This window comes from Zea mays, chromosome 7 (assembly GCF_902167145.1).
Source record: "Zea mays cultivar B73 chromosome 7, Zm-B73-REFERENCE-NAM-5.0, whole genome shotgun sequence".
In the NCBI taxonomy this organism is placed as follows: Eukaryota; Viridiplantae; Streptophyta; class Magnoliopsida; order Poales; family Poaceae; genus Zea; species Zea mays.
In genome coordinates, this window is record NC_050102.1 from 183,435,617 (window position 1) to 183,487,122 (window position 51,506).

At 46.8% G+C, this 51,506-nt stretch overlaps 1 protein-coding gene across 1 annotated transcript; it reads right to left on the bottom strand.

Annotated features, from left to right (window-relative positions):
- Nucleotides 1-5,589: 5,589 nt before the first annotated feature.
- Nucleotides 5,590-13,458, bottom strand: LOC103633595 (actin-related protein 2). The gene is made up of 15 exons (XM_008655288.4): nt 13,262-13,458; nt 12,333-12,443; nt 12,111-12,245; nt 11,900-11,971; nt 11,732-11,810; nt 11,570-11,619; nt 10,877-10,980; nt 10,723-10,791; nt 10,584-10,647; nt 10,444-10,512; nt 10,255-10,338; nt 9,748-9,806; nt 6,329-6,395; nt 5,961-6,044; nt 5,590-5,876 (listed from the first exon to the last, which is right to left on the bottom strand). Exons 1-15 carry the CDS (start codon nt 13,301-13,303, stop codon nt 5,796-5,798), a joined length of 1,170 nt encoding a protein of 389 aa, XP_008653510.1. The 5' UTR covers nt 13,304-13,458; the 3' UTR covers nt 5,590-5,795.
- Nucleotides 13,459-51,506: the final 38,048 nt, after the last annotated feature.

Below are 51,506 nucleotides of genomic sequence, written 5' to 3' on the forward strand. Positions count from 1 at the left end.
CCACCGGACAGCTACTGTAGCTTGTCCGGTGCGCGATTCCCTTCCAAATCGGGCACAGTCGACTGTTGTAGCTTCGGGCCTGTTGGCGCACCGGACACTGTCCGGTCCCCCTGCAGACCATTGGCGCGACCATGTGTCGCGCGAAGATTGCGCGGCCGGCCGTTGGCGCTAGCGACCGTTGGCTCACCGGACAGTTCGGTGCACCACCGGACAGTCCGGTGAATTATAGCCACGTCGCCCCTTTGCTTTTCTCGAGGACGCCGAGTTCGCCGCGGATGACTCACTGAACAGTCTGGTGCACCACCGGACGGTCCGGTGAATTTTAGTCGTACGCCGCCGTCGAGTCCCGAGAGCAGCACTTTCATCGGAGCCCAGCCTGGCGCACCGGACAGTCCGGTGTGCCAGACCGAGCTGAAGTTTAGCTGTACAGAGTCAAGTCTTCCCTTTTCCTCTCTTCTTCTTTTAGTCATTGTTTCTAGCACTTGGATAACCATGTTAGTACATAAAACAATTCACCAAGTCTGGAAACATACTTTTTTCCTTGATTTGCACTTTTTCAATCTTTGGTACATTAGGACTTAAAGAATATGTGTTGGACACTTAATCACCAAAACATTATAGAAATGGCCCAGGGGCACATTTCCCTTTCAATGAGACGCACAACACTTGCTGAGAATGACATTTGATGATGCCAGGTGCCTCCTACCATCAAGGCAGTTGTAGCCTCACATGATACGTAGAAGCATGGGTATATAGATTCATCTATTTATTCTAACACTCGATTATGCATGATTTCTAATCGTTTGTTGGTTTTCTCATAGTCCATGTCACATGGTGGCCAGCCTTGCTCCATCTACTCGGTATATGCTATGGCCCACAAGGGCAAGACGACGTCGTACGTTAGCTACAACCCGAAAGACGGACCCAAGGCATAAATCAACACCATCGCTCACAACTGCATGAGTGAGTACACCACGATGGCAAAGGAGGTCTATGAGCCAAAATATGATTCGAGGACCGAGGGCATCAACGGAGAAGTCCTCATGAGGGTTGGAGGAGGCAAGAGGCATGTGTGGTACTGATTGGCCGACCGCGCAATCGACACGTCCTCCACTCAAACTCTATCTCACGTTCGAGTAAGGAGCACAAGTGCAAGCTCAACCATACGACCTCGACAGGACACATCATAGTATCGGATACAAGAATTCTAGGTTATTTCGTCTTTATTCGTCGTTGATTAATTATTATATATCTTTTCTTTGCATTATCGTAACATTGGGGAGAAACATTATAATCTCAGCTAGAAGAAGAGAGGAGGCAACGTGTGGAGTTGGAGGTGAGGATGATGACCGAGCAGATGTTTCAGTACATGCAGACTCTTGGCGCTGTAGCGGGTGTAGCTCCGCCACCTCTGTTGTTCACTCCAAATGCACCTCATTGGTTTTATAGTCATGTGGGTATGAAATTTTGAGTCATGTACGATATTATTTATCTTGTCACACACATGCAATCTATTTTCTGTGCAGAATCAATCGGCGTCCTTAAATGACTCTCATGCTTCGTCCAACCCTTCGTCGAACCAAAGTAATTGGTCACCTCGCTAATGTTGTTCAAATATATGTTTGTGACATACACTTGATGTTTCTGAACTTATGTGTGTGACGATTTGTGAGTTTTGTGAACTATTTTGGCAGACATGTGACTTTTGAGATGTTTGTGAAGAACTTGTGTTGTTTGTGAGATATGTGGTATCTTTGATTTATGTGATGTTGATGATATATATCTTTTATTTATTTCAATGTAATATTAAAAGTAAATAAAAATGGGGGCCTATGGTCACCTTGCCGAGTGTTGAACTCGCCAAAGGGTGTCTTTGCCGAGTGCCGTGGTCGGCAAAGAAAGCATCATGGGCACTAGGGAACATACTTTGATGAATGCTACAACCATGGCACTCGGTAAAGACACTACGTATGGAAGGCCCACATAAGCTTTATTTGTCGAGTGCCTCTGAGCCAACACTCGACAAAATCTCTGTCATCGTCACTTGCCACTGTCATAGCAGCTTTACAAAAGCACTCGTCAAAGAAACAGTTGCCGATGGTTGGTTCACCAAACCCTCTTTGTCGAGTGTGGCACTCGACAAAAGGCATGTCGAATGCATTTGATCCATTGGCGATAGCCTGTGGCACTCGACAAAGAAACCATCTCTAGTAGTTAGTTGTGTGGTGGCAGTTTGGTGTACATGTTCTGTGACTCAAAAACAAGAGATTGATATGTATGACATGTTAATTAAGTAGAAGAAATTGTCATAAGAATGAGTAAAAAGAAGAGTAGTGTATGAGGCGGCTATGAACATAACAAAGCCATTTTTGTCGTCGTTGGGCAAAGAATGCTGGGAGAGAGGTCCACCGTACCTTATGTGTTCATGGTGTCGTCATTCATTGAGGACCCTATATATATACCGTTGCTAGATATATAGGGTTAGTGGCAGCATGCATAGATCCTACATATGCACACATTTTTTTGTTCTATATAGTGCACTGTACTGTTGAGTCATCCTCTCCTTCCCCTCTCCTTTGATTTCCCGTGCTAGCTAGCTCGATCTATGAAAATATATAAATCTAAAACCGTTTTTTTTGTGTGTGTGTGTGTGAAAACTGGCGAGACTATATATACCCGATGATGGAAAATGTTAATAGTGGTCGATTATGTTGCTTAAATTAAAAGAGGTTCTCTCAGATCTTTTTTTTATTATTCCACAAGTGGGTAGAACAGCACCCTAGCTAGCAATCATGCATTGTAGTATGCATGGCACATTATACTATTCTGTTTAGTACGTGTGGAAATATCACCACTGTAGGATTATGACGACATACATATATATATCACTACAGGATTATGATGACATAGCAGGAATAATGTCATCTCTTCCTTGTTACCGACAGGATTAGTAAAGTGGTCGAGGTTCCTCAAGGCGTATCCAATCTTCAGCCCTAAAAAAAAGGAGTTGGGACTGCTACATCGTCCACAGTGATATATAAGAGGCTGGGTCTTTTTTATATTTCTGAAAGACAGCAAATTAACCTATATATATATATTGTCGTAAACGATGAGAGATATCCATGCACTGAAAAAAAAATGCGACGACTCGACGCAAGATCAATGGTCCTGTTTGGTGTACCTTTTGGTTTGGATCTTTGTGAAATAGCAGCATCTATCATACACAGTCTGCTGCTCCCTCTCCGGTCGCTTTCTCAGCTCGCTTTGCTTTGCTGCTTCCTCCTCTCCTTTTGCCTGTCCATGGATCGTCACTGTAAGGCGAGGAGAGCCATCCAAAGTGCAAGTGGATCATTACATGCGTGTTCATGCTGGCTGGCCGGCCGACCCTTGGAAGCCATTGGAAGACAGGCACCAAAAGAGCTGAAGCAAATACGAAAAGGTTCTTGACCTCCTGTCCAGTACAGTGTACAGGAATTGGGCAACCATCTATGCGTTGTGATGAGAGTCAGAGTCAGACTTGTTGCAGCCGTTGGCTGGCTCATGCTCCTCCGCCCGTTCCAGAATAAAATCGCAGCTAGCAACGTGAGAAGCCAACTAACTTCAAGATTAGCTAGATTGTCCTGTTTGGGAGTGCTTCATTTGAAGAATTACATATTTGATTTTCCAGCTTCACTATAAAACAACTTCAATAAATTGGTAAAGCAGTATTCAAGAGTGTTTAGTTTGTATATAGACTCCAGCTTCTGTAATACAAATATTTTATGCGAGTTTCCTTAATTAACCTTGATGATTAGCGAATGCAGAAAGAGACATGAATCGGTAGGTCATATAACCAATGTCATGTTGGATAATTTTTGTGTAACTTAATGGGGAGGTGCGAAAGCTATGTTTTTAGGCATCCTTTGAGGAGTTTCGAAAATTTCATGAAACAGACCTCTAGCTTTAGTTTTTTTAAGTTAGAGCTCGTGGAACTAGAACTATTTGGATTGAAGAAGCTGAATTTTTTGAAGCGAAACTCTCCTAAACAGGGAGAGTGGTATGGATATTCGTATCTCTCTAAATTAATCGGAAATATATATGTCATGATGATGATTAGTACAATATATGATGTTGTTCCGACATTGTTAGTGTTTTCTTTTTTGTATACATTAGACCAAACTTCTTAGAAGAACATATGAGATGATGTGCACTTATTTGGAATAATAACGGATGGATGGAGTAGATCGCATGCATCCCTGACCAGCCAACATCTCGAATGGAACGTTTCGATGAAAAGACACGGACGCCACATGCATGCAGGCGCAGATAGCTAGTAGTATTATATTCCATGTCGATCGATCTACACCAGATGATCTATTATTGGGCGATAAATGGGCACATCCACAGAAAAAATAAGCTCAGTCAGATGTATGGATGCAATTGCGAGTAGGGTGTACATATATATTCTCTTTAATTTAATTGGGGGTGTACCTAAATAGAAGGCATGCATGCATGTTAGGTGCACTTGAATTTTGTAAAAAAAACAATTATATATACATATAAAAAAAGCATCCTCTCCCTTGTACAGCTTGAGCCATTTCATTTCACACCATAATATTTTGCTGGTCTATTTTGGACCTAGCTTTTCCTGCTTAATCTAAAAATAATTTCATATTTCATGAGATAGCGAAAGAGGCCCTGTCAAAAATGACCATATATAGCGTAGCGTAGCGTAGCGAAGTGTGTATATATAAAAAAGGAAAGAAAGACGACGACATGGAACTTGAATTATTGTTATTGGGGGTATCGTAGTCGTAGTCGTAGATAGCTATACGTATCCTGATAGAATAGAATAGAATATAAAAAAATCTACGGTTCTCCCACTCACCAAGTTGTACTTACTGTTACATTGCGTGCAGGCTTGTGGCGGGCACGAGCTAGCTAGTACGTCTTCCACGATCACACAAGCTGCAGCTCTCCTGGAGATGGGGAATTTCCGCCGTCGTGTGGCTGTGCAAGGTCTCCAAATGCATGCTTGCTGGAATCGGTTCCTCGAAAACGACGTGCATTGCATATTTGCACGCCTCCGCTGCTTGCGAGAATAGAATATATAATATATAGTAGTATATGGTTCAAGACAAGATTGATTGGTTATTCTGAATGACAGAACCAGTCAACTGATCCAAAGAGAGGATGAGATTCCCATGACTACCTACTGTTGCTCAAGATTCTTAAAGAGGGCCATATTACCACAAATGAATTCTGCAAAAAAAAAAAGATAGTCAAAAGAGCAGAATAACTTTAAGAAGAACAATCACTATTGGCCACTTTGCAAAAAAAAAAAAAAAAAAACTCACTTCTGACTTCTTTTTTTATGCGGTGCATACCATGATAAAGAAACCTGTCGGAGCAATCTAAACCTGCACCAAAGGCTTCACCATCAGATCAGATGAAGTAAATATATATTTACCAAATCAGATCCTCCACTTCTCCTGTTGCACACACAGTTTAAAACTTGTGATTCTACAGCACAGTGCCAAATTTCTGATTTGGGACCACCTAATAGACTCCGTCAATCAGGTTCGTGGAATCAATCGGGGCAACCAAAAAAAATACAAATAAAGGTGGCCGTCATGTTCCATATCTAAAAAGGATGATCAATAACAGAGGTCAAATTGAGTAGGCCAATACAAACATGGTTTATCCCCAAGCATGTTCAGGACAGCTATAGCTCACTACAATACACAACACCAACAACAGAGCTCTTCTTTACACATGCAACCTCCATTTCTTCTGTGGATGATATGTGGCAAGACTTATGACTGCCCGCACTTCCTTAGGCACGCTACACCTTCTTCCTGGTACTCCTGCCTGGTTATCCAGAACTCAGGTGCATCCTGCACGTTCCAAACAGTACGCGGGGAAGTATATTGCTAGCAATCCATCACAGTGTAAATGCCATTCGCATATACAAGAATTACCTTCATGATCCCAGCAAGCACTGCACCTCCCAGATACACCATGTGCTTTCTCCGAGGAGGATCCTCTATCCTCAGCCGTAATTTCTGTGTACAATTAGAGAATGTGTCACCACAGGAAACAGAGAAAACATGCTAAATTGGTAATGCTGACATGAATGCATATCCTTTCGGAAAACGTATTTGAATTGTTCGGTCAATGAGTATAACAGCTATGGAGTATGGACCAATGCATGAGTTCAATAAATTTGTTGCAAAGGTCAACAGAGAAGTATAACAACTATGGGCCAATAATTACAACAATGCAAGGTAGAACATCAACAGCCTTGCAACTCTGTTGGTCCATAGAAATATAATTTCGTGCATATTACCTTTAGGCCATCTTTGTTTCCCTTCAAAACTACATCAAGATAACGGTCAAGAATTTCTTTCTCCAACCTTGTAAAAAAAGTAGTAACTTGTTTAAGAATATGCAACTCAACGGAAAAAAAACAATCAATAAGAAACATTACAGGCACTCAGACAATAATATCCAAGAAGGCTGCCAAAAATAAAAACAATTAGTATGTAATATGTTGTTTCAAACTTTTGTTTTTCCGTGTTGTACAATAACAACAACAACAACAAAGCCTTTCAATCACAAGCAAGTTAGGGTAGGCTACCTGGCTAGGGTGGCCTTCAGGTTGTCTGACAGGTCTCAATCTTTTGCTTTCGAAAAAAAAACCCAACAAAAATCACAAGTCAAGGTTCAGGCACGTAGATATCTATTTTTCATGTCTTTCTATTCAAGGCTAAATCTTTAGGTATATTTCATCATTTCAAGTCTCTTTTTACAGCTCCTTTCCATGATAACTCCGGCCTTCCACTGCCTCTCCTCCCATTGCTAATGCACTTTAGAATTCCACTACACCACTGGTGTCTTTAGAGGTCCCGTTGGACATGTCCAAACTATCTCAACCGGTGTTAGACAAGCTTTCCTTCAATTGGTGCTACCACTAGCCTATATATCTTTGTTCCGGACCTGATCCTTTTTTGTATGGCCATAAATCCAAAATTTACGTAATTCCACAACACTTATCAACATGTCGTATTCTTATATGCCAACAGTCAGCATCATACAATATATCTAATTGTTGTCCTATAAAACTTGTCTTTTAGCTTCAGTGGTACCATCTTGTCATACCACCAAATGCTTGGCACCACTTTATCCACCCTGTTTTGATTGTATGGGTATCGATACCCCCATCTCTCTGTAGTATTTATCCTAAATAGTGAAAGATATACTTTCTAGCCACTACTTGACCTTCCGAACTAACATCTTCTTCCTCAAGTGTAGAAGTACTGAAGTCACATCTCATATATTCGGTTTTAGCTGGTCTAAAATATATGTACTCTAGAGTCTCCCACCACAATTCTAGTTTCTATTTACTCTTGCATGGCTTTCATCAACTAGCACAAAATCAACCGCAAAACACATACACCAAGGGATATCCCCTTGTATGTCCATTTTGACCTTATCCACCACTAAGCCAAAAGGGTAAGGGCTCAAAGTTGATCCTTAATGTAGTCTTATTCTAATTAGGAAGTCATTTATGTCTTTATCACTTGTTCGAATACTAGTCACAACATTGTTGTATGTGTCCTTAACGAGTCCAATGTACCTGGTTGGAATTTTATGTTTGTCCAAAGTTCACCACATAGCATTCTTTGGTATTTTATAGTAAGTCTTTTTCAAGTCAATGAAAACCATGTGTAGGTTCTTCTTCTACTTGCTATATTGCTCCATCACTTGTCTTATTAAGAAAATGGGTTCCATGGTTGACCTTCCGGTCATGAAACCAAATTGGTTTATACAGATCCTCATTATTTCTATTAGATATTTAGATGATGGGTCTCTCCTATAGCTTTATACTACGGCTCATCAACTTAATTCCCCGGTAATTAGTACAACTTTAAATATCTATATTATTCTTGTAGATCAGTACCAATACACTTCTCCACTCATTAGGCATCTTGTTTGACTGGAAGATATGATTGAACAACTTGGTTAGCCATAATATAGCTATGTGCCCGATGCATCTCCATGCCTCAATTGGGATACTATCAAAGCCCTCATATTCTTGGATCCTATGCACAAATCTCCTATTGGTGTCATCAAAAGAGTCATCTAAGTGAAAAGTTGTGTCCACATTCTCCACATTGGATAATTTATCAAAATACTCTTGTCATCTATGTCTAATCTCATCCTCCTTAACCAAGAGTGCTCTGGTTCATCCTTAATGCACTTAACTTGGTTGAAGTCCCTTGTCTTCCTCTCACGAACCCTAAGTCATCCCATATATGTCCTTCTTTCATTTCTTCGTACTCAAACGCTGGTAAAGATCCTCGTATGCCCTACCATTTGCCACACTTACAGGTCGTTTTGTGATCTTCTTTGCTAAATTGTACTTCTCTATGTTGTCTACACTTCTGTCATGGTACACACATTTGTAGCATTCTTCCTCCTTAGGGAGTGTTTGGGATTGCTACACTCCAACAAATTCAACTCCACTCCACGAACTCAACCATGGAGCTGCTTCATGTGGAGTTGGAATAGAAAAAAGTGTTTGGCTTAGCATTTGACTCCAACTCCATGAATGACAAATTTTTTCAGGGATTTGTTTTAAATGACCCACATGTAGGTGACCCAAGTCTAATGTTTCTCTCCTATCCCAATCATCTCTCTCGATGGAACAACGTGAGGCATGAGGCGGCAATCTCCATCCTCGCCAGTGCAACCCCGCTCGTCAACGCAGACCGAGGAGCGGTAGGGTTGCAACGCCTGACTATCCACGAGGAGGTGTGGGGGTGAGCCTACCGACCAGACGCGAGGAGGAAAGGGAGGGGTGAGCCCACTGATCGGCCATGAGGAGCGGCAGGGACGAGCCACCAGGAGGAGGAGGCGTGACGGGGAGAGCTACCCACCGACGTGGAGGAGGCGGCGTGGCGAAGGAGCCGGCTGGATGAGTGGGCGGTGGGTGCGAGGTCCTGGGCGAGGTCCTAAGCGACGATGGCGGCGATGGTCATAGTCACACTCCCTCTCCAGCCGGTGCAGGGTCGTTGCTGTCCCTCCCCAGCACAGTGTTGCCGCCCTACCCATAGGCCGCCACCATTGTTGCTTTTTTGTGTATGGGGAAGTGAACAGAATGGAATGTTTTTTATGTAATCAGTGACAGGTGGGTAAATACTTTGCAACTTCACGATGATATAGGAAACCTCAATTTCTAGAGCACCTCTTTTGCTGCTCAACCGAATCAGTTGGGTTGGCTTCAACTCCAAGTTTTTTGAGCAGTAGAGTTGGTGGAGTTGAATGTGTTTCATAAATTGTTTGTGGAGCAGAGTTGCAAAACAAGGAGCAGAACAGTTTCAAACACCCTTAATAGCCCTTTGGTCTTCCTCGTTACACCAAATATCTTTAACTTCGCCTCAACTCCCTTTGGTTGCTCCACACACTTCTAAGGCCACCTTCTAAATGTAGGTTGCCATCTTCTTTCACATATTGTTTGTGCCAACTTCTTCCTTCCAAGTGTCATCTTTGATGGCACTTTTTTTGAAGACTTCTGTCGTCTCTCCTTTTTTTGAAAGTAGGGGCAGGAGATATGTCATTCATTAAGGGGAAAATAGGAGTTTTATGTACAGGGTGGCACCAAGGCCAAACACAACCAACAACACTAGCAAAGCGGCAAGCAAAACTATACACTAGCAAGGCAGGCATATCCTCATGAATTCATAAAAAAGAATATAGTCTTACCGACTTGGCAGACCAGGGTACATGGTACTTCCTCCACTTAAGACAATATGTTGATAGAGCTGTGAAACATGATAAGATATTCTAATAAGGGAAAAAGATGTGCAACCTGATCAAACTATTTTTTAATATGGTTTCAGCCCCTTTGTTGAATTTGACATTAGTCCAGAATATAAATGTCACATAAATTTAAATAAATTCAACACTCTAAATACCCTTAAGCACTATACTGTTCAATTTATGTCATTTAAGTTGTGTTTCGTGCAAAGAAGACAATGAGACAAGTATCCACAAGTCTAATAGTAGTATTCTGTCAAATTGCTATATTCAAGAATGCAGTATTACAGCCTCTATACAAATATATTAAATAAAAAAATATTACACCAAAGTATATATGACTATATACAACCACGATCAGGCAGAAATCATTGAGGAAGTTTGAATTCACTAGTGTCCTAGCTCATGTTTCATTTGAACTATTGAACGATTGAACTGGTAAGACATGTATACCGTCATCCTGTTGTCAATATCCATTTCCTGAATGCAACGGAATGCCATATCCGCCATCCCATCACCTTCAACATCTATCAGTTCCTGTTAAACAAATATTTGGTGAATAATAACTTATTGCTGACTTTGCTGACACAATTGCATACTGTGATCAATAACATTATGCAGAAACAGAAATGGAAGTCTTACAGGAGTGAAAAGAGCTTCAGGAGCTTGAAATCGTTCAGTGCCTACTTTAATAACTCTTCCATCTGGAAGCTGATCACAAAAACTAAGCTTACAGTAAGAAAAGGTACAGGGAAGAAATGGAAGCAGGACAACATACTTACAGTGTAACTTTTCACAAGGATTGTGGTCTCAAGTCCTAGCTGGTATTCTCGTTTGTAATCATAACTGTACATAATTTAACTGTCATGACTAGATATCCAGCAAGACAGAAACAATAATTAAGAAAATAAAACAACTTACCTTATATAACATAGCTTCTCTTTTATTTCTCTGACAGTCTCAAAGTCAGCAGATTTATTCATAGCATACCTTTTAAAGTGGGAGAATTAATTGAATTATAAAAATAATGTAGCAGCAACTGCAGAAGAAATCTTCAGAGAAAGATAGGTATTACCCTCTCCTTGAGAGTAGGTCAACAAGATAAGATGTTATATGCCTTCCAGCTACATTCATTCTCTTTGTCAGATGTGGATAAGAGTATCCATCAACTACAGGCACCTGAATGCATGAAAAAGATGGTAGGTACAAATTTAAGATTGGAAGTGGAATAAATTAGTTAAAATTAAAAGCTTCATATCAAAGTATTTGTTAAAGTAGACACTTGTCGCACAGGGATAAAGAAGGTTGATCTCTGGTCCAAACTTAATATCCCAAATGGAAATAGGTTTTGCAACATGAGCAAAATTGCATGGTTGTAGTTTTTTTAAAAGAAAATGATGTAAAAACATCAAAAGGACACGCTGAAAACAAAAAAGAGCATGAGATGCAGAGGATTCAAACATAGTTTAAAAACCAGATAATATACAATGGTCAATTAGATAGTGTTATATCTTTTTGCTATTATTCATATGTGATTGATCTCTAATTTATAAATGTAAAGATCCCAAATTCTTAAAGGCTTTCATACAGCGTACTGAATCATTGACTGGCGCACTATTTAAAATTCCATCCTACAGTGTTCTGGGTTAATATGATGCTACCATGATATTTGAGCTGGTTACACGAAGATGATTAGAAATTACCCCCCCCCCCCCCCTCTCAAACCATAATACTTAGTCAAATATAGGGAAGAACGGTATTGACATACCACATGAGTAACACCATCACCAGAATCTATCACAAGTCCAGTTAGCAAGCCTGAAACATATAATAAATACATGTAGAGTGGAGTGTTAATGTGATCTTGTATGTGCTTGTGTGGATGCACAAAGCCCCAGACAGGAGCACATGGTCAGGAGGGAGAGATGACCTTGAGCATACAGTGAAAGAACTGCTTGGATCTGGATGAAGACCCCAGCAAAGTTATATTTCTCGAACATTGTCTCGATCTGTTCATGGGATTCAATTTTTTACGCATTGATGTTAGAAACTACAGATGTGGCAGTATGTGACAAATTGATAAAAGGAAATGGCATACCATTTTTTCTCGGTTTTTCACGGGATTGAGTGGTGGATCTGTCAGTAGGATTTTACACTCAGATGGATCAACCTAAATGAAGAAAAAAAAGAAAGGTCTCAGTTTACCAAGAGCTGGGAGACTTAGGATATATAATTAAGGATATCAACTTTTTGGAGAAAGGGTATGGCATAACAAGTAAGGGCAAAGCATACCAGCAATATAGATATACCTTGAGCTCACTGTAGAAGGCATGATCCCAGATATGGCCCATGTCATCCCAATTTTGAACAATGCCATTGGTAACAGGATATGATACATCAAGTTGATGTCTCAAGTCAGCACAAGCTGCTCCAACAACAATATCCTGCAACGAACATAAGCACCTATTATAAGATGTACCCATGAACATGAAGTAAGTTCCAGAAAGATGGTAACAAAAATAGTTTCAGACCGTCAATTCTTGTTCCTGAAGTGACTCCTCATAGCGAAGTAGCGGTCGTCCGACAACACAAGGGAACACAGATGTAGGGAAGTTCTCACCAGCAAAGCCACACTTCACATACTGCGACCAGAAGGTGTGGAATTAGAGAATGAATCATCCACTTTTGTAATCTGGCTCATTGTCGTTTACTCATACCGGAGACTCAACAAGCCTCGCATCTGTCCGTATAATGTATTATAATACTGGCGAAAGCTGAGAGCAGATTAAGGTCACCAAATTTTCAGCAGGATATCACATGTACACAGAAAATTTAGCTTGTACTAAAAGCCTCAGGCTGAATCGACATTTCTTCTGTGCATCAATATATCTATCTAGTAACTGCATTGTTCTACAGACTATATGTCTGACATTCATGAAATAATTTATGGTTTTCAACTGAACAAAAAATTGGGGGGGGGGGGGGGGGGGGGGGGATGGAACTTAACCCAAATACGCTGTCAACACAAGACCTAGACATTTTTGACCAGCAAATTTTGAATATACAGAGAGCCCACGTTAGAAGGGCTAAAATAGCAATTTTTTCCAACTTTTCGAGCACCCCACGCCATTGTTTGTGAATAACAATTCCCGACTGCGTCAGCAAATGTGGTTTCAAGCTAATCCAATGCCCCTGAACTACCAAACTGCGGCGACCGATGCCCCAGCAAACAACCGTGTCTCGCTTCGAGTCATCCATGGCTCCCAGCCACCGTCCAGCCGAATCCATCCACCGGCGGTCCACTCACGAACCGGCTCCTCCGAGTCGGTGGCCGAAGCAGCAGCGGATTGCGTCGGGGTGGTACGCGAGAAACTCGGGCGTGACCCAGAGTAAGAACGGGCGGCGGATCTAGTCTAGGAAGGAAGCGGAGATGGTGTGGATCAGGGAGGGGAGGGCTTACCCCGGTACCATTGTCGCACACCACTACGTTCCTGCTCTCCATTCGCGCTTCTCTACCTCCCCCTCCTCCTATGGGGAATTGTGGAGACAGGTGGGGAGAAGAGAAGACGAACCAGACTGCGGGAGCGGGACTGAAACTACGGACGGTCCCTGACCCTGATCAGTACTACTCGTGTCGTTAGTGCTTCTCTTGTGTTCCTCCCTCTCAAAAAAAAAGAACAATTGGATCTATATCATTAAAAGATCCAAACTTTAGATATATACCATGGATCTCACATGTCATTGACTCATGTGGACCCACATGTAAGTGAGATAGTAATGGTATGGATCCAAAGTGGTGATCTTTTAATGGTATGATCCAAATTTCCCCAAAAAAAATGTTGCTTCTCTTGTGTTAATCGTTGTCTAGTTACAAAATACTCGCGGTCACAAAATATAATTCTATTAGCCTACATTTTTTCGTCCACGTTAATATAAATGATAATGAATATAAATATAAATGTAAACAGCATTCATATGGTACTTAATGAATGTACAATTAGTCTCAAACAAATTATACATGTAAATTGGTCTTACATTTGTATTCCTAGCTCAATGGTATACAAAAGACAGTAGATAATAACATTACATTACAACATTACATCTCTACTGTTGGAGAGGGAATTCTTCGGCCGGGTGGCAGAATGTATCCGCCCTAAATCCTAAGATGAAGAAGGGGCTTAAACGTTTTGCCTGTCTTGCTAAGCGATCACCGAGCACATGAACACACGAGGATTTATAGTGGTTCGGGTCGTCGGAGCGTAATACCCTACTCCAGTGTGTGTTGGATTGTTGTGGAAGCTTGAAAGCTGAGAGTCTCTGTCTAAGTTTGGTCTAAGAGAGCTTGTGTTGTAACGTTGCATGACTCCCCTTTTATAGCTAAAGGGATGCATGTACAAGGGTGCTGAGCCCCGACATGTGGGCCCAGGAACATAACGGATATAGTGCTTGGAGCTACTAATGTTCGCTGCTGGAGCAATCTTCTCGCGCATTGACATCTGAGATCTGCATAGCATCGGCGTGCAGGGGAAGCTTCTCGTATAAGGGATGATGGACACAGTGCGTCGCGCAGCACGGGCGCACTGTTTGACAATGGACTGGACAGACGCGCCGTCTGCAGGATGGCCCTCGCGCGACCTGCTAGCGGAGTGGACAGGACGCATTAAATGCTGAGGGGGCACATCGCCTGTCAGCAGGGTGGACAGGCGGCGCGTCCTCTCCGCAATAAATGCAGAGACCGCGTGGCCTAGAGGCCTTACGTCAGGCTCCGCCCGCTGGCTTATGTCACGGGCAACAAGTCACGTGGCAGCATCGGGTCTCCGCCTGAGCGGGGAGCGCAAGCGCACAGGATAAGGCCTGGACACGTGTCAGTACCGGACCCTTGCTTACGCCAGGGTATCCCCTGTCCCAGGACCTCGCTGTGGCCCGGACCTTACTCGGAGGGATCTGGACCCCATCCAAGGGACCCGGCATGCTTACTTGGGAGTCCCGGACCGTAATCGGGGGTCCGGGTTGTGCGTACAGGGGGTCCGGTGCTTCCTCGCGGAGGTCCGGTCCAACTGATACATCCTGGGATGTATCATCTTTTCTCGCCACGTGGTGCCCCTTGAGCCGTCCACGCGGTGGGGTCGGGTGTTGTTCACCGTGCGGCTAGAGATCGTCGTACGGGCACCGTGTCTTCATACTGTAGTAAGGGGTACCCCTGATTCAGGGTACCAACAGTGGCCCCCGGGCCCGCCTCAGGGGAGGATACGAGCCTGCAGGTAGGGATGGCAACGGGTAAAATATCCGCGGATAGTGTCTCTAGACATCCATATCCGCGACTTATATCCGATATCCAAACCCGTACCCGTTACCCGCCATGGATAACAAACAGTATCCACATCCGTTACCCGCGGGTAACGGATATCCGCGGATAAATCCGTTTGCCCACTACACATAGAAAATATATAAATCCAGCAAATTCAAACAATCAACAAGTCGTTGCATCTGGAATAACCTGTACTTGCATTTGGGTGAAAAAAACAATCAACAAGTCGTTGCATCTGGAATAACCTGTACTTTACACCGGGACAGCCGCGCTGGAGCCGGGGACTGAGGGGAGGTAGCACATGCAGGAACTGAGGGGAGCAGGCCGCAGGCGGCCAGGCGCGTAGGGAGTCAGCGATGCAGGGACTGAGAACGAGCTGCGCAGGGAGTCAGCGACGCAGGGACTGAGGACGAGCTGGAGATCTGCGCTCTGTGCCTGGGAGCCTGGAGAATGCTTGTGGCGTTGTGGGCTGTGGCGATGTGGCCCGTGGGCCTGTGGGATGGGTGTAATTTTAACGGATATTCGGGTATGGATATTGATTTTTCGTATCCGTTTTAAAAATATCCGCGGATATCAAGTGCTATCCGTATCCGTATCCATGGGTACAGACTCGTACCCAAAACCGTGCCCAACGGGTTTTTTATCCGCGGGTACGCGGATAAATGACATCCATTGCCATCCCTACCTGCAGGTGGGGCCAAAGTTTGATTGGCGATTGGCTCGCTGTTTCTGCGCGCCCATTGGTGTAATTACTGTTGGTCCGCCCTTGGTCACGCCGACTGCCACACCTGTCCCCGCGGCTGAATGACCCGTGACCTCTGCACTTAATGGCTTTGTTGGCCCATGCACGGGGTGCCTCGAGTCGCTGCATTGGTTTTGAAAATTTAACTTCTCTGTCTTCTGTGGCGGCCCTGAGGAGGCGTGGTACTGGCGCGAGCGGCGGTGCGACTTCTCTATACGCAGGTACCGACGCCCAAGGAGGATGACTCGTGGGCCTAGGCCCCCGTGCCAGAGACTGGGCTGTCGGTTTCGACGGGGGCGAAGAGGCGCACTACCGCAGGCGGTGGCGTGCTCTCCACGCGTCGGTTCACCTTTGCCTTCTTCGCACACAGAAACCGGCGCGCCAGGTGCATGATATGTGGGCCTAGGCCCCCATGCTAGAGGTTGGACCGCTGGTTGCAGCGGAGACGAGGGGGCGCACTACCGCGAGGCGATAGCACGCTCCTTGTGCGGTGGTTCGCCTTCTTGACCGTTGGTCGTAGTGAAGATGAAGGGACGCGCTACCGCGGGGTGGTGGCATGCTCCTTGTGCGGCGGTTTGCCTTCGCCGCACACGGTGGCCAACGCCCAAGGATCATGACTCGTGGGCCTGGGCCCCCATGCCAGAGACTGGGTCACCTTGGCGCGCGTCGGGCGAGGTCTTCTGTGGCGCTTCGGGGCGCCAGTGGGAGAATCCTTCTTTAAAAAGGGACTCCCCCAAGCGTGGTAGCCATTCTCATCAGCGCTCTTTCACCCTCGAGCTCCTCGTGCTCTTATGTCGTTGTAGCCGTCATGGCCTTGCTAGATCTTCGCGAGCGCTTCCAACTCGAGGTGGCACTCAACTTGGTGCGCAACCCGCTTGGATGGGGTATGCTGGCGTTTGCCGGGAGGACCTGTGTCGGTGTCTCTTCTCTCGGCGACCTCGCCGCCGAAGAGTTTGTGTTCTTTGTTTCCAAACTCCCCAGCGAGTTGGCTCTGTCAATCCCATCTTTCCTCGTGCAACTGTTGGAGGGGCTTGGCCTCCAGCCTCTACTCGTGGTGTCCTGCTTCATCCTTCAGGCGGCCATCATCGCCTACCTCTGTGGGATGTTCGTGGAGGCGACGCTCCTTCCCACTTCTTCCTCCAGCATTCGGGGGGAGGATGATTACCAGCCTCGTGAAGGTGGACAGCGGGCTGAGCCACGGCTCCATCCCTCGCGCCCCCCAATTCTTTTTGGGTGGGAAGCGAGTCGTGTTGCGGCTCCATCTTTTTGGCTTTGATGGCTTTGGTGCCGCCTCCAATGTTGCCTCTCGCCGCCGAGCGAGGCGTGGCTGTCCGTCCACCGCACGAGCGACGGTCGCGCCGTGCGCAGGTTCGTCGCATCCGCAGCGTCCCCTGTGCCGCCGGCCACGCTGTTCCGACGCCGCCCAGGGGGACGTACAAGACGTTGTACGCCGTGGAGGTGGCGGTCGCATTCTTGGATGGTCTTGTCCTCACCCTCATAGGAGGACAGGGGCGAGGACCTCTTCACACGCGCTGAGGTGGTCGCCGTCGCCGGCAAGCCCAAGGTGCAGAGGTGGCCGCCTCCGCTGGCCCTACTGGTGTGGAGGTAGTTCATTCCTGTAGAGTAGAGATGGAGCTAGGGCTCCGCTTGAAGGCGGATGTAATACTTTTGTTTTTTGTAAGGTACTTTTGAGTACTATTTATCAAGCAGTATTAGCACGTATATGTGTACCACTTGTCCCTGTTGTGTGTGGTGTAACCGATTCCTCTTTGGTACCTGCCCCCCTGGGATGTAGGCTCGATTTGTCGAGGCTGCAGACCAGCATACCCAAGAAAGAGTTGGCCCCCATGAGGTAGCATCGACTGGGACCTAGGCCTGCACACAGCTTCGGCTAGGGAGCATTAGTAGTACACCCACAGGACCCGCCATCTGACACTAGCCATCCTTTGATACATGCTCGGTACCTACGGGGTCTAGTATGGGAGGCCAAGTTGTGCGTCCGGACCCCCTAGATGGTGGTTCTAGGTACTAGGACACCCGTCGCAGAGTGGTGGAGCGTGCAGGCCCACGGTACGGAACTAGGCTGAGCGGCTACACGGGCTCCGGACCACCCCAGGAGACAAGTGTCCATTCTCTAGTTTCGGACCCCAGGTTGCCGGACCCACAGGACTTATAGCTCCAAATACTAGGGTACCCGTCACGGAGTGGTGGAGTGTGCAGGCTTTCGGGTACGGGACCAGGCTAAGCGGCCACACAGGCTCCAGACCACCCCATGGAACGGGCTCTCGTTCTTTAGAACCGGCCCCCAGGCTGTCGGGCCCTCCTGCTTTCGCAGAGAGGTCCTAAATTGCAAGCCTAACTCTTCAATTCGGATGTCATTATGTCTGATGGAATGGGAACTGTTTGGGTGGGTTAGATAAAATAACATCCGGAAAACTACAAGGCAAGACCATGTAGCAGTAGGATAAAACTATCATAGAGGCACATATGAGGGGGTAAATCTTTTCTTTATAATTTATCATGCATGGGTGCAGACCAACAGGCAGGGCTTATGAGGGCGGATCTCACCGGGTTGGCGTACACATATGCATTACCTAGTTACAAAAGGGAGAAAAATTCGACCCCTCAGACTTGCTCCTATGGATAGAACTTACAGAGATGCTCCAGTGGTGAGGAAGAGGTACTCTTTCAGTCGTAGCAAGATAGTCACCCCCGGGTCGATGCATTCCCGTCGCCTTGAAGGGTCCTTCCCAGCCGGGGAGAGTTGCGGAGCCCTTCTTGGTTTGGTACTTGTCATAGGACTAGGTCCCGACCCTGGGTTTCCATCTGCGTTTGATGAGGGAGTCATCATCCTCGTGTTGTAGCCATTTCGGCATGGACTTGTCAGAAGCCTGGACCCGTGGGGAGTCTAGAAGGGTTTCCGGGGGAAGGCAGGCTTCGGCCCCATAGACCGGGGAGTACGGGGTCCCTCCGGGGGTCCATCTAGTTGTCGCCACCGGAGTAGGAGTCTCTGACGAAGACATCCTTCAGGTCCCCCTCGGGTGACTGATACCCGAGGTCCCGTTCAACCGCGGCCACCTCGTCGTCGTCGACCCTTTCCTTGCCAGGTCGGCGACAAGGTGGGGAGCCGTCCTTAGAAGACTGCTCGCGCCGCTCGCTGACGCGTTTCGCGAGGTCAATGATCTCGCGACACTCCGCGGCGCTGTGGCGACAGGGCATGAGCCGCTGTTACCCCTCTGCGGTCGTGGGCGTTTGTTGCGGTCGCCTCGGCCCCTGGTCGCAACTGCAACGACTAGAGCGGTGGACCGCGGCTTCTAGTGGTCGCGGTCCTTCTTCTTTTTCTTCTTACCGTCCCAGGGGACGGCACCCGAGCCACCCGACTGGGCAGCCCCGGTCTGTGGGGCCGAGTGCCATGCACGGCCCTCGGTGGCTCTGGCGCATTTGTCGGCCAGAGCGAAGAGTGTGGGGACAGTCTCCACGTCATGTGTGGCCAACTTCTCCAACATTTTCTCATCACGTACTCTCTGGCGGAAGGCCGTGATGATGGAAGCATCGGAAATGTGAGGTATAGTACCTCGCACCTTGGTGAAGCGGGAGATGAACGTCCGGAGAGTCTCCCCGGGCTCCTGCCTTACCGTGTGGAGGTGGGCCTCCACACCATACTGCTGGTAAGCGCTGGCGAAGTTCGCAACAAACCGCGCGCAGAGCTCTTCCCAGGAGTAGATTGACCCTAGGTGAGGTTCATGAGCCAAGTCCGGGCAGGTCCAGACAAGGCGACATGAAAATATGTCGCCATCTCATCGTTGTTTCCACCTGCTGCTGTGATAGCGGTGACGTACACATTGAAAGGGAAATGTGCCCTTGGGCCATTTCTAAGTATTTTGGTGATTGAGTGCCAACACAAGTGGTCATGTGTTAATCTATGCCAAATGATGGACAAAGTGAAAATCAACATAAAGGTATGTTTCTAAGACTTAGTACTTTGTTTTAAGGACTAATGTATTGTGTCTAAGTACTGGAAATAGGAGAAATCAATTTGGAAAATAGATGGCTTTGTTCAGCCAAAGACAGTTCAGTCTGGGAGCACCGGACTGTCCGGTGGTGCACCGGACAGTGTCCGGTGTGCCAGGCTGGCTCTGGCGAACTGGCTGCTCTCGGGTTTCGTCGGTGGCGTACGGCTATAAATCACCGGACTGTCCGGTGAGCCAATGGTCAGTCAGGCCAACGGTCGGCCGCGTAATCCGCGCGTGACGCGTGGCAGAGCCAACGGTCAGAAGGGGGCACCGGACTATCCGGTGTGCACCGGACAGTGTCCGGTGCGCCAACGGCTCTGGATCTTCAACGGTCGGCTGCGCCAAAACAGGAAAGAAATCCGCACCGGACTGTCCGGTGCGCCAGTCGACAGAAGGCAAGAATTGCCTTCCTGGAATGCTCTCAACGGCTCCTAGCTGCCTTGGGGCTATAAAAGGGACCCCTAGGCGCATGGAGGACAACACCAAGCATTCTCTAAGCATTCCTAAGCACCAAGACTCCAATTCCGCGCATTTGATTCTCCACGTCATGGTGTGGTAGAGAGGAAGAACAAGACGCTCATCGATATGGCAAGGACGATGCTTGGAGAGTTCAAGACCCCCGAGCGGTTTTGGTCGGAAGCCGTGAACACGGCTTGCCACGCCATAAACCGGGTCTACCTTCATCGACTCCTCAAGAAGACTTCCTACGAACTCCTGACCGGTAACAAACCCAATGTTTCATACTTTCGTGTATTTGGGAGTAAATGCTACATTCTAGTGAAGAAAGGTAGAAATTCTAAGTTTGCTCCCAAAGTTGTAGAAGGGTTTTTGTTAGGTTATGACTCAAATACAAAGGCGTATAGGGTCTTCAACAAATCATCGGGTTTGGTTGAAGTCTCTAGCGACGTTGTATTTGATGAGACTAATGGCTCTCCAAGAGAGCAAGTTGTTGATCTTGATGATGTAGATGAAGAAGACATTCCAACGGCCGCAATACGCACCATGGCGATTGGAGATGTGCGGCCACAGGAACAAAAGGAGCAAGATCAACCTTCTTCCTCAACAATGGTGCATCCCCCAACTCAAGACGATAAACAGGTTCATCAAGAGGAGGCATGTGATGAAGGGGGAGTACAAGATGATCATGTAATGGAGGAAGAAGCACAACAGGCCCCTCCAACCCAAGTTCGAGCGACGATTCAAAGGAATCATCCCGTCGACCAAATATTGGGTGATATAAGCAAGGGAGTAACTACTCGCTCGAGATTAGTTAATTTTTGTGAGCATTACTCTTTTGTCTCTTCTATTGAGCTCAGGGTAGAAGAAGCCTTGCTAGATCCGGACTGGGTGTTGGCCATGCAGGAGGAGCTCAACAACTTCAAGAGAAATGAAGTTTGGACACTGGTGCCTCGTCCCAAGCAAAACGTTGTGGGAACCAAGTGGGTGTTCCTCAACAAACAAGACGAGCACGGAGTGGTGACGAGGAACAAGGCTATACTTGTGGCAAAAGGTAATGCCCAAGTCGCAGGTTTGGACTTTGAGGAGACCTTTGCTCCTATGGCTAGGCTAGAGTCAATTCGCATATTGTTAGCCCATGCCGCTCACCATTCTTTCAGGTTGTTCCAAATGGATGTGAAGAGCGCTTTCCTCAACGGGCCAATCAAGGAGGAGGTGTACGTAGAGCAACCCCCTAGCTTTGAGGATGAACGGTACCCCGACCACGTGTGTAAGCTCTCTAAGGCGCTCTATGGACTTAAGCAAACCCCAAGAGCATGGTATGAATGCCTTAGAGACTTTCTAATTGCTAATTCTTTCAAGGTTGGGAAAGCCGATCCGACTTTATTCACTAAGACTTGTGATGGTGACCTATTTGTGTGTCAAATTTATGTCGATGACATAATATTTGGTTCTACTAACCAAAAGTCTTACGAAGAGTTTAGCAGGGTGATGACGCAGAAATTCGAGATGTCGACGATGGGCGAGTTGAGCTACTTCCTTGGGTTCCAAGTGAAGCAACGACGTTGTATTTGATGAGACTAATGGCTCTCCAAGAGAGCAAGTTGTTGATCTTGATGATGTAGATGAAGAAGACATTCCAACGGCCGCAATACGCGCCATGGCGATTGGAGATGTGCGGCCACAGGAACAAAAGGAGCAAGATCAACCTTCTTCCTCAATAATGGTGCATCCCCCAACTCAAGACGATGAACAGGTTCATCAAGAGGAGGCATGTGATGAAGGGGGAGCACAAGATGATCATGTAATGGAGGAAGAAGCACAACAGGCCCCTCCAACCCAAGTTCGAGCGACGATTCAAAGGAATCATCCCGTCGACCAAATATTGGGTGATATAAGCAAGGGAGTAACTACTCGCTCGAGATTAGTTAATTTTTGTGAGCATTACTCTTTTGTCTCTTCTATTGAGCTCAGGGTAGAAGAAGCCTTGCTAGATCCGGACTGGGTGTTGGCCATGCAGGAGGAGCTCAACAACTTCAAGAGAAATGAAGTTTGGACACTGGTGCCTCGTCCCAAGCAAAACATTGTGGGAACCAAGTGGGTGTTCCTCAACAAACAAGACGAGCACGGAGTGGTGACGAGGAACAATGCTATACTTGTGGCAAAAGGTTATGCCCAAGTCGCAGGTTTGGACTTTGAGGAGACCTTTGCTCCTGTGGCTAGGCTAGAGTCAATTCGCATATTGTTAGCCCATGTCGCTCACCATTCTTTCAGGTTGTTCCAAATGGATGTGAAGAGCGCTTTCCTCAACAGGCCAATCAAGGAGGAGGTGTACGTAGAGCAACCCCCTGGCTTTGAGGATGAACGGTACCCCGACCACGTGTGTAAGCTCTCTAAGGCGCTCTATGGACTTAAGCAAACCCCAAGAGCATGGTATGAATGCCTTAGAGACTTTCTAATTGCTAATTCTTTCAAGGTTGGGAAAGCCGATCCGACTTTATTCACTAAGACTTGTGATGGTGACCTATTTGTGTGTCAAATTTATGTCGATGACATAATATTTGGTTCTACTAACCAAAAGTCTTATGAAGAGTTTAGCAGGGTGATGACGCAGAAATTCGACATGTCGATGATGGGCGAGTTGAGCTACTTCCTTGGGTTCCAAGTGAAGCAACTCAAGGACGGCACCTTCATCACCCAAACAAAGTACACACAAGACTCGATCAAGCGGTTTGGGATGAAGGGCGCCAAGCCCGCAAAGACTCCAATGGGAACTGACGGACACGTCGACCTCAACAAAGGAGGTAAGTCCGTTGATCAAAAAGCATACCGGTCTATGATAGGTTCCTTGCTTTACTTATGTGCTAGTAGACCGGATATTATGCTTAGTGTATGCATGTGTGCTAGATTTCAATCCGATCCAAGGGAGTGTCACTTAGTGGCTGTGAAGCGAATTCTTAGATATTTAGTCGCTTCGCCTTGCTTCGGGATCTGGTATCCAAAGGGGTCTACCTTTGACTTAATTGGATACTCGGACTCCGATTATGCTAGATGCAAGGTCGATAGGAAGAGTACATCAGGGACGTGCCAATTTTTAGGAAGGTCCCTGGTGTCGTGGAGCTCTAAGAAACAAACTTCTGTTGCCCTATCCACCGATGAGGTCGAGTATGTTGCCCGCAGGACAGTGTTGCGCGCAACTACTTTGGATGAGGCAAACCCTCCGGGACTTTGGCTACAATCTTAGCAAAGTCCCACTCCTATGTGATAATGAGAGTGCTATCCGCATGGCGGATAATCCTGTTGAACACAGTCGCACAAAGCACATAGACATCCGACATCACTTTTTGCGAGACCACCAGCAAAAGGGAGATATCGAAGTGTTTTATGTTAGCACCGAGAACCAGCTAGCCGATATCTTTACCAAGCCTCTAGATGAGAAAACCTTTTGCAGGCTGCGTAGTGAGCTAAATATCTTAGATTCATGGAACTTGGATTGTTTTTTAGCATACATGTGTTTTATGCCTTGATCATGTTCCTTATGCAATTTGTTATGTATTTGTGGTGTTCAAGTTGTACAAACACTCCCCGGACCTCACAAGTCCATTTGCAAGTGCTACACATATTTCGAAGGAGATGTGCAACAACTTGACTCTTTGGGGCTAATCATATGCTTGAGTGTTCTTAAATTAGTTTCAAAGGTGGATTGAAAGGGAAAGATGGACTTAGACCATGAAAGACTTCTACTGCACTCCGATAAGAGGGTAACTTACTCCAAGTTCATCTTCGTGTCTCTTATTGCCTTTTGCTCTTAATTGACAATTTTGGTGAGGCAATGAGGTTTAAAGGCCAAAAATGATCCCGTTTTGGTGCTTGATGCCAAAGGGGGAGAAATTAAGGGCCAAAGCAACAAATGGATCAGCTACCACTTGAGAATTTTGAAAATAGTAGAGTTAGGACTTTTGATTTGTCAAAATTCTAAATGTCTCCTTTTGTCAAAAGTTGGTCTCTTGTGGGGAGAATGTTTGATTATGGGAAATAGGGGGAGTTTTTGAATCAGTGATCAATTTCTCTTGGAATCTCTTGGAATACCTTTCTCTATGCCTCAACAAGTGAATGTGAATTAGGGATAGGAAATTGAGTTTGATTTGCAAAAACAAACCAAGTGGTGGCAAAGAATGATCCAAATATGTCAAATTTGAATCAAAACAAATTTGTGTTCTCATTTGCATTGATATTGCACTTCTTTGAGTTGCTTTTTGTTGTGTTGACATAAATCACCAAAAAGGGGGAGATTGAAAGGGAAATGTGTCCTTGGGTCATTTCTAAGTATTTTGGTGATTGAGTGCCAACACAAGTGGTCATGTGTTAATATATGCCAAATGATGGACAAAGTGAAAATCAACATAAAGGTATGTTTCTAAGACTTAGTACTTTGTTTTAATGACTAATGTATTGTGTCTAAATACTGGAAACAGGATAAATCAATTTGGAAAAGAGATGGCTTTGTTCAGCCAAAGACAGTTCAGTCTGGGAGCACCGGACTGTCCGGTGGTGCACCGGACAGTGTCCGGTGTGCCAGGCTGGCTCTGGCGAACTGGCTGCTCTCGGGTTTCGTCGACGGCGTACGACTATAAATCACCGGACTGTCCGGTGGTGCACCAGATTGTCCGGTGAGCCAATGGTCAGTCGGGCCAACGGTCGGTCGCGTAATCCGCGCGCGACGCATGGCAGAGCCAACGGTCAGAAGGGGGCACCGAACTGTCCGGTGCGCCAACGGCTCTGGATCTTCAACGGTCGGCTGCGCCAAAACAGGAAAGAAATCCGCACCGGACAGTGTCCGGTGGTGCACCGGACTGTCCGGTGCGCCAGTCGACAGAAGGCAAGAATTGCCTTCCTGGAATGCTCTCAACGGCTCCTAGCTGCCTTGGGGCTATAAAAGGGACCCCTAGGCGCATGGAGGACAACACCAAGCATTCTCTAAGCATTTCCTAAGCACCAAGACTCCAATTCCGCGCATTTGATTCTTTGTGATAGCAACTAGAGCTCCATTTGAGTAGAGAACTCTCCGGGTTGTGTTGTGAGCTCAAGTTGTGACTTGTGTGCGTGGTTGTGCTCTGATTTTGTGTCTTGTGTGCGTTGCTCATCACATCCTTACTTCTGTGCTTCTTTGTGAACATCAAATTGTGTAAGGGCGAGAGGCTCCAAGTTGTGGAGATTCCTCGCAAGCGGGATATAGTGAAACAAAGCAAAACACCATGGTATTCAAGTGGGTCTTTGGACCGCTTGAGAGGGGTTGAGTGCAACCCTCGTCCATTGGGATGCCACAACGTGGAGTAGGCAAGTGTTGACTTGGTCGAACCACGGGATAAACCATTGTGCCTCTCTGTGTTGATATTTTTGTGGTTATTGTGTCTTGCAAGAACTCCTCTCTAGACACTTGGCTTTATTGTGCTAACTCCTAATCAAGTTTTGTGGCGTTAAGTCTCAAGTTTTTACAGGATCACCTATTCACCCCCCCTTTAGGTGCTCTCACACATGCAGGAATTCTGACGGATTTGACGTACCGTCGTACTTTTTCAGCAGGTGTGGCCGAAACTTGGATGGCCATGACGCCGCATGGAGATGATCCACGAGAGCGGCGCAGCCTACGCCGGCCAAGGGGACACCCGCTTGGGACCGGATGCCCATTGGGGCCTGCGGTGCTACCGCAGCGAAGTCTTGGTCGAGGTTGCGACCCTCGATGTTTTGCCGGCGCTCGCGCGCGCTCTCTAAAGAGACCCGAGCGTCCTCTCTCGCACGCCTACGGTTGAGCTCTGCTTGAAGGTCGTTGGTCTGTGTGCCCCTCACTGAGGGTGAGCGCACAGACGTCGATGACTCATGCTGGCGCGCGGGATGACTGTGGTCTCGACCTGGTCGAGGTAGAATGTGCCATGCCGAGCAGCCGGTCGACGTCGTCCCGCCACTGCTTCATGGCCCCCGGTGAGGTCGTGGAGCTTGGAGGGTGACGCAGCAACTCCTTGGCTGCTGACAATGCTCCCAAAGCCGCTCTCAACGGAGTCCGGGATGTCTGCGCAGTTGTATGCTGCCGTGCGGCGTGCGCAGCAGCAGTGCCCGGCTTTGGGCAGTTGGGAACCTGCGGTGTAGAAGAAACAACTTCTTCCTCCACCAGGAAATCCGTTGAAGTCTCGGCGCGGTGCTCCACGATTTGCACCATCATGCTGAGCGAGAAAACAAGCAAAAACCTAATGCCTAGCCCCCTACCTGGCGCGCCAAATGTCGGAGAGGGAATTCTCCGGCCGGGTGGCGAAATGCACCCGCCCTAAATCCTAAGATGAGTAAGGGGCTTAAGCGTTTTGCCTGTCTTGCTAAGCGATCACCAAGCACATGAACACGCGAGGATTTAGAGTGGTTCGGGCCGCCAGAGCGTAATACCCTACTCCACTGTGTGTTGGATTGTTATGGAAGCTTGAGAGCTGAGAGTCTTTGTCTAAGTTTGGTCTAAGAGAGCTTGTGTTGTAACGTTGCATGACTCCCCTTTTATAGCTAAAGGGGTGCATGTACAAGGGTGCTGAGCCCCGACATGTGGGCCCAGGAACATAACGGATGTAGTGCTTGGAGCTACTAATGTTCGCTGCTGGAGCAATCTTCTCGCGCATTGACATCCGAGATCTGCATAGCATCGGCGTGCAGGGGAAGCTTCTCGTATAAGGGATGATGGACACAGTGCGCCGCGCAGCACGGGCGCACTGTTTGACAATGGACTGGACAGACGCGCCGTCTGCAGGATGGCCCTCGCACCACCTACCAGTGGAGTGGACAGGACACATTAAATGTTGAGGGGGCACATCGCCTGTCAGCAGGGTGGACAGGAGGCGTGTCCTCTCCGCAATAAATGCAGAGACCGTGTGGCCTAGAGGCCTTACGTCAGGCTCCGTCCGCTGGCTTATGTCACGGGCAACAAGCCACGTGGCAGCATCGGGTCTCCGCCTGAGCGGGGAGCGCAAGCGCACAGGATAAGGCCTGGACACGTGTCAGTACCGGACCCTTGCTTACGCCAGGGTATCCCCTGTCCCGGGACCTCGTTGTGGCCCGGACCTTACTCGGAGGGATATGGACCCCATCCAGGGGACCCGGCATGCTTACTTGGTAGTCCCGGACCGTAATCGGGGGTCCGGGTTGTGAGTACAGGGGTCCGGTGCTTCCTCGCAGAGGTCCGGTCCAACTGATACATCCTGGGATGTATCATCTTTTCTCGCCACGTGGTGCCCCTTGAGCCGTCCACGTGGTGGGGTCGGGTGTTGTTCACCGTGCGGCTAGAGATCGTCGTACGGGCACCGTGTCTTCATACTGTAGTAAGAGGTACCCCTGATTTAGGGTACCGACATCTACTATTCTTTAAGACACCATTGTAGGCGTCCACACCTCCGTGCACCATGTTCTGCCGTGCTGCGCTCGCACCGCGCGTCCGCGCCCGCAAACTCCGCGTCCACTGGCTCCCATCGCACGCTCTCCCCACCACGCGTCCGCGTCTGCCGATGGAAGGTCGTGCAGCTTCACCTTGATGCCTCCCCCACCGCGCATACACCGATGGAAGGTCGTGCGACCGCCTCTGCGATCCGCTGAATCCGCGCCGCGCGTCCGCCCCAATATTCTCGCCTCGCCTCGCTCTCCGTTGCGCCATTCTAGGGACCCTCCATCATTGCCCCTGCCATCATTGTGTTAGCGCCCGCGCTCCGTCGATGGAAAGTACCGTTTTAGGGACTCGCCCCGTCCCTGCGATCCTCGCCCTTCCAAGGACGCCCCTGCGCCCGTCTTGCCCAATCCCTCTCCTGGCTCGCGGGGTCTCATGCCCGCCGCACACCACCACTCCCCTCCGCCCAGACAGCCTTCGGGACCGCCCATTCTCGGGTTCGCGCTAGCCACCTCACCCGCTCGCGAGGTCGACGAAGACGGATCTAAGGACGCCAGTGTCGCCCCTCTCCAAGCTCCCCCTGACGGGGAGCCATATGAGATAAGGTTTGCATCCTGTTGGCATAGACTTATGTTGTTACTTTTTCTCTTTTCTCCTTTTAGCATTAGGCCTTTCAGCTTTAATGTGCAAGAATCACTCTTTATGCCTGGCTTGAGAAATAAGATTTGCAAGAGGGCATGCATTCAGACATTCATTTTGAATAATATAATCCACCATTCCAGTGCTTTGTATTGAGATGGCACTTTTCTGATTTTCTTTTCATCTGAAGAACAATGTATAATAAACTGACATGCATGACTTCACTTTTCCCAGATTACTTGATATTCCTGGTGCACTAATAGCGGTTGTGATAGTCGCCTAGAGGGGGGGGTGAATAGGGCAAAACTGAAATTTACAAATATAAACACAACTACAAGCCGGGTTAGCGTTAGAAATAAAACGAGTCGGCGAGAGAGGGTGCAAAACAAATCTCAAGCAAATAAGGAGCGTGACACAAGGATTTGTTTTACCGAGGTTCGGTTCTTGCAAACCTACTCCCCGTTGAGGTGGTCACAAAGACCGGGTCTCTTTCAACCCTTTCCCTCTCTCAAACGGTCCCTCCGACCGAGTGAGCTTCTCTTCTCAAATCAAAACCGGGAACAAAACTTCCCTGCAAGGGCCACCACACAATTGGTGCCTCTTGCCTTGATTACAATGGAGTTTTGATCACAAGAACGAGTGAGAAAGAAAAGAAGCAATCCAAGCGCAAGAGCTCAAAAGAACACGACAAATCTCTCTCGCTAATCACTAAAGCCTTGTGTGGAATTGGAGAGGATCTGATCTCTTTGATGTGTCTAGAATTGAATGCCTAGCTCTTGTAAGTGGTTGAGAAGTCGAAAACTTGGATGCTATGAATGGAGGGTGGTTGGGGGTATTTATAGCCCCAACCACCAAACTAGCCGTTTGGTGGGGCTGACTGTCGTATGGTGCACCGGACAGTCCGGTGTACACCGGACATGTCCGGTGCGCCAGCCACGTCACCAAAGCCGTTGGGATTCGACCGTTGGAGCTCTGTCTTCTGGGCCCGCCTCGATGTCTGGTGGCGCACCGGACATGTACTGTAGAGTGTCCGGTGCGCCACTACGCGCGTGCCTGACTTCTGCGCGCTCTGGCGCGCATTAAATGCCGTTGCAGGTGACCGTTGGCGCGAAGTAGTCGTTGCCCCGCAGTTACACTGGACAGTCCGGTGTACACCGGACATGTCCAGTGAATTATAGCGGAGCAGCCGTTGCGAATTCCCGAGGCTGCCAAGTTCCAGAGTCGCGTCTTCTTGGAGCACCGGACACTGTCCGGTGTACACCGGACAGTCCGGTGATTTATAGCGCGTCGGCTCTGAAAATTCCCGAGGCTGAGGAGTTCAGCGCGGAGTCCCCTGGTGCACCGGACACTGTCCGGTGCGCCACCGGACAGTCCGGTGCGCTAGACCAGGAAGCCTTTCGGGATGCCTTTAGCTCTCAACATTGGTCTTTTTAATTGGCTTGTTGTGAACCTTTGGCACCTGTAAAACTTATACACTAGAGCAAACTAGTTAGTCCAATTATTTGTGTTGGGCAATTCAACCACCAAAATTATTTAGGAACTAGGTGTAAGCCTAATTCCCTTTCAATCTCCCCCTTTTTGGTGATTGATGCCAACACAAACCAAAGCAAATATAGAAGTGCATATTTGAACTAGTTTGCATAATGTAAGTGCAAAGGTTGCTTGGAATTGAGCCAATATAAATACTTACAAGATATGCATGGATTGTTTCTTTGTTTTCAACATTTTGGACCACGCTTGCACCACACATTTTGTTTTTGCAAATTCTTTTGTAAATCCTTTTCAAAGTTCTTTTGCAAATAGTCAAAGGTAAATGAATAAGATTTTACGAAGCATTTTCAAGATTTGAAATTTTCTCCCCCTGTTTCAAATGCTTTTCCTTTGACTTAAACAAAACTCCCCCTAAATGAGATCCTCCTCTTAGTGTTCAAGAGGGTTTTGATATATAATTTTTGAAATACTACTTCCTCCCCCTTTTGAACATAATAAGATACCAATTTGAAATTTACCAATTGAAAATCTCCAATTTTAAAATTAGGTGGTGGTGCGGTCCTTTTGCTTTGGGCTCATACTTTCTCCCCCTTTGGCATGAATCGCCAAAAACGGAATCATTAGAGCCCTTTGAATTACTCTCTCCTTTGGTCGTAAATAAATGGGTGAAGATTATACCAAAGACGAAGTCCTTTTGCTCTCTCCCCCAAAGATGGAGAGTGGCGCGGGGCGACGGCGAAGGATGAGTTACGGAGTGGAAGCCTTTGTCTTCGCCGAAGACTCCAATTCCCTTTCAATACACCTATGACTTGTTTTGAAATAGACTTGAGAAACACATTAGTCATAGCATATGAAAGAGACATGATCAAAGGTACAAAATGAGCTATGTGTGCAATTTAGCAAAAGAAATTGCGCGAATCAAGAATATTGAGCTCATGCCTAAGTTTGTTAAAGGTTTGTTCATCAAGAGGCTTGGTAAAGATATCGGCTAATTGATCTTTAGTATTAATGTATGAAATCTCGATATCTCCCTTTTGTTGGTGATCCCTAAGAAAATGATACCGAATGACTATGTGTTTAGTGCGGCTATGCTCGACGGGATTATCCGCCATTTTGATTGCACTCTCATTATCACATAGCAAAGGAACATTGGTTAATTTGTAACCATAGTCCCGCAGGGTTTGCCTCATCCAAAGCAATTGCGCGCAACAATGGCCTGCGGCAATATACTCGGCTTCGGCGGTAGAAAGAGCGACCGAATTTTGCTTCTTTGAAGCCTAAGACACCAAGGATCTTCCCAAGAACTGGCAAGTCCCTGATGTGCTCTTTCTATTGATTTTACACCCCGCCCAATCGGCATCCGAATAACCAATCAAATCAATGTGGATCCCCTAGGATACCAAAGCCCAAACTTAGGAGTGTAAGCCAAATATCTCAAGATTCGTTTTACGGCCGTAAGGTGAGCTTCCTTAGGGTCGGCTTGGAATCTTGCACACATGCACACGGAAAGCATAATATCCGGTCAAGATGCACATAGATAGAGTAGTGAACCTATCATCGACCGGTATACCTTTTGATCCACGGACTTACCTCCCGTGTCGAGGTCGAGATGCCCATTGGTTCCCATGGGTGTCTTGATGGGCTTGGCATCCTTCATCCCAAACTTGTTTAGAATGTCTTGAGTATACTTTGTTTGGCTAATGAAGGTGCCCTCTTGGAGTTGCTTCACTTGAAATCCCAAGAAGTACTTCAACTCCTCCATCATAGACATCTCGAACTTTTGTGTCATGATCCTACTAAATTCTTCACATGTAGACTCGTTAGTAGACCCAAATATAATATCATCAACATAAATTTGGCATACAAACAAGTCATTTTCAAGAGTTTTAGTGAATAGAGTAGGATCGGCCTTTCCGACTTTGAATCCATTAGTGATAAGAAATTCCCTAAGGCATTCATACCATGCTCTTGGGGCTTGCTTGAGCCCATAAAGCGCCTTAGAGAGTTTATAGACATGGTTAGGGTACTCACTATCTTCAAAGCCGGGAGGTTGCTCAACATAGACCTCTTCCTTGATTGGTCCATTGAGGAAGGCACTCTTCACGTCCATTTGATAAAGCTTGAAGCCATGGTAAGTAGCATAGGCCAATAATATACGAATTGGCTCAAGCCTAGCTACGGGTGCATAGGTTTCACCGAAATCCAAACCTTCGACTTGGGAGTATCCCTTGGCCACAAGTCGAGCTTTGTTCCTTGTCACCACACCATGCTCATCTTGCTTGTTGCGGAAGACCCATTTGGTTCCTACAACAATTTGATTAGGACGTGGAACTAAATGCCATACCTCATTCCTAGTGAAGTTGTTGAGCTCCTCTTGCATCGCCACCACCCAATCCGAATCTTGGAGTGCTTCCTCTACCCTGTGCGGCTCAATAGAGGAAACAAAGGAGTAATGCTCACAAAAATGTGCAACACGAGATCTAGTAGTTACCCCCTTATGAATGTCGCCGAGGATGGTGTCGACGGGGTGATCTCGTTGGATTGCTTGGTGGACTCTTGGGTGTGGCGGCCTTTGTTCATCATCCTCCTTGTCTTGATCATTTGCATCTCCCCCTTGATCATTGCCGTCATCTTGAGGTGGCTCATTTGCTTGATCTTCTCCTTCATCAACTTGAGCCTCATCCTCATTTTGAGTCGGTGGAGATGCTTGCGTGGAGGAGGACGATTGATCTTGTGCATTTGGAGGCTCTTCGGATTCCTTAGGACACACATCCCCAATGGACATGTTCCTTAGCGTGATGCATGGAGCCTCTTCATTACCTATCTCATCAAGATCAACTTGCTCTACTTGAGAGCCGTTAGTCTCATCAAACACAACGTCACAAGAAACTTCAACTTGTCCAGAGGACTTGTTAAAGACTCTATATGCCCTTGTGTTTGAATCATATCCTAGTAAAAAGCCTTTTACAGTCTTAGGAGCAAATTTAGATTTTCTACCTCTTTTAACAAGAATAAAGCATTTGCTACCAAAGACTCTAAAATATGAAATGTTGGGCTTTTTACTGGTTAGGAGTTCATAAGATGTCTTCTTGAGGATTTGGTGTAGATATAGCCGGTTGATGGCGTAGCAAGCGATGTTGACCGCCTCGACCCAAAACCGATCCGAAGTCTTGTACTCATCAAGCATGGTTCTTGCCATGTCCAATAGAGTTCAATTCTTCCTCTCCACTACACCATTTTGTTGTGGTGTGTAGGGAGAAGAGAACTCATGCTTGATGCCCTCCTCCTCAAGGAAGCCTTCGATTTGAGAGTTCTTGAACTCCGTCCCGTTGTCGCTTCTAATTTTCTTGATCCTTAAGTCGAACTCGTTTTGAGCTCGTCTCAAGAATCCCTTTAAGGTTTCTTGGGTTTGAGATTTTTCCTGCAAAAAGAACATCCAAGTGAAGCGAGAATAATCATCCACTATTACAAGACAATACTTACTCCCGCCGATGCTTATGTAAGCAATCGGGCCAAATAGATCCATGTGGAGTAGCTCAAGCGGCCTGTCGGTCGTCATGATGTTCTTGTGTGGATGATGTGCTCCAACTTGCTTTCCTATCTGACATGCGCTACAAACCCTGTCTTTCTCAAAATGAGCATTGGTTAATCCTAAAATGTGCTCTCCCTTCAGAAGCTTATGAAGATTCTTCATCCCAACATGTGCTAGTCGGCGATGCCAGAGCCAGCCCATGTTAGTCTTAGCAATTAAGCATGTGTTGAGTTCAGCTCTATCAAAATCTACCAAGTATAGCTGACCCTCTAGCACACCCTTAAATGTATTGAATCGTCACTTCTTCTAAAGATAGTGACACCTATATCAGTAAAGAGACAGTTGTAGCCCATTTTGCATGATTGAGATATGGAAAGCAAATTGTAATCTAATGAATCAACAAGAAAAACATTGGAAATGGAATGGTCAGGGGATATAGCTATTTTACCCAAACCTTTGACCAAACCTTGATTTCCATCCCCGAATGTGATAACTCGTTGGGGATCCTTGTTTTTCTCGTAGGAGGAGAACATCTTCTTCTCCCCTGTCATATGGTTTGTGCACTCGCTGTCGAGTATCCAACTTGAGCCCCCGGATGCATAAACCTGCAAAACAATTTTAGTTCTTGACTGTAGGTACCCAAACGGTTTTGGGTCCTTTGGCATTAGAAACAAGAACTTTGGGTACCCAAACACAAGTCTTGGAGCCCTTGTGTTTGCCCCCAACAAACTTGGCAACTACCTTGCCGGATTTGTTAGTTAAAACATATGATGCATCAAAAGTTTTAAATGAAAAGCTATGTTCATTTGATGCACTAGGAGTTTTCTTCTTGGGCAACTTAGCACGGGTTGGTTGCCTAGAGCTAGATGTCTCACTCTTATATATAAATGCATGATTAGGGCCAGAGTGAGACTTCCTAGAATGAATTCTCCTAATTTTGCTCTCGGGATAACCGGCAGGGTATAAAATGTAACTCTCGTTATCCTGAGGCATGGGAGTTTTGCCCTTAACAAAGTTTGACAATTTCTTAGGAGGGGCACTAATTTTGACATTGTCTCCCCTTTGGAAGCCGATGCCATCCTTAATGTCAGGGCATCTCCCACTATAGAGCATACTTCTAGCAAATTTAATTTTTTCATTTTCTAAGTTATGCTCGGCAATTTTAGCATCTAATTTTGCTATCTGATCATTTTGTTGTTTAATTAAAGACATGTGATCATGAATAGCATTAATATCAACATCTCTACATCTAGTACAAATAGATACATGCTCAATGATAGATGTAGAGGGTCTGCAAGATTTCAATTCTATAACCTTAGCATGTAATATATCATTCTTGTATCTAAGGTCGGAAATAGTAGTATTGCAAACATCAAAATCTTTAGCCTTAGCAAGCAATTTTTTATTTTCATTTCTAAGGCTAGCAAGTGAAATGTTCAATTCTTCAATCCTAGAAAGTAAATCATTATTATCATCTCTAGAATTGGAAGTTGAAACATTACAATCATGAGAACCAACCTTAGCTAACAAATTAGCATTTTCATTTCTAAGGTTGGCAACAGTGTCATGGCATGTGCTTAGCTCACTAGTTAATTCCCCATATTTTTCTACCTCTAGAGCATAAGCATTTTTAACTTTAACATGTTTTTTATTTTCCTTGATTAGGAAGTCCTCTTGGGAAATAATTCCCCATTCTATTCTAGGTTAGCGGTCCTACAGTCAGCACGGCTCTGATACCACTTATGTCACACCCGGTTTTTAGAAGGCAAACCGAATGCGAACCATGTACGTGCCAGGATCAGTTATTCACGTACACAGCAGTTACATAACATGGACATCATCACACAGTGCTCAAAATAGTATTAAAAGGGAAATAATAGTCGATTACATCATACGTCTGAGACGTCCATATAGTTCTTACAATAAATCAAAGTGCGGAAAAGAAACGTAGATAAACGCGGCCTTCACAGGCAGCCGACTGGGGGTTGCCGCTAACCCACACCTAGAACTCGTCGTAGTCTTGGAACTCCTGGAAGTCTCCTTCCACAGCTTCATCTTCGCCTGAGCAGTGGTTGCAATGCTGACAACCTGGGGATGGGGGGGTTTGGTGTGTAGAGCAAGGGTGAGTACACATCAACATACTCAGTAAGTATCCTGTTTGGCTGTAGTGGACTAGCTTTATGTGGGGGTAAGTCAAGCAGTTGCTTTTAGTTGGTCAGATTATTATTACTAGTAGAGAAAGCCAAGTTTTAGATTTAACCCACGTTATTAACCCAAACGTACTCCTTTCCAAGCGGAAAGAGTACCACTTACCAGCACCATAGTCATAACCAGGACCATCGATCTCATAACCACCTGTACCATAATGTCTCTGATCAAGTACCACTAATCACTGGAGCTCCCTTGGCCGCTCATAACCGCGAGCACGGCTGATATATCAGTTTTCAAACACTCTGCAGAGGTTGTGCACTTTACCCACAAGCCGTGATTCCCTTTCTGCCCGGAGAGAGCTACTCCCCATTGACCACTACCTAGGTGGCCTAGCAGGGCATCACTACGTAGCCTTTACAAAGATTCCCCGGGGCTGTAGCCACCCGTTAGGTTTCCTAAATGCACCGCACTCCTCCCCAAGGGGCGAACCCAAACTTGGCAGAGCGAGCCGCATACACCGAGCCCCATTGACGGCACGACGGCTAAGTGAACTACACCCCGGATCCTCTAATTATTCAGCTAAGGGCATCCCATTCCACCCTCATGGTTGCACTGTTTTCCCGGGCGGTCATCCATAGAACAGGTCCTTACGGAGAGGCACTCGAGAAACCGCTCAAGCCCCCTTGAAGACCACAAGTATAACATCATCATAAGAAAGGGGAAAACAGCGTATCATAGATAATCTCATCATGTTCATTGATTAGAGTTTGAGCAATAGCATAAAGCTAAACAATAATAATCCAACCCAAATAGGTAAACAAGGACATGGATAACAAAACTAGTCAATCCTTAGGCATAAATGTGTAATGCGGGAGGTGAATTAAAGAATGAATAGGACATAGATAGGTCAAGGGACACTTGCCTCCACCAACCGACTGCTGCTCAGGGGCTTCTCCTGCGAGTTCCTCGGGCTCTTCAACCGGATCGTTCTCTATGCGATTGCAAACATACATACATCCACATATTTAATACAAGAGAACAGTACACCATACAATAGAATGCAATAAGTAAACAGACGTTCCACGCGGGTTCGCGAGTACGGTTAAGAGAGAAAGAGGAAAAGACAGTCGAGAAACGATCACGTTACATGATTATAAATTAACCACTCGCTTAATGGAAGGAAATTTAATGTAGACACTATGTTTAGCGTAAAGTAAAGTCATGTTTCATGTCTAATCATTATAAGCAGGTGGAGATAAATAAAGAGGATGGTCGTGCGGCGAGACACGCGACAGCATACGTCGACTAAACTGAGTCCAAAGTGGAACGTCACGTGAATACACACGCGGCGTTACACCTTAAACAACATGAAATTAAAATGGATCGTCGCGCGACGAAGTGCACGACGCATCACATAGATAGAATATGAATTTAGACAATCCGTCGCGCGGCGAAGCGTGCGACGCAGCACGCTAACTAACGGAGTTTGACATTAACTATCGACTAACAAATAATCATCACGAGCGCAGGCGAGCGAGGATACGGTCGGGCGAGGCCGGGACGGGGGCGGGGCGACCGGGCCGGGGCGCGACGGGAGCAGCCGAGCCGGGGCCGGGGCGGTTGAACCGGCAGGGGGCGGTTGAACCGGCTAGGGGTGGCTGGGTTGGACTGGACTGGGTTGGGCTGGGCTGGGCCACTTCGCGGATCAAAGACCCACGACGAGCGCGGACCACTAAACAGAATTAAATCGCGAATCGAAATCCGGAACGGAACGAGACGAACACTCAACATCAGACAAAGAAATGTGCTTCGGCATGATGCAACACCCATGACACTTATGTTTTGGTTTATACGTGACACAGACACTTGTCGCTATACTGGTTTGAAATTGGGAAGAAGGAGCAAACGGGGAAAGAGAAAAGAGAGTAACGCCCGAATTTGGTGAGAGAAAAGAAAAAAATTCTACCCCCAAATTCAGGGCGTTACAAACCTATCCCCCTTAAAAGAATCTCGCCCTCGAGATTCAGGGTTGGCTAGCAAAGAGCTCAGGGTATTTAGCCATCAGATCATCTTCACGCTCCCAGGTTGCTTCTTCCTCAGAGTGGTGATTCCATTTGACTTTGCACATTCTGATGGTCTTCCTTCAGGTGACTCGGTCTGCAACCTCAAGGATTTGCACTGGCTTCTCAACGTAGGTCAAGTCCTCCTGGACTTCAAGACCTTCCACTGGCAACTGCTCTTCTGGCACACGTAAGCACTTCTTCAACTGAGACACATGAAAGACATCATGCACTGCAGACAGATTCTCTGGCAGACTGAGCTGAAAGGCCACTTCTCCACGTCCTGCAAGAATCTGATACGGACCAATGTAGCGGGGTGCTAGCTTGCCTTTCACTCCAAATCTTCTGACTCCTCTGATCGGTGACATTTTCAGATAGACAAAGTCTCCGACTTCGAAACTCAGCTCTCTTCTTCTTGTGTCTGCATAGCTTCGCTGTCTTGATTGCGCTATCTTCAGATTCTCTCGGACCATCTTGATGTTCTCTTTGGCTTCAAGTAGAATGTCTGGCCCAAACACCTGCTTTTCTCCAGGCTGATCCCATTGCAACGGAGTTCTACAACTCCTTCCATAGAGCGCCTGAAATGGTGACATCTTCAAACTGGCCTGGTAACTGTTGTTATAGGAAAACTCTGCATAAGGCAATCTCTTGTCCCATCCGGACTGATCTTGCAACGCACAGGCTCTCAGCATATCTTCAAGAATTTGGTTGGTCCTTTCGGTCTGGCCATCTATCTGCGGGTGATAAGCTGAACTGAAATTCAGATGCGTGCCCAAAGCTTCATGCAACTGCTGCCAGAAATGAGAGGTGAACTGCGTTCCTCTGTCTGACACTATCTTCTTTGGCACACCGTGAAGACAAACGATCCGAGACATATACAATTCTGCCAATACTGCACTGCTGTAGTTGGTCTTGACGGGTATGAAGTGGGCTGACTTGGTCAAGCGGTCCACCACTACCCAAATGGAATCGTAGTCGGCTCGAGTGCGAGGCAATCCGACTATGAAATCCATACCAATTTCATCCCATTTCCACTGAGGGATTTGCAACGGTTGTAACAATCCGGCTGGTCTCTGGTGCTCTGCCTTAATTCTTCGGCAACTATCGCACATAGCCACATGCTCTGCGATTTCCCTCTTCATTCCGTACCACCAGAATTTCTTCTTCAGATCCTGATACATCTTCTCACTGCCAGGGTGAATCGAATAGGCTGTCTCATGAGCTTCCTTGAGAATCAACTCCCGAATGGACTGGACATTGGGAACACACAAGCGGTCTTTGAACCATACCATGCCTTCTGCATCTTCTCGAAAATCTTTGCCTCTGCTATCTAGAATCACTCGCCGGATCTCACTGATTTTCTCATCATTCTTCTGCGCTTCTTTGATTTCGCGCTCCAAGGTGGGTTCCAACTCAACTGTGACTCCTCGCGAATTGTTCAGAAATCCGAGACTCAACCTGTCAAACTCCTTGGCCAACTCATAAGGCATCGGACGAGCGACCATCAGATTGACTTGACTCTTTCTGCTTAACGCATCTGCCACTACGTTTGCTTTGCCTGGATGGTAATGAATGTCGTTTTCGGAATGTCCGAAGGTCGGATCCTGAGCTGATGATAACCTGACCTCAAATCAATCTTGGAGAACACACTGGCTCCTCTCAACTGGTCGAACAGATCTTCAATTCTGGGCAAGGGATACTTGTTCTTGATCGTGACTTCATTCAGAGCTCGGTAATCGATGCACATCCTCTTGGTGCCATCTTTCTTCTCCACAAATAGGACAGGGGCGGCCCAAGGCGAGGTGCTTGGCTGAATGTAACCTTTCTCTGACAGCTCATCAATCTGTTCCTTAAGCTCAACCAACTCTGGTCCGGATATTCTGTAAGCTCTCTTGAAGATAGGGGCGGTTCCAGGAAGAAGCTCTATGGCAAACTCAACTTTCCGCTCTGGTGGCATACCCGGTAAGTCCTTTGGAAACACATCTGGGAACTCGGACACAACCTTGATACTCTCGATCGGGTCTGCTTCACTGCTATCAACAGCTATCTGATAACAACTTCCTTTCTTTGGCTCAGGCGGGACTAACTCGGTCACCACTTCCTCTCCTAGTGGGGACACCAACTTGATTGTCCTTTTATCACAACTGATAACTGCCTGATACTTATCTAGCCAATTCATCCCTAGGATGACATCTATTCCCTGAGTACCCATCACTATAAGGTTGGCGGGAAACACTATCCCCCTTATTTCCACACTCATATTCAAACAAATGCTATCGGCTCGAATTCTACCACCGGCTGAGTCAATTTGAATGGGGTTGACATGGTAGTAATTGGAAGATTATGCGCTTCTACCCATGATGCAGTAATGAAAGAATGTGTTGCTCCAGTATCAAATAACACTTCTGCAATATGGGAGTCGACTGGGAACATACCTACTATCATGCCGGGGGTCTCCTGAACTGCTTCAGCCTCCAAGTGGTTCAGCCTTCCATGATTATAGCGCGGCTGAGAGCGGTTGCCTGCTCCAGGCTGAGGCACATTCTGCTTTGCTGGGGCATTGGGGCCTGACTGCTGCTGGGCTGCCTTCTTCGGACATTGCATCACCCAGTGGCCTTGCTCTCCACAGTGGAAACATGCCCTGTTTCCAACCTGAGCTGGTGCTGCCTGATTGTTCTGCTGGTTTGCTGGGGCAGGAAGGCGAGGTGCTTGCTGATTCTGCCTCTGAAACTGACCTCCTGACTGATTGCTCTGACGGTTCTGGTACTGATGCTGAGGATACTGCCTTTGGAACTGCTGATGTTGATTGCCTGAGAAACGAGGACGATTGCTGCTTCCAGGCTGGGGTCCACTGATCTTGCGCTTACGATCCTCCATCTCCTTACGCTTTCTCTCTGTCATGATTGCTCTGTCAATCAGGTGCTGGAATGTCGGGAAGGTGTGATTCATCAGTTGGTACTGTAGAGGGTCAACCAAGCCTCTCAGGAAACGATACTGTCGCTTGGCGTCGGTGTTGATATCTTCAGGAGCATAGCGAGACAATTGCAGAAACTTGTCCCGGTACTCACTGACAGACAATGGCCCTTGCTTGAGGGCCAGGAACTCCTCCTTCTTCACTGTCATCAGACCTGCAGGAACATGGTACTGACGAAAGCTACCTCTGAACTCTTCCCAGGTGATGGCGTCAGGGTGGGCATGGGTGGCGAGGTAAGACTCCCACCATGATTGGGCTGCTCCTCTCAACAGACGGGGACCATACAGGACTTTCTCCCTGTCATTGCACTGAGCGGTATGCAACTCCCGCTCCACAGTGCGCAGCCAGTCTTCAGCATCCATGGGGTCAGAAGAGTGAGCGAACATTGGTGGATGACCTCTCATGAATTCAGCACGCTTGTCTCTGGGCATCTGAGGCATCTGAGGCTGAGGTGGGGCCTGTTGCTGCTACTGAATGGCGGCCAGAGTCTGACCGATGGCTTGAACTGCCTGAGTCTGCATCAGAAACATCTGCTCGATGGACATCGGGGGCGGGGGTGGCAGGTGCTGCTGCTGGGGCACCTCCTCCTGTTGAGCGGCTCGCTCCTGCTGAGCACGCCTTCCTCCTCTGCGCCTGTTTTCTGACGTCTGCAGAATGCAACCACACATCAGAACTGATCCGGCAAATCTTGCAGCATAAGAAAAGATTATAGAATTCTTCAACAGCACTGAACAGATGAGCATCTTCACTGATCTCCAACACAGACCACACAGCTTCTCAGATAAAGAGGAAAGTGGAATAAAAGGTTTCCCAACTATATAACTAACTCCATTAACATAATAGGTAAACCAAAATGCAGGGGATACCCACACTCTGGTGACAGTCATTACAAAGATCCAAACCAAACATAGTTCATCATGACAAACATAGATGCACAGGATATAGCAAACTACCCTGTCTAACTAAGACTAACTAAGACCGAGACTAACGCTAAGACTGTAGCTTCTACGTATATATTTCGTATTAATTACAAGATCCAACTCTAACGATCTATGGTTCTAGAGTTATCTTGGTCTTGCAGTCGGGATTGCCATAAGACTGGTGTCCACGTCGAGGTGAGCGGTACGGGTGCTGAGTCCCGACGGGAGCGGGGGAACCATCATCCAGGTGACGACGTTCCGCGCGCTCAGCCCGCAGCAGGGCGATCTCAGCACGAGCCCTACTCAGCTCGTCTAATGCATGGTCCAGCTCCGTGTTTAGAACGGGGCTAGGTTGACTGTGCTGCTCAACCTAGGATTGCCCTCACCGACAGGTGAGACAATCACGCCTCCTGTGCTGCCAGATGGACGGCGGGGGTAATACTTCAGGTCAAGGCCGTCAGCTACCCCACCGAAAACCGAGCAGTAGTGCGAAAGCGCACGCCGTGCAGCATCTTGCATGGCTGCCTCAGCTGAGTCCCGCTCAGAGATAGAATAGTGCTCTGAGCAGGCCTCCGCACCCTGGAGACTGTTCTCCGGACAGCGCACCAAGCAGGTTGCCTCCCAGCGGTCCGGGTAGACCCCGCGACTGTGCTGGTAGACCACACAGCGATACTCGATGGACCAAGTATGCCGGTTAAGTGCCCGACGTAGCAGGGTATTGAGCGCATCGTGGAAGTGACACCCGCGAGCAGCGTCGCGAGTGACGGGTCGAGCAACCCATCCTTCCGGCTCAGGGTTAGCAGAGAAGTCGGTGTCGTGGCTCGAGCTGTCGTTGCCACCTTCGTCGTCTAGGTCTCCTCCAGCAGCTACTCCAGAAGCTGGGGCGCCCAGTGGTGATGCAGGGGGCGCCTCCAGAGGAAGCACGAGGGAGCAGCTCCTCACAGACTCTATCTCCTGATGGAGCGAGAAGGAAGAGCCCTGCTGCTCCTGTCGTTGACGTTCCTGCTCCTCATGCAGGCGGTGGTGCAGTCTCTCCAAGTGGCTGGACTGTCCGGCCACGGGACGACGAAGCGGACGCTCAGCAAGGCGGGAGGGTAAGAAGGGGATGACGGACTTTCGTGCAGTGTGTCTAAGTCGAGCCATCTACAAAAGACATTGCAAGCAAAAGGGTGAGAACAGAATCAATATGACCAGCAAGTAATGAACCATAAATAAATGAAGGATTAGGATAAAACATGATTTTCAGCAAGGTATAATATATAGTAGAACATAGGTTTGGTCGGTATGACCAACTTTTGAAGGGATATCAAAGTCAAGGCAGGGACAGAGGTCTATAGTCCTTAGAACGACCATTCTATTCTAGGTTAGCGGTCCTACAGTCAGCACGGCTCTGATACCACTTATGTCACACCCGGTTTTTAGAAGGCAAACCGAATGCGAACCATGTACGTGCCAGGATCAGTTATTCACGTACACAGCAGTTACATAACATGGACATCATCACACAGTGCTCAAAATAGTATTAAAAGGGAAATAATAGTCGATTACATCATACGTCTGAGACGTCCATATAGTTCTTACAATAAATCAAAGTGCGGAAAAGAAACGTAGATAAACGCGGCCTTCACAGGCAGCCGACTGGGGGTTGTCGCTAACCCACACCTAGAACTCGTCGTAGTCTTGGAACTCCTGGAAGTCTCCTTCCACAGCTTCATCTTCGCCTGAGCAGTGGTTGCAATGCTGACAACCTGGGGATGGGGGGGTTTGGTGTGTAGAGCAAGGGTGAGTACACATCAACATACTCAGCAAGTATCCTGTTTGGCTGTAGTGGACTAGCTTTATGTGGGGGTAAGTCAAGCAGTTGCTTTTAGTTGGTCAGATTATTATTACTAGTAGAGAAAGCCAAGTTTTAGATTTAACCCACGTTATTAACCCAAACGTACTCCTTTCCAAGCGGAAAGAGTACCACTTACCAGCACCATAGTCATAACCAGGACCATCGATCTCATAACCACATGTACCATAATGTCTCTGATCAAGTACCACTAATCACTGGAGCTCCCTTGGCCGCTCATAACCGCGAGCACGGCTGATATATCAGTTTTCAAACACTCTGCAGAGGTTGTGCACTTTACCCACAAGCCGTGATTCCCTTTCTGCCCGGAGAGAGCTACTCCCCATTGATCACTACCTAGGTGGCCTAGCAGGGCATCACTACGTAGCCTTTACAAAGATTCCCCGGGGCTGTAGCCACCCGTTAGGTTTCCTAAATGCACCGCACTCCTCCCCAAGGGGCGAACCCAAACTTGGCAGAGCGAGCCGCATACACCGAGCCCCATTGACGGCACAACGGCTAAGTGAACTACACCCCGGGTCCTCTAATTATTCAGCTAAGGGCATCCCATTCCACCCTCATGGTTGCACTGTTTTCCCGGGCGGTCATCCATAGAACAGGTCCTTACGGAGAGGCACTCGAGAAACCGCTCAAGCCCCCTTGAAGACCACAAGTATAACATCATCATAAGCAAGGGGAAAACAGCGTATCATAGATAATCTCATCATGTTCATTGATTAGAGTTTGAGCAATAGCATAAAGCTAAACAATAATAATCCAACCTAAATAGGTAAACAAGGACATGGATAACAAAACTAGTCAATCCTTAGGCATAAATGTGTAATGCGGGAGGTGAATTAAAGAATGAATAGGACATAGATAGGTCAAGGGACACTTGCCTCCACCAACCGACTGCTGCTCAGGGGCTTCTCCTGCGAGTTCCTCGGGCTCTTCAACCGGATCGTTCTCTATGCGATTGCAAACATACATACATCCACATATTTAATACAAGAGAACAGTACACCATACAATAGAATGCAATAAGTAAACAGACGTTCCACGCGGGTTCGCGAGTACGGTTAAGAGAGAAAGAGGAAAAGGCAGTCGAGAAACGATCACGTTACATGATTATAAATTAACCACTCGCTTAATGGAAGGAAATTTAATATAGACACTATGTTTAGCGTAAAGTAAAGTCATGTTTCATGTCTAATCATTATAAGCAGGTGGAGATAAATAAAGAGGATGGTCGCGCGACGAGACGCGCGACAGCATACGTCGACTAAACTGAGTCCAAAGTGGAACGTCGCGTGAATACACACGCGTTACACCTTAAACAACCTGAAATTAAAATGGATCGTCGCGCGACGAAGCGCACGACGCAGCACATAGATAGAATCTGAATTTAGACAATCCGTCGCGCGGCGAAGCGCGCGGCGCAGCACGCTAACTAACGGAGTTTGACATTAACTATCGACTAACAAATAATCATCGCGAGCGAGGGCGAGCGAGGATACGGTCGGGCGAGGCCGGGACGGGGGCGGGGCGACCGGGCCGGGGCGCGACGGGAGCAGCCGAGCCGGGGTCGGGGCGGTTGAACCGGCAGGGGGCGGTTGAACCGGCCAGGGGCAGCTGGGCTGGACTGGACTGGGCTGGGCTGGGCCACTTCGCGGATCGAAGACCCACGACGAGCGCAGACCACTAAACGGAATTAAATCGCGAATCGAAATCCGGAACGGAACGAGACGAACACTCAACATCAGACAAAGAAATGTGCTTCGACATGATGCAACACCCATGACACTTATGTTTTGGTTTATACGTGACACGGGCACTTGTCGCTATACTGGTTTGAAATTGGGAAGAAGGAGCAAACGGGGAAAGAGAAAAGAGAGTAACACCCGAATTTGGTGAGAGAAAAGAAAAAAAAATCTACCCTCAAATTCAGGGCGTTACACTCCTCCCCTTTGCGAAGACGGAAGCGACCGAGCTCCCCCTCGATCGTTTCCCGCTTGGTGATCTTGGTGAGTTCATCACCCTCGTGCGCGGTCTTGAGTAGATCCCAAATCTCCTTCGCATTCTTCAACCCTTGCACCTTGTTATATTCCTCTCTACTTAGAGAGGCGAGGAGTATGGTTGTGGCTTGGGAGTTGAAGTGCTCGATTTGGGCTACTTCATCCTCATCATAGTTTTCATCCCCTACGGATGGTACCTGTGCACCAAACTCAACAACATCCCATATACTTTTGTGGAGCGAGGTTAGATGAAATCGCATTAAATCACTCCACCTAGCGTAATCTTCACCATCAAAAGTTGGTGGTTTGCCTAATGGGACGGAAAGTAAAGGTGTATGTTTAGAAATGCGAGGGTAGCGTAGGGGAATCTTACTATACTTCTTACGCTCTTAGCGCTTAGAAGTGACGGACGCCGCGTCGGAGCCGGAGGTGGATGCCGATGAAGAATCGGTCTCGTAGTAGACCACCTTCCTCATCCTCTTTTTCTTGTCCCCACTCCGATGCGACTTGTGGGAAGAGGATTTCTCCTTCTTCTCTTTGTGGTGTGAAGAAGATTTCTTCTCCTTCCCTTTGGAGGAGTCCTTCTTCTTCTTCTTCCTCTTGATGTGGGACTCTTCCGATGAAGTGCTCCCGTGGCTTGTAGTGGGCTTTTCGCCGGTCTCCATCTCCTTCTTGGCGTGATCTCCCGACATCACTTCGAGCGGTTAGGCTCTAATGAAGCACCGGGCTCTGATACCAATTGATAGTCGCCTAGAGGGGGGGTGAATAGGGCGAAACTGAATTTTACAAATATAAACACAACTACAAGCCGGGTTAGTGTTAGAAATAAAACGAGTCGACGAGAGAGGGTGCAAAACAAATCTCAAGCAAATAAGGAGTGTGACACAAGGATTTGTTTTACCGAGGTTCGGTTCTTGCAAACCTACTCCCCGTTGAGGTGGTCACAAAGACCGGGTCTCTTTCAACCCTTTCCCTCTCTCAAACGGTCCCTCCGACCGAGTGAGCTTCTCTTCTCAAATCAAAATCGGGAACAAAACTTCCCCGCAAGGGCCACCACACAATTGGTGCCTCTTGCCTTGATTACAATGGAGTTTTGATCACAAGAACGAGTGAGAAAGAAAAGAAGCAATCCAAGCGCAAGAGCTCAAAAGAACACGACAAATCTCTCTCGCTAATCACTAAAGCCTTGTGTGGAATTGGAGAGGATTTGATCTCTTTGATGTGTCTAGAATTGAATGCCTAGCTCTTGTAAGTGGTTGAGAAGTCGAAAACTTGGATGCTATGAATGGAGGGTGGTTGGGGGTATTTATAGCCCCAACCACCAAACTAGCCGTTTGGTGGGGCTGACTGTCGTATGGTGCACCGGACATGTCCGGTGCGCCAGCCACGTCACCAAAGCCGTTGGGATTCGACCGTTGGAGCTCTGTCTTCTGGGCCCGCCTCGATGTCCGGTGGCGCACCGGACATGTACTGTAGAGTGTCCGGTGCGCCACTACGCGCGTGCCTGACTTCTACGCGCTCTGGCGCGCATTAAATGCCGTTGCAGGTGACCGTTGGCGCGAAGTAGCCGTTGCCCCGCAGTTACACCGGACAGTTCGGTGTACACCGGACATGTCCGGTGAATTATAGCGGAGCAGCCGTTGCGAATTCTCGAGGCTGCCAAGTTCCAGAGCCGCGTCTTCTTGGAGCACCGGACACTGTTCGGTGTACACCGGACATTGTCCGGTGTACACCGGACAGTCCGGTGATTTATAGCGCGCCGGCTCTGAAAATTCCCGAGGCTGAGGAGTTCAGCGCGGAGTCCCCTGGTGCACCGGACACTGTCCGGTGCGCCACCGGACAGTCCAGTGCGCCAGACCAGGAAGCCTTTCGGGATGCCTTTAGCTCTCAACATTGGTCTTTTTAATTGGCTTGTTGTGAACCTTTGGCACTTGTAAAACTTATACACTAGAGCAAACTAGTTAGTCCAATTATTTGTGTTGGGCAATTCAACCACCAAAATTATTTAGGAACTAGGTGTAAGCCTAATTCCCTTTCAGGTTGCATTTGAATTTCTACTTGATGGAATAATGTTCACATTAATTGCCTTCTATAAGTGCCCCGTGATGCTTTTCAAAGGATGGAAACGACTGATCCAGGACATGATTAGGAGAGAAGGGCCCTTTCTGGAGACTGCTTGTGTGCCATTTGCTGGTCTTGCTATTCTTCTTTGGCCATTTGTTGTAGTAGGAGTCGTTCTGACATCCATACTCTCCAGTGTCCCTTTAGGTGCTTATGCTGCAGTTGTAGCTTATCAGGTATAGTAAAATTCCCTCTCTTTTTAGTGCACTTATGTCAAAAAGTGCATACTTTCATCACATCATTTGTTCAGCAAGCAATTCCACCTTATAATGAGCATTAGCTCATTTAACATGTCCTGTTGAAGTCATGGAGCTTGATCTTGTTCATGTCCCATGAATCCTCCCTTATCCTGGGAATTGCATATGTGTTCTCATCGATGTCTATATTTAATGAATACACAAATGATGTTCTTGACATGGCGCCTGGTTCTTGTTTTCCAAGGTAAATTCATACTGGATGCCTTTGGTTGCTACGGCAAACAATTCAAAAAGTCTTGTGCTAACTTTTGAAATCTCTAGATTTAAATATTGGAAGGGTAAAGATGAGTCTTCACACGGACACAATGTTCCATTATTGAGACCAGCCTCATTCAACAGGGAGAAGCAAGAAGGGAAAAGACCTCCGTCTCGTGTTACTTCATTTAAGAACAACATTGACGATTTCAATCCATTCAAGGTGATTCTCCTCCTAATAAATTGTCAGACTGCAATGCCATTGCTTAGGCTAGTCTTAATGGGAGTTTCATGGGGCATTAAATAAGCTCAGCTTAGTTGCGTATTGGCAATCCAAATTCTGTAGACCTTCACTTTCTTTAGGGCATATATAGTGGAGATACATCAAAACGGTTCTCCATGTTTGTCTGGATGCAAAAAACGACAACTTTCTGCTTTGTGCTCACTTGCGCACCGTGGTGGTGCAGCGCATTTGCGCCTAGAAGAAGCGGGTGGCGGCGAAGGCGCTACAGGGTAGTGACAGTTATGTGCCTTGTTTTCATAATTGTTGTCGTTGCAACGCATGGGCACCATACTAGTTACATATTAACGCTCCGCGAGAAGTACTAAAACATCAAAGACAATACATCAAAGACAATAACATGACGTCAGATCCCTCAATTAACCACATCTGCCCAACTTTACACACTATTTAGTACTTAACAAAAAATCCACACATGTTAATCCAAACTCAAAAGGCAATAAACTCATCCAGACATAGTTGAAGCAGCATCAAAACAAAACCGACCCCTAGGGGAAAGCCTCCCCAAGGCATTAATAGAAAATTCTCTCCTGCAGGGTTAAGAAAAAGGCCACCAAGTCAGATATCCAGGGCAATTTTCTCAGGGTGAGCAACCTGGAGAACAACATCAATTTAAATGACTTTAGTTTTTGTGAGCAGCATGGAACATACTATCATAAATTCTTGATGTACTGCTATAAACATACAGTCATATTTCTACTACATTGGATCATTGTATACTACACATTAACATATATGAGAGCCTAAAGGATGTCAATAAAGTACGGGGTTGAGACTTCCTCGGGATGCTAATGATTTGTTTGGGGTTTGGGCGAGTGAGCTGCTGCCTAGATCACGCAACTTACTATTAACTGTTGCATCAGTAATTTGTTGGACTATTTGGTTAATTAGGAATGACGTGGTTTTCAATAAATCATCTCCTAGATCATGTGTGCAGGTAACCTTCAGGGCAACTTATTGGTGTCGCTTCTGGTCACAACTTCAGCCTAGAAGGGAGGGCCAAAAGTTAATTAAGTCTTCATGGCGTAATGTGGAAAGGTGCTACTACAGTTCTTCAGCAACTTCAGATGGGGGTCTTCGTTGCGTTTAACTTTGTAGTAGCTTTGGTTCGGTAGTTGGTGTTCTTTGGTGTGGTCTTGTGAGGGGTCTTGACACTATGTTGCCGCCAGATGTAATAATTGGTCGTAACCTCATTTTAGGCCAAGGTCGGATGATATTTATATTATCTAAATAGGATGTCAATAAAGTAAGAAACTAATCATTGTCATAGTAGATCAGAAACTAATTGCATAAAAACAAAGGAGTAAGAAAAACTTACCCCTCTTCTTACAATTCCATTTACTGTAGCTTCTGCACTAGCAACTAGCTACTTTATGTACCTAGGAAAAGCAAACAAACCCATCAAAATAGTTTAAGTAAAAGTGGTATACCTACTACCTTTGTGCTTTGCTAGAAAAAGATAAAGGTAAGTCCCAACATGGTGAACATGTGACGAATGAGTATTCGGCAGTAGCTCGATTTATAAATCCTCTAATTTAGTTAAAGTCACTAGTGATGTTGTATTTGATAAACTAATGGCTCTCCAAGAGAGCAAGTTGATTTTGAAGATATAGATGAGAATAATGTTTCGTCGGCCGCAATAAGGACTATGGAAATAGATGATGTGCGATCGCAAGAACAACAAGAACATGATCAACATTCTTCCTCAACAGGTACCTCAACAATGGCGCAACCCCCATACCAAGGTGAGGAACAAGTACATTAAGACGATATCATGGATCAAGGGGTAGTGCATGGACAAGAAGACAAGGAAGAAGAAGTACCATATGCACCTCCAACTCCAATTTGCACCACCATATAAAGAGACCATCCGGTGGACCAAATCCTAGGTGATGTCAACAAGGGAGTAACAACTCGATCTTGTATTGCTATTTTTTGTGAACACTACTCCTTCGTCTCTTCTATTGAGCCTTTCATGATAGAAGAAGCACTACATGATCTGGATTGGGTGATGGCCATGTAGGAATAGCTCAACAACTTCAACAAAAATGAAGTCTTGAGTCTGGTGCCACGTCCAAAGCAAAATGTTATAGGAACCAAGTGGGTGTTCCGCAACAAACAAGATGAGTACAGGGTGGTGACAAGAAACAAGGCAATACTTGTGGCAAAAGGTTATGCCCAAGTCGAGGGTTTGGATTTTGAGGAGATTTTTGCTCATGTAGATAGACTTGAGTCTATTCGAATTTTATTACCATATGCTGCTCACCGTTACTTTAAGCTTTATCAAATGGACGTGAAGAGTGCTTTCCTCAATGGGTCAATCAAGGAAGAGGTGTATATGGAGCAACCCCTAGCTTCGAGGATAACATATATCCCAACCATGTGTGTAGGCTCTCTTAGGCGCTCTATGGGCTTAAGCGGGCACCAAGACCATGGTATGAATACCTCAGAGACTTTCTTATTTCTAATGCTTTCAAGGCTGGGAAAGCGAGTCCTACTCTTTTCACTAAGACATGTGATGGTGATTTGTTTACATGCCAAATATATGTCGATGACATAATATTTGGTTCTACTAATTAAAAGTCTTGTGAGGAGTTTAGCAGGGTGATGATGCAAAAGTTCGGAATGTCTATGATGGGCGAGCTAACATGCTTTCTAGGATTTTAAGTAAAATAGCTCAAGGAAGGCATCTTCATCTCCCAAACAAAGTGCACACATGATCTGCTCAAGAAGTTTGGGATAAAGGACGCAAAACCCATCAATACGGCTATGGGAACCAACAGACATTTGGACCTTGATACAGGAGGTAAGTCCGAGGATCAAAAGGTATACATGTCTATGATAGCATCCTTGCTTAATTTATGTGCAATTAGACTAGATATTATGCTTTCCGTTTGCATGTGTGCTAGATTTCTATCAGACACAAGATATGTCAGCTTGTGGTCGTGAAGCGAATTCTTTGATATTTAGTTCATATGCCTCACTTCGGGCTCTGGTACCCTAAGGGCCTACCTTTGACTTGATTGGATACTCAGACTCTGATGCAGGGTTGATAGGAAGAGCATATCAGAGACATGTTAGTTTCTGGGAAGGTTCCAGGTGTCTTTGAGCTCTAAGAAACAAAATTCCATTGTACTATCTACTGTTGAAGCTGAGTATGTTGCCACTGGCCAGTATTGCGCGCAACTACTTTGGATGAGGCAAATCCTCCGGAACTTTGGCTACAATTTGAGCAAAGTCCCATTCATATGTTATTACGAGAGTGCATTCTGCTTGGCGGATAAT

What these genes read in the sequence shown, in the direction of transcription:
- LOC103633595 (XM_008655288.4), bottom strand. Translation starts at nt 13,303, where the DNA reads ATGGAGAGCAGGAACGTAGTGGTGTGCGACAATGGTACCGGG. An exon ending in CCTTCTACAGTGAGCTCAAG is followed by an intron (nt 11,972 to 12,110) that starts GTATATCTATAT and finishes TTCTTCATTTAG; the next exon opens with GTTGATCCATCTGAGTGTAA. An exon ending in GTGATGGTGTTACTCATGTG is followed by an intron (nt 10,981 to 11,569) that starts GTATGTCAATAC and finishes TCATGCATTCAG; the next exon opens with GTGCCTGTAGTTGATGGATA.